Consider the following 72,089-nt stretch of genomic DNA (forward strand, 5'->3'; position numbering starts at 1 on the left):
ATCCAGTGTTCCCTATTTTGATAACCATAGTCACCAACCTCTTCAGTTGTACAAATTGGCCTCATATTGTCCTCCTCCATTATCTGCTATCTCAAGTTTATTGCTAAGCTCTGTTGAAATTGTTCCCTAAATATATCTTAAAGTCTTCAAATTCTCCCCATCCTGGTACAAACCCTTTAGTTCAAACTACCTTAATCTAGCCTCTGAACTCCCAGCCCACCAGTATCCACTCTTGCTTCTCCACAAAACCATACTCCAAAGTACACCTAAAGTGTTTTCTTTTTTTATTTAACTGAAAATATGATCACATCCTCACTCTGCTTAAACACATCAATGTCTTCTCCTTTTCTTAAGATAAAAATTCTTAGCATGGCCTCCATTGCCCTACAAGATTTTGCTGTGCTTATATCTCCAACCACAGCTAGCCATAACTCTCCTCCTCCATCCCTATGCTTGACCATCACTCCTTCAATATGTCCACATTTTTACCTACTTCAGAGCCTGCTACATGCAGTTCCTTAAGTCTGGGATGTTCCTTTTTGCAACTACTGCCCCCATTCCTTTGATTAATTAATACCAACATAATCCTGCTGATCTCAACTCAAGTATCCCTTAATTTCCTTGACCACTAGACCAGATCAGCTCCCTCACTATGCATTCATATAGCATCCAGGACTTTTACTTAATGGAATTTTCCATGTTTTATAGTTAATACTCTCTGATTTGCTCATCACACATATCTAGCACATAGAATGATATTTGGCAGGGACTTGATAAGAGGGTGGATTGGAGCTTTAGCTGTGGGCTTATGCCACAGCCATAGCAACAAAGTATCTGAGCCAAATCTGTGACTTATGTCACAGCTTGTGACAATGCTGGATCCTTAACCCACTGAGTGAGACCAGATCGAACCCACAACCTCATGGCTATTATTTGGGTTCCTAACCTGCTGAGCCAAAGTGGAAACTGCCCAAACTTCCAAATTTTTAACATGAGCTCAGACCTCTCTGATAAATTCTAGACTTGAATGTACAACTTTCTACCTTATTAAATTCCTCAAAGACTAAACTCATGATATCTACCGCCAAACCAGACCTTCTCACAATCTAAGAATCAATAAAATCAATCTTTCTAAAATCAAAAAAAAACTTTTTAATGAACGAGTAAAGATTTTACAGACAACAAATTGTTCAATATTTTATTTTAGCAGTTACTAAAATTTTTGATGAATGAAATGTAGATTAATAATATATTTTTAGGTGGGAGTTCCCTCATGGCCTAGTGGTTAGGACTTGGTACTTTCACCACTGTGGTCCAGGTTTAATCCCTGGTCTGGAGACTGAAATCCCACATCAAGCCACTGCATGCAGTGACAAAAAAAAAGGAATATATTTTCAAGAGGATATGAACATGTTGATATTTAAATCACATACATGACATATGTTATTGGTAATACATGAGAGGATGGTTTCATGAGAGGCAAGAATGTTAAAGCAGCAAGAGTTAATCAGTATCCAAAGCTTCAGAAAGAACCCACAGTTAGATGAAGACTGAGATTACTGGATCTAGCAACAAGAAAATGATTGATTACCTTGACAACTGGTTACCCACATTCTGAATAAAAACCAGATTACAGAAGATTGAGAAGCAAAAGGAAATAGAGATAACATTCTTCTCCCAAGGATCTTAAATTCTGAATACAAGTAGCTTCTCTAGCAATGCAAAAAGGTAATTATTTGATTGTATCTGTGCTATGTTATTAGATCTATAAGAGCAACAGTTTCAGATGAGAAAAAAATCTACTTTCCATTTCACAATAACTCATAAGGAAGGAGGCTTGAGTGTAGGGCTGGATCCACATCATATCAATCAAAACTTCAAGCCAATTCATTCTGCTGAGATATGTATACATGTGCTTGTATATGCACATGCATTTTCTAACAAAGAAGCCTCATAAATTTTTTAAAATATTTTTTAATTACCACATTTTATAGAGTTTTATGCCAAGAGACCTGGGGGAAAAATATATGTTATCAGAAATGTATGAGTTATCCCTAATGAAAAATTAGCACTGAACATAAAACCATAAACTAAATATGTAATTTATCCTAAATGACAATCTTCAAAAAAATGAATCTAAAGTAAAATTCTCAATTCATTGATTTTTTTTGAGAAGATTTCAAGAAAATTAGCAACAATCTCTACTTTGAGAAAATGTTTTCAACTAAGCCTCTCATTCTCCCTCCTTATATTCCGTCTATAATAGTAAGAACTGTGAAATGCACTAGATCCTAATGTTAAAACTAGACATTCAATATAAAAGTGAAAAAGAGAGAAGTCTGGATATACAGCATCATTTCACATATAATTATTGATTCCTGTATCGCTGTATTATTCAACATGTCTAACTTGAGCAGTAAGTCCCCTGAACATTCATGTAGGTTAAAATAGGTGTAAATATTCTGAGCCAAGAAACTAATTATGTTTCATGTATGAACATAAAGGTCTAGAAATACAAAAACCAACTGGGTAGCAAGAAGACCCGTAGCACCAGGTGGTACCATTTTTTTTTTTTTAATGGCTACGCCTGTGGCATATGGAAGTTCACAGGCTAGGCGTCAAATCAGAGCTGCAGCTACAGGCCTAAATCACAGCCATAGCAACATCATATCTGAGCCACATCTGTGACCTATGGTGCAGTTTGTAGCCGCACTGGATCCTTAACCCACTGAGCACTGAGCAAGGCCAGGGATGGAAACAGCATCCTCAGAGAGGCAGCGTCAGGTTGTTAAGCCACTGAGCTACAATGGGAACTCCTAGGTGGTGCTTTTTAAATACCATTTTCCACTAAAAAAAATAATCAGTGTTTCTATGAGGAATGGTTGATTATAGTGCATGAAATGTACAAGAAAAAAATTGAAATATATTGTCATACAAGAAATAAAGGATTCTGTCAAGACTAAAGGATTCTGTCAAAGTCATGTTAAAAAGACTCAGGACCCATTTGCAGGAGTTCCCAGTGGCTGAAGATAGGGCTTGAGCATTAATAGTGCTTATAAATATAGTGATGTTTAATTGCATACATTTTCAGTAATTTAAAAATCAGTAATCATCTTTGGCAGAGGCTAGGAATTCAACTCATCATTTTAAAAACTTGAAAATAAAGGATTTATTCTGTCTTTTATATGTACCTGAGGGCAACCAAGTACATAAAAAATAAAATTTTCTTCTTATAGAAATATTCCAGCTAATAGATGGAGAAGGGTTGATAGGATTAAAATAATAACATTTTGCAAACCCTAAGGAAATAATAGAGCTAAGAAATAATTATTGATGGCTATTGAAATCATATAAAGAGACAATCAGATTATGTGCCTCTTGGTGGAAGTTTAGAATTCTTCTTATGCAGTACTTTTGCCAAAATGTCAAACCTGAGTCACATCCAAACTCTATGTCTAAATGACAAATTTTAAGAAATACAAGTGACAAAGAAAAACATTAAATGTCATCATGAAGAAGCATTCTGCGAAGTCCAGACTTCAGCAAACTATAGAACCAGCAACCCAATTCCTGCAACAAATAAACTGAAAGGAAAAAAAGAAGAAGAAAGAAAAGGGGGACTTACAAATTAAAAGAGACACAAGAGACTGATAAAAATTTCAACCAATTTCAATTTATTGATTTTATTTTCATCCTTATTCAAATAATTGACAACAGTTTTAAAAAAAAACAATGAAAGTGATATGTGTAAAAATTGGAAGAGACTCCATATGGACTGAATTATGTCCCTCAAAATTCACATGTTCAATCTCTAACCCCCAGTATCTCTGAATATTATGGCATTAAGGTGATCATGTTAAAATGAGACTGTAGGGGTTGCACTTAATCCAATCTGACTAGTGTCTTTATAGAAAGAAGAAATTTGGACCCACAGAAGAGATATCAGGGGCTTTCATGCACACAGGATAACTATATAAAGTAGCAGCAGAAGAGAGACCCTAATTATTTTTTAGTGGAAAATAAACAAAATCCTTTACTTTTGTATAATATATTTCAATTTTATCTTGTACATTTCATGCACTGTAAGCCAAGGAGAGAGATACAAAACTTAGAAAATAAAATTCTGTTGTTAAAGCCACCCAGTCTGTGGAATTTTGTTATGGCAGTCCTAGAAAACTAGTACAGATGCTGAAATATGTGTGTCCATCATTCAATTAAACTTAGAAACATATGTGGGGCTATAGAAGGAGATATTCTGTGGGTCCTGGAGCAAAAAATATCAATGGTTGAAACGGAGAAAGTCAAGCCTCCTGGTGAGATATGGATCATACGAAGCTTGGAAAAGCAACAAAATGATTGGATTTCTTTCTCTCCACTCTTAGAATCACTGTCTTAGATCCAACCCAATGCCAAAAAAAAAAAAAAAATCTTAAATGGAGGACATGGTTATGTCATTACTTCTCTTAGTCATTAAACTGATTTTATTCACACTTTATAGTGAGTTCCTATATAGTTTCACCAGCTAGAATATAAACATTATGACTAGGGATCCAAAATTATTTATAATATTGGAACTGATTCTATTCCTTCCCTTCTATTTACCTCCAAAAGTCTATGCCAATTTACTCTTTGCTTTCTCTCTCTTCTCACTTGTAAATAACCCACCCTATTAAAAGGTAGAGCTGTGTCAATTCCAAATTTCAAGTGCCACTATGTTCCCATTCATTTCATCTCTTAAATGTATTTAAAGCATTGACAACAGGTTGTGTTTCATCCTAGAGACAGGTGGGTTTCAGGGAGAGGTAAAATGTTTCCTTATCTCACTCTGTTGTCCAAGACAAAGGTGCTATTGTTTTACCTGTGAAATGTCATCTTTGAAGACTATTAAAGATGTGCTGTGAGTTGAGCTATCTGAAAAACACAATTTAGACTGAAAAATAATTATAAACCAGTTTATTATGCTTTTCTTCCAAGTTAAGCATATTGTGACAGCTGCTAAAACCTTATGTAGTATAAATGGTAAAGACTGAAACCACATGTGTTAGGCCATACCTCCAACAATGATAAGCTAGTATGCAAGTTACTTAACTACTCTTTTGTTTTGCCTGTAAAAGTGAGATATGAGTGCATGTTGCATAGGACTTTTTTATGAGGATTAAATAACAGTTGTAAATCACTTGGAACAGAGTAGACAATAAATGTAATTCCTCCTCTCTTAAGTATAGGGGATAATTAATATTCTTTACATAGAGAATATTCTGTAATCCAATGATATTTGGAAAACAAGTGGAGTGGGTTGGTTTTGTAAAGAAGTCTATTGAGCGTTCATGTGGTTGCTTTAAATTTCAGGGGTGAAAATAGCTTTGGAAGATTGAATTTGAAGCTTCCTTAGGAATTCCCAATCTGGAGTGGGTTAGGACCACCCAGATTTTACTTACTAGGGAAGCGCTGTCCATGGTGCTAGTAACCATGCATACCCAGGCAATATTTTCCCTGCCCAAAGCTCTTTTTCAGTTTCTCACTGCATATTTAATACTTGCATATTTGGCTCTGGGAAGATTATCCGTCATTCTGCTCTTTGTTTTTGTTTTTGTTTTTGTTTTCCTATTTAACATTTTTATCTATGTAGCCTAAACAACAACAAAAATTCTCTTCTGGAGTTCCCTTCGTGGTTCAGTGGTTAACAAATCAGACTAGGAACCATGAGGTCGCGGGTTCAATCCCTGGCCTTGCTCAGTGGGTTAAGGATTCAGCATTGCCATGAGCTGTGGTGTAGGTTGCAGACTCGGCTTCGATCCCGCATTGCTGTGGCTCTGGCATAGGCCAGTGGCTATAGCTCCGATTCAACCCCTTGCCTGGGAACCTCCATATGCCGTGGGAGTTGCTCTAGAAAAAGGCAAAAAGACAAAAAAAAATTCTCTTCCATCGTATCAACTTCAAATTTTTTTTTAGTTTTAAGACACTTTGCCACTTAAAAAATGTGACTCAAAAACTGTCTCAGCCTATATTTTACTAACTTTTTTGTTAACTTTTAGAGAAATCCAAGACTCCAAGCAAGAGCACAGGAAACAGTTAACTTCCAATGCATTTTTTAAAGATTCTCTTCAGCTACAACACCTCTAAGAAAATTCTCTGCACTTCCATCTTAAGTTCCCCTCTTCCTTATTCCTAAGGTACCCTATACATACATCTCTCAGTAAATTTATCACATTAAATTGAAACTCTTCGTTAGTTTTGAGCATCACTAGAAAGAATTTCCTAAAATCTAGAACCTTTTTCATTTTTAAGCATCAGCTCATTTGTACCCACTCTACTCTTCCTCTCTTCTCCACCATGTCACGTCTACCTTTACTGATGAAGCAGGCAGTTTCAGAAGACTAGGCCAAGGAAGTTCATTTCAGTTTAAGGAACATTCATGATCTTATCTTTTGTGCTCAGCTGGGTGTATAATTTTTGCAGCCATATTTTTATGCACATTTAACTATCCATTTTAGAATAAAGTTATATACTTATACAGTAGTAGCAATAGTCGTAGTATTGGTAGTATGTTCAAGCACTATTTTCATCCATCCCTACATTTACCTTTTCAAAAATGAAATCTGCAGGTAATCTGTTGTTCGACATCTGAGTTCTTGAGTACCTTGTTTATCCATCAGTAGTAGCCTTTCCTTCAATTCCTCAATCCTAATGCTTCTGACACTGTTCCTTGTCATAAGACAGAACTCTCATGAGAGTAAATTCTATCCTGAAGTCATTGTAATTGGGAATCCTGAAACTTTGCCTCAATTTCCTCTGTTGTTCTATTCATGAACTAGGATTCTTTTTCATCTTGGATGGTCCTCCCCTGACATTGCTACCTGTGTGTCCATTGATAGAAGTGGCTCAATTTGCCATATTTTAAAATTCACATGAGTAATTTATATTTCATTTCTTACAATTCTAACATCTGTGGCCTGGAAATCTTGGTTCATAGAGAGAGAACAATTTCACCGTAAGATGCTGGAAGAATCCCATTTAAGCTCCAGATGCTGCCCAATAACTTTAGGCTCTTCATCCTAAGATACCAGATAAGAAGGAAAGGAGTCATCTTCCTAAAGGGTATAATTTATCGCATTTATCAGGAGAAGATAGGGCTTCTGAATCTAAGAAAGGAAAAAAGCATTTGATATCCAGGTAATACACTGGGATATTTATCTGCCCAGTTATGACAGTAAATGGACAAGAATAGCATCCATGGTCTGAGAAGGACATGGTGACTAGCTCTCAACTCTCAGGAATAGGGTCTATTTCACCTACCAAATTAGACGTTTATTTATTTATTTATTTATTTTGTCTTTTTGCTATTTCTTGGGCCGCTCCCGCGGCATGTGGAGTTTCCCAGGCTAGGGGTCGAATTGGAGCTGTAGCTGCCAGCCTATGCCAGAGCCACAGCAACTCGGGATCTGAGCCGCGTCTGCAACCTACACCACAGCTCACGGCAACGCCGGATCATTAACCCACTGAGCAAGGCCAGGGACCGAACCCGCAACTTCATGGTTCCTAGTCGGATTCGTTAACCACTGTGCCAAGACGGGAACTCCCAAATTAGACGTTTAGATTACTAGATGTGCTAAGAGTGAGGGAATCTAAAATGAGTACTTGAAGAGGGAGAGGAGGATTATTAGCAGTAGTTTGCAGCCACCTGCAGCAGTAGAGATTATCGTTTGTCCTAACTTCACAAGAATTCTGACTTGCTGAAGGGATGAACTAGACTTCAAACATGAGAATATATTAAAGGAGAACTTATAAAGCTGAGAAAGAGGATGTTGTTACAATAAAGTGGGAAATACAATGTTTTACATTTATTTAAGTAATTTATTTAAACTAAAAAAAAAAGTACACCTATTTTTCACACACCCCCTTCCCCACATCTGACAAAAAACAATCTATTTTCTTTACTAATGAACATGATTATTTTTGTTTTGTCTATTGAGGGGAAAATTGGTTTTGTTTCTGTTTTAGATTCCACATGTAATAGAGAACATATGGTATTTGTCTTCCTGTCTGATTTAATTCACTTAGCATAATGCCCTTGAGGTCCATTCATATTGTCAAAAATGGCAAGATTTCATTCTTTTTTATGGCTGAAATATATATATGACAGGTTCTTTATCCATTCATCCATCAGACACACTTATGTTGTTTCTATTTCTTGACTATTGCAAATAATTCTGGAGTGAATATAAGGATTTATTTTGGGGGGGTCACCTTAAGATAAATACACAGAAATGGAGTTGCTGGCTCATTTAGTGGTTATTTTTAATTGAGGACTCTCCATACTGTTTTCCATGGTGGCTTTATCAATTTACATCCCACCAACAGTACACAGCAGTTGTCTTTTCCCCACATCCTCATGAACACATTATTTCTAGTCTTTCTGATGATTCTAACAGGTATGAGATGATATCTCACGGCGGTTTTGATTTGCATTTCCCTCAGGATTAGTAATGTTGAGCATCTTTTCACATACCTGTTGGCCATCTGTATGTCTTCTTTGGGAAAATGTCTATCCAGATCTTCTGCCAATTTTCTAGTTGAGTTGTTTAGATTTTTCACTAAGTTGTATAAATTCTTTAAATATTTTGGATATATCAGGTATGGTTTTTCCCCATTCATATGTCTTTATTTTGTTGATTATTTCCCTTTCTGTGAAGAAGCTTTTTTAATATGATATAGTCTCACTTAGTTATTTTTGCCTTTATTGTCAGAGTCCAAAAATCAATGCCAAGTCCTATGTGGAGGAGATTACTGCCTATGTTTTCTTACAGTAGTTTTATGGTATAAGGTCTTACATTTAACACTTTAATTAATTTTGAGTTAATTTTTTTTGTATGGTATAACATTGTGGTCAAGTTTCATTATTTTGCATGTGGTTGTCCAGTTTTCCCAACACTATTTATTGAAGAGACTGTCCTTTCTACATTGTATATCCTTGGCTCCTTTGTCATAAACTAACTGATCAGATATGTGTGGGTCTATTTCTAGGTTCTTAATTCTGGTCTATGTCTGTCTTTATAGCAATACCATACTGTTTTAATAACTGTAGCTTTGTAATATACTTTAAAATCCCACCATGTGATACCTCCAGATTTGTTCTTTCTCAATATTGCTTTGCTATTTGGGGGGTTTGTTGGCTGTGGAAATTTTGGCATTATTTGTTCTTTTTTTTTTTTTCTCCTTGAAAAATGTCATTGGAATTTTCATAGGGATTGTATTGAATCTATTTGTTGGTTTGAATGTCACAAGGGAGAGTTTCTTAAAATCTAGGACCCATATCTTATTCAACTGTGAACACCTATAATATAGAATATGCTGTACCAAGTTTCATTGAACTAAATTTGATTACTGAATCCATTATAGGGTAGATCCAAAAACACTCCTTTAAAAGGTAACCTGCCTTGTTACATTTGGCTGTGCACTAAATTTCAGAGTAATTAGGCTGTTCTGATGAAGATATTCTTGACTGAGCACATTTGCCACCACACCCACTGATGTCAGTCTGGTGGCTCAGCCCTTCAAGGTAACTGACAAATAAGCAATGCCATTCATTTCAAAGACTCTGACTTGCTACTATCCATCTTTCTTCTTCCTTCTCCCATTCAACATGCAAACTTGTAGTTCCCAATACACTGTGCATGGGAACTGGCCACCAAAACTAGACAAGAACATCTCATCCATGCTGTTCGTCCAGCAGTGGACTTCGTTCATCTGGCCAGACCAAAGAATGGAATCATCATCAAAAAATTTAAAAACAAGGCTTTTTTTTCAGATAAGAGTGGAGATTCAAATAAGAGTGAAAGTAGAGGAATTAAGAAACTGAAAACTAAGAAATGGTGTGTATGAGAGAGAAATTGTTATTAATGCTGCCCCCTTCGCTTCCCCATCATGGTGAATTTCAACTCTGTTGAGACAAAGTCAACAGATCTTTAGCTCTAACCACCACTTCCATGCCACACACCCCTGCTCCACCACAACCCTGGTCTATAAAGAGCTCTTCTTTCTTCTACAGTGGATTGTGAGGAGGGAAGTCCAAGTTAAGCTATGCTAGAAGAAACATGTGGAGTTTCCCATTTGTGAGTAAAGCAAGCTGCTGCCCTCCCTTTAGGACCTTGTTCCTCTGCACTCTAAACCAAAAATGAGGTTATAGGTAAGAGTTGTTAAGTGTTCATTCTCATGTAGCTCCTCACCAAAGTTTTCAAGCAACAGATACATAATTTATAGTTCTTTTCCTGTTTCAATAGAGCATCGGCTGTAATTTTTTAAATCTTTAAAGCAACACATATGTTAGTACAAACTCACCTAGAAAGATTAGAAAGAAAAGCAAAGCACTTGGCCTTTAAATCTTCAGAAGTGGATTTAATGACAGGTTCAGCCTGTTTAATGACAGGCCCAGTACCACACCCCTGTTTTATTATGTTTCATTATTACTGCATAATTTCTTTTATTACTCATGATAAATGTAAATCGAATACTTGCTGAGGTGGGTTTAAATAGGTAAGAGTGCAAACAAAAAAATAGGCCATTCAAATATCATGAAACTGGGATCTCAGATTATTAAAATATATATTTATATTTTTTAAGTCTGATGTGTACCAGGTTGCAACTCTCAATCTCAAACTAGCTGGGGGCGGGGGTGTGTGTGTGTAAGGATTGTATACCTAATTCGAAGATGAAAATAATAAAAAGCACATTCAAAACAAGAATCTCAGGTCACTGAGACTGATTTTTGGCTGATTCAAATAGAAAGATTCCCCCCCACCCCCCAACAGATTACTATAGTTGATTCAAGATATGAAGCTAGTAAAGTTCAAGTTTCTACCTGAGGATGACTTTAACCTGCATGACAGGTGAGAGTTGTCACTTTTAGACATCTAAAGAGAGATGATTTTATTTTAATAAATGCCTTTTTCTCAGCCTTTTGATCATACAGGGAGATACTAAAGTCTCCAAATGAAACCTGCTAGTCCATGGCTGAAGGAATAGAAATCCTTTGCTCCGCCTGCTGGAGGGAGATTATTAGAAGCTGAGTGCATTGGTTCAGCCTTTCCAAAAAGCTTAGCCTAGGATTGCTGGACACGCCGCTACGAGTTGCACAGAGGGCTCTGATCTGCGGTGCCTGGCGCATGCGTCCCAGCACGGTCCGGCTCAGGCCCCACGCCCCTACCCTTGTCTGCCTGCTGTACAGTCAGCAGCCTGCCAGGCCTCCCAGCCTGCGCAGTGGGACTTGGTCGCGCCAGCCGGATGGACAGGGGGCGGAGCCTAAGGAGGTGGGGAGAGCCCAGCCCCGCAGCCCCAGCTGGGAACCGTTTCAGCTCCAGCCCTCTCCACTCCGCCAGACTGAAGCTCGGCGGAGAGGGCTTTGTAACGCGCCCGCACTCTGAGGACAGAGCCGATTCGCGGGAGGTTGCGGCTGCGCGAGGCGCCTTTTCCTGGGCGCCACCGGGAAAAGCCCCACTTAACTACAGGCCACTCAGCCATTGTACGCCTTCCCTCCCCCCTCCCTCCTCAGCTCGCGGAAAGGGAACTGAAGCTTAGTTGAGCTCTTCCCGAGTGGGGAGAGCGGGCTAGAGAGAGGTGGGAAAGCAGGAAGGGTGTTTCGAAGCTCACGGCGAGCGGAGGATTATCGGGGACAGTTTGCGTCTGGGGGCTGCAAAGTGAGCGAGGAGGACAAGGGCATGCTCAGTGGCGGCGGTGGAGATGCGGGCCTGGCCAACGCCGCGGCTCGGGGGCAAGTGGAGACCGTGCGTCAACTTCTGGAAGCCGGTGCGGATCCCAATGGACTCAACCACTTCGGGAGGCGCCCGATCCAGGTAGCTGGGGCTCTCGGACCTCGCCGACAGGGGGCGCACGACAGGTCCCTCCGTGGAATGCGGCTGGGACTGAGATCTCCCAGGCGGTGTGTCTCTCGCTGGAGTGTGGAGCTCAGGTGTAAAGCAGGTTTTCACCATCCAAAAAATTCTAAAGAAAGGGATTGGGAAACCCACTACTTCAATTTGGTTTTCTTTTAAATGGGAGGAAAAAGGACCAATATTTTCTCTCCCGTCGGAGACGCAAGGGATAGATTCAGTTGGGGAAGAAAGTGGGAAAGGAGAGGTTATTTGGCAAGAACTATTTTGTCTTATGTTTGTCTTTCACCAAACAGCGTTCAACTTTCAATGACAGAGGTAATTAAATTACAAGTTACGCAATTTTGATTGGATTTAAGGAATCATACAAAATCATCATACATGAAAAAAATCACCCTGAACACTGTGATTTTTAAGCTATGATATGAATTTTTTTTATTATTTCCTTATACAGGCGAATTGAATACAAAGAAATGACAGGATTCTTCAACTGCAGTGCTTAATTCCTTCATGTTAGCAGTATCTCTTGAGTGTTACATTAGACAAACTATATGTCTATCGATTTTTATTATCATAATGAATGCTTGGATTACATAAGCTTCCCTGAAACTTTTAAATGGCAAAGGCCTCTTCATCGTTAATATTCATTTACTCAGTATGTTTAATTATTAATCCCACTTTAGTGCTGATTTTTTTTATTTCTTTAAAATCTAAGGTAATGTTTTGTGCTTTACTGTTAACTATGATGGTCATATTTAGTATTCACCTCACTCACCTTCCAGAACCAAGCCATTATTAAGAAATCTTGTTAATTGTGTAGCTTTTAAAGAAAATGTGTTTGTTCATTTTGAATTCATAGAAAGTGTTAAAGAAAATGAGGGACGGGTTAAAACAGCAAAAAATATTTAAAGTAGTTCTTAAAGACTTCAAATTATATTAGTAATTGTAAAAAGATGTGTCTTCGTCATTTTAATTCACCATATTCTGGGATATTAAGAACCACTTTTCCCGCCTTCTCTATAGCTGAAATGCTCTTTACATCATGAGTAGAAATGATATAATTTTTAAAGGGAAGATATGGATATTTTTAATATTCATGAAACAAACAAAAATAACATTCCTTGGTACATTTTCAAACAAACTCATAAGAACAAACAACTCCATTTGAATATCAAAAATTGTTTTATTGTTAAAATAAGTGCTCGCATAATGTGCATATATACAAATGGATACTATAGGAGTATTTTTCCCAAATTATCCTTTTTCTAAATTATGCGTTGCTCTGATTTGACTAAGATCTTTTCATATAGCAAAATATTTACTACCTTTATAAAATCCCAGTACATTATAAACTCCTGTTTAATGTAAATAGTGTTTACATTACATCAAATATATTAATCTCTAAACTTGAGCGTTTATCTGTAATGTTATACATTAAAAGTGGTGAACCATTCATTAAAAACTGTTTTCATCATCTTATAAAACTGCACCACTTTATTTACTTTTTCCCTTCAACCTCCAATTTTGGCTCTTATTATAGGACTATATTCCCTTTATGAGCACAGACATATATAACAGCTAAAAGCAAAAGCTTTTCACAGGAGATTTACTACAAGAACTAAACAAAGTAAATCTTTTTTTAAACGTAGTTGTTTATTTTCTCTCCTAAAGCATTACTCTACTTTCTAAAAAATATCTATCAGCTGGTAAATATTTTTGGATTGGGACTACAGCTGGGGTAGAGGGGAGAGCAAGGGGAATAATTTCAGACTTTAAAAGTCTTTAGGAGTTCCCTTAGTGGCACAGCGGAAAGGGATCCAACTAGGAACCATGAGTTTTCTGGGTTCGATCCCTGGCCTCGCTCAGTGGGTTAAGGATCCCAAATTGCCATGAGCTGTGGTGTAGGTCCCAGGTGGGGCTTGGATCTGATGTTGCTGTGGCTCTGGCATAGGCCAGCAGCTGTAGCTCCCATTGGACCCCTAGCCTGGGAACCTCCATATATGCCGCGGATGAGGCCCTAAAAAGCAAATGATAATAATAGAAGTCTTTAAACTTCTCTCATAAATCATTTAACAAAATCGACTCCCCTGTTTCAATGTAAATTTTAAAATCTCCACACCGGCGATAAGCACTTTATCATCAGCTCTTTCTGGTCTTCCCGTCTTCCCACGTTTGGAGAATAAAATGGAACTAATTAGGGCTGAGTAGAGTATAACTGGGGCGGAGCCGGGCGGAGCTGTTTTGAGTCCTCAAACGACGCTTTACCAGACTCCAGAGGCTTTAAGCGCCTCTGTCAGACGGATACTTCTAGAATAGGTATTTCTTTGAAAAGACTTCACCTGCCCCTACCAGCATCTTGACCACTCTACTCTCTTCCGCAGGTCATGATGATGGGCAGCGCACGTGTGGCGGAGCTGCTGCTGCTCCATGGCGCGGACCCCAACTGCGCGGACCCTGCCACCCTCACCAGACCGGTGCACGACGCCGCCCGGGAGGGCTTCCTGGACACTTTGGTGGCTCTCTGCCGAGCCGGGGCGCGGCTGGACGTGCAAGACGCCTGGGGCCGCCTGCCGGTGGATCTGGCTGAGGAGAGGGGCCACCGTGACGTTGCCCGGTATCTGCGCGCGGCAGCGGGAGACTGATGGCGCATGCACACAACCGCCCACAACGACTTTTCTTTCTAGTTCCCCACCCCTAGTTCAATGAGGGCTGCAAACGTGGAGCGGGGGAAGTCTTCCTGAGCAACTGGATTCCCCGCAGGGAAGGAGGGGCAGACAGGGAAAAAAATGCCTTTTTTTTTTTTTTTTTTTTTTTTGCTTTTCCTCTAGTTGCACCTCTAGACACTCACTGTGAAGACAAACCAGAGAGGGGCAAATGGATTTCAAGGAAGATCTAGGAGCGGAATGTGGAACTCTTAGTTTACTTTTCAGGATTTTCTGGAGAAAATGTGAAGAAATCAGCGAACGACCCCAGATGCGGCGAGTTTTACACAGAAAATGCTGGAGCAGCGTAGGAGGCGGCGGTGATATGCGTTCGGGTGAGAGGCAGGTGATAACGTTCGCCATGTTGACCTCAATGAGCCCTCAGTAAGCCCCCACTACGGGAGTTAGGCCCTGGGGGTATGAGGGAAAAAAGCTGAAGACCGAGGACCAAATAAGGACAACGGTTGATGAGGGCGTCAGTGGACACCCAACACTTTCTTTTTGTGCCGTGCGGCTAGGAAAAGTCACGTGCAAAACTGCTACTTACTGGAAGCCTGGAGACTCGCGCCCAGCTCCACCGGAGAGTGACTGGGAAGAGAGGATCCTGGAGCCACTTCGAATTTGCCCACTTATTCTTAAGTTTCCATGGTCGAGGTGGTGCTAAACAGCTCTCCAGAGAACTGTTTGCTGTTTTTCAATCGTGGTGAAATTCCTATGCTTTCCAGAGTTCTGCGCGCAGACTGAAGTGGATTGTAGCGAGAGCAACTGTTGACAGACTGTTAACTGCAAAGATTTGTTTTATCTATATAGGATAGGATACAGAAAGCCGCCTGTGAATTACCACTTGAAAAGATTTCATGATATTTTGTAAATTGTTCTTCAGTAACAGTTTTACTTAATATTTAAGACTTACTTAAGACTTTAAATAACAAAGTAGCTTGTGGCCCTGTGGGAAAGAGGGGAGGACGAAGTACAGCTTTTATATGAAGATATGTCACAGTGCCAACGCCCAGATTACTTTCATCCTTAACCTATTTATTTCTTTGTTAAATTTTCTCTTTCCTTTACTAGAGTATCTCAGTATAAAAGAAATATGAAACATTACAAACGTATTTTAGAAAATCGATGCACTTACCCTGTAAATTATCTTGTGATATTTCCAAAGAGTTGCTGAAAGAGTAAATTGAATATAAAACTGTTGAAAAAATATGATGGTTCATTGAATATCATAATATTTGCTGGAAAAACTAAAGGCACACTGTTTGGAAATTTAATTTCCAGTGTTGCTTGATTCATTACAGCATTGTAATGAGTCATTCTTCACTGCTTTCATTTTTTTCTTTATGGCCATGCCCTTGGCAAATGGAAGTTTCCAGGCCAGTCAGGGACTGAATTATACGTGTGTGTGTGTGTGTGTGTATACATACATACTAGGACATTACATTATCATTAAACATATATACATATATAACTACATTATACATTATTGGAAGTTAAATAGCACCTGGTTACACTGAAATAGTAATTTATGTGTGCATGTAAAAGTAAATTCAGATTTCAAATCCACCTGGTAGGCAGGTTTGACTGGTGTGTTTTATCAGCAGCACAAGTATATATACTGTTAAATTTGTTAAAGATTTCACTTTGAAGTACACATGCAAATAAATATAGTTCTATATACATGAGTCCTGCTTCTGGCTCCATTGTACAAATACAAGAAATACATACATATTAATTTCTGTATATAAGTCTAAAATATTACCAAGGTTTGTAGAAATCTTACAACCTGATCATTGCAAGATCTGGAAGTGAGATAAACTCAGAATTCAATAATATATTCATTTGGCCTCACTTTCATATTTTCTTTTTCAGCTGAGAGAATGGATGAGAAAACAAGGATGATTTACTATGAAAGTGTAATCCATTTAAAATGTTCTGTGTTCTAATGGCTAAAGTTAGTAATTTCAGATATAAGAAATTAAATAGGCTCAAACAGAGAGCTCAAGATTCATGCAGCTCCAGGAAGTTGTGTTCATAGGAATGCGTTTATGATATTTTATTTCTGCATTATGACAAAAACAATAGGAATGTGGTGTCCAGGACCAAATTAGTTCATTTTATAAAGCTAGGTAACTGACCATCAGCAAATAAATAAAACCAATTTAACTTACACTTATGCTGAGATTCTATATTACCCTTCCTTTATGGGAAATGTTAAAAACAAACAACATGTATGTTAATAAGCAATAGCCAATAGGGATTTTTTTTAACCACCTCTGTAATTATCTCTCAGTTTCAAAAAACAAAAGATATGCTTGTTTTCCTTTTATGCTTTGCCAGAGGATGATTATTTTTATAAGGTATAATTTTTGCCACTCTAAACCCCCCCCCCAAAAATGCAAAAATGATAAAAATCATCTTGGAAGCACTCTTGTGGATTACCTTCTGAAACATGCAAAAGCTGGTGTCATCTACAGTATATAAGGTCTACTTTCATGTTGATGTCAGCTGCTAACCAAAATCTAACATGATCACTAGGTTTTCACTATTAGCAAACTATTTCATTATCTTGTGAAAACTTGAAGGATTAATTTTAGTCTGGTGTAATTTCACAGAGTTCAATTACCAAGCTAAAAATTAAGACAGGAGGTGGAGTGAAGAGAACACACATAGGAAAATAAGAACATTTTAATTTTAAAAATTACTTGAAGGAGCAGCAAGTTGAATCACAATACTTCCAATATCTTCTCCTGTTGTATTTTTAATCCCAGGGAAGAAAGAATGAGGAAGGAGAAATTAAGACTTAATTAAAAGGTAGAAGACCTGGGTTCTGGTATTGGCTCTTCAGCTAATTCAATATATGACCTAAGTTATGTGACATTGATTAGCTTCAATTTCCTCATCTATAAAAGATGGGAATTGGTCTAGATTATTTTTAAGCTCCCTCCTATCACTAAAGTTTTATCCCTTTATAAATTCATTACACACATGACTTGTAAGGGGGTCTTATATTTTCTTGGTAGTGATTTTGTCATGGTCTGAGCCAAGAAAAGCTACTTTATGGAATGGGGAGAAGGGATTCTGTAGCCCAGTTAGTTGAAAAATTACCGACAAGTTTGTTATAACTAGCACAGAAAAGATGCTTTGCAAAATAGTTTAAAGTTCTTTCTTACTTCATCTTTCCTCTGATTTTTTTCCATTGCATTTTGCATTTCTCTCATGTCACTCAGAGCTACTAAAAGAATACACTTCTTTAAGTGAGAGAAATGAGTAGACCCAATGAATTTATTAAAATAATACTGAAGTAGGTAATTACAAACTAAAATAAATCCTCTGAAAGAAATGTTTTTTAAGTAAGCATATAACGTATGGTTCTGACCTAAATGAGGCTTGCATAGGAAACAGAACCAGTTGGGGATAGTAGATGGAAGAGAACTTGCAAAGGCATGAGAATGCTAAAATATGTAGAAAAGTCATTATAAGATGAATAACTCTGTAAATAGCTATTGTGGATTCTACAGACCCATTTCAAAAGGTCTGTACTTTCTGGTTTGTTTCTATTGAATTCTGTGAAATTTTAGGTCCCTAAATGTTGCCTGGGTGATAGTAGGAACCAGCTGGTCAGGAAAGAGCTCTGTACCACCTAAATATATACAAGTCAGCCATTTCAGGAAAGCAGAGAATGAGATGAAAAGAAAGCAACTTTGCTATAAAACAGAAATTGTCAAAACATTGTAAATCAACTATAATAATTTTTAAAAAAGAAGAAAGCAACAAGAATAGAAGGAGAAGCATGGTGTTTTGTGGAAGACAAAACAATAGTTCAATGGAATTAATCAAATCAAACCAAGACAGTTTACCGTCTACATGCTGGTGGTATTTGTGAAATATTTCCAGGCCTAAAATAATGGGAATCTGCTTATTTCCTACTGTCTCAATTTTCTGTAATACTTTTCTTAAAATCAGCCTTTACAAATGGTAGGAGTCCCTTTTGGCCTCTTGAATTCCTCACTCAGACTTTAATATCATTCCTTGCATAAAGAAAGAGAATACTTTATAGACATGATAACTTTAATATCATTCCTTTATTAATTACATAATAAAGGAAATTTTGCAGCCAGTGCTGCTAATGAAATAATATGTAACTGGCATGGATTACATATTGAGCATAGTAAAATTAATCAACATATATGTCATAACTAAGCACCCAATTCCGATTTTCTAATTTGAAGTTTGAAATCAATATAAACCAAAGAATTTTTGGGGAGAGGGGAACTATGAGAGATCATCTCATGCTAACTTACAGACATCTACATTTTATTGGAAGTTTACAAAGGAACCCCAAACATCTAATCCCCTACCCATTTAGAAGCCCCTGACATTAGACCTCCAATAGATCTATAGAGTCAATGCTGGTATATAAAATATTTTACAACAGAGTAAAAGTGAAAACTTTAAGACCAATAACAGTAATTGAACCATGCTTCATTTCCCTTTCAAATTTGGCCTCCTCCCAAAATGAATAATCTTTGTCTATCTTCTCCTAAGTATACTTTATATTATGACAGGGTTGGTGCTACTTTCTTTGAAACTCTTCTTGTGTGACCTCTGTGTCTCCATTTCATTTTAAATAAACTTCTACTTTCTTATTCCTTCACAAAGGTTTTCACCCCTTTACCTTAGCTGAAAACTGGGTCCCTCTGAGAATTCCACTTTCATTATGGTCTATCCCAGGAGATTGGCTCTAGTTTCCTGTGCTACACTGTAGGACCTTACTGTCTATCTATTCTAAGTGTAATATTTTGCATCTATTAACCCCAAACTCCCCAAACATCTCTCTCCCTTCCCCCTCTCCCTTGGCAACCACAATCTGTTTTCCATGTCTGAGTCTTTAAATGGAAGAATATAATGTCATCCCCTTTCCAGGGAAAAATTACATGACATTTCATTTTACATTCTCCTACAGGCATTTACTATATCTATACAATGATGGTGCTGTCCCCACCAGTCATTTGTGACCAGCATATAAGGAAGTGGTTCTCAACCCTGACTCTCAATCACTCCTGTTCTAAATATTGAATTCACTGACCAAATTCAGGACTACAAAATTAGAATCTCTAGATTTGGAGCCCAAAATTTCTGTAGTTCTTACTTTAAAATTCATATGCATGGTAAACTTTCAAATAGTACAGAAAATAAACAGAATTACAGAAAAATCTCCTGAAAACTCCCTACCCATTATTGTCACTATCCAGGAGTAACCACTATTTTTTTAATTTTAAAATTTCCATAAATATAGGTATATGTAATTGTAAACGCCCCTACCCCAACACACACATTGAGAAAACAAAAAGGATTATGCTATTCTGCAACTTGTTTCCCTTGGTAGTACATCTTTGACAACTTGCATTAGGACATACAGATGTGTTTAATTTTTTGTATAACTGCATAGTTTTATATTTTATGGATGAACTCCAATTTTTAAAAACCAGTCTCCTATTGACAAACATGTAAATTATCTCCATTTTTTCCCCTTTTGCTACTACATATGATGCTATAAAGAACCATTTTTTCATCCTTATATAAGCAATCTGTAGCAATTTACAGGAGTGACATTGTTCAGGCTAAAGGCATGTCTCTTTCTCTCACACACAAAACACACACATACAATTGTATGTCTGCACATATCTATGTATGTAAAATTTTTCCATACTTATGCGTGTGTATCTTCGATAACATATCCACATATGGAAGCACTAGTCCAGGCACTGGGAACAGAGACATGAAAGGATGTTCTATTTCAGAAATTTGGTTTCCAAACCTCTGCTCTGCCCACAGAGTCAGGGGCATGTTTTCATACTTACATAATTCCACTTATAGGAGTGGAATTGCTGAGTCGAAGGGTAATGCATACATGCATACATATGTAATATGCATTGCTATACATATATATATGCACACACTGCATATATAATATATATTTCCATACATATATTTATGTGTGTATATATTTGCATAATTATGTAGGTTCTAGGAGTGGAATTGCTGAGTCAAAGGGTATATATATGCACATACAGTTTTGATAAGTACTGCAAAGTTGCCTCTCAAAATGAATGCTCCAAGTTACAATAGTATATAAGAATGATTATTTTCTCACAACTTTGCTAATGTTATCACTCCTTTTATTTTTGCCACACATATAGGTATATGTCAGCATTTTTTGTTACATTTCTTTACTAATGAGTAAAACTGAATATATTTTCCTAATTTTGACCATTTGACTATTTGTATATCACTTAGCCATCATATTATTTGCTAATTTTTCCAAAAGGTATTTTTTTACTCATTTATGTATTTATTTACATATTCTAGAGGTTGATGTTTTGTTATATATGTCCAAATAATAGTTTATCTTACAGTGTCTTTTGTCTTATACCTTTGGAGCTTTCAGTTTGAGCATGTGCAATATTTAAGGAAATTTCTCATAGAATTTTGATAATCAAGGGATATCTGAAGGAAAAAGCCAATGTCCTGGAACATCAGGGCTGGAGGTTGGGTGGGGTGGCACAGACAAGGAATGTTAAAAAAAATGCCCTCTCCTGTCTCTGCCTGAGGGATGAATTTGCTGATCCAAAATAGAAAATCATTTTAAAAAACAGAAAATCATTTTCCTCCATTCTCTGAGTCAGTTTTTAGGCCAAAGGAAGAGAACAAAGAAAAGCTCCCATATTCAGTGATCTTCTGTCTGCACAAATGACCCATCAATAGCTCACTCCCTATTGACTCTGGTCTTTAGTAAAACAGAAAGAGCACAAGACTTGTAGTTCAAAGACCCTCTTAGTGATTCCAGTCCTGTCACCTGCTGGCCATAAAGTATCCAAGATTTGAGTTCCTCTAGGCCTCAGTTTTCTCACCTGTAAAATAGAGTAGTAATCCCAAATCAGCCATGGTGATGAGAAAATAATACAAGTGAAAGTGCACACAAATAACACAGTTCTTGATCACACTGTTTTTGAAGAGCACATAGCCAAAAGTCGTTTGGAATTACAAATGTCTTTGGCATGCCACGAATTAGCTGTGTTGCTAAAGATTCATCTTCATAATTGTATTTTGCTTAGTCTAATATTAAAATTAGATAGAATTCCCCTGCATACCACAACTAACAAAAGACAGGTGTTGGGCAGTAGGGGAAAACCAAAATGGAATTAAGTTTTAAATTTTATATTCATTGAACACAGAGCTTACTTTATAGTAATCTTAATGCTCTTACTTAAATAGCAGTCCTCTGAAGTAGGCAACTCCCCTTATCCCCAGAAGAAGTTTGAGTGGAAAGGAAATGGTTATAGGTTAAGCTATACAGACCTAATCAATACAGACAGATCCCTTAATTTAAACTTCACTGGTAAACTGAGGCTCAACAGACCTTTCAGGCATAAAGGGATAATGAGATGTTTAATTTTATATTTCAACTGGGCTAGACTATGGAACCCAATTGTTTGGTCAAATACTATTCAAGATAGTGTTATGAAGTTAATTTTAAGACATAATTAACATTTAAATCCATAGACTTTGAATAAAGTAGATTATGCTCCATAATATATGTGGGCCTCATCCAATCAGTTGAAGGCTTGAAATGAAAAGAGGTTGCCAAGAAAGAAAAATCATATCTTCAAGCTGGCTTTTGACTCAGAACTGCAACATTAGCTCTTCCCTGGGTCTACCTGTTTTGCAGACTTCAGACTTGCCAGCCCCCATAATCAGGTAAGCCAACTCCTTAAAATAAATTATACACACACACACACACACACACACACACACACACACACACACTATTAGTTCTGTCTTTCTGGAGAACCTTGACTAATAATTTAAAGAAATATGTAATATAAGTCTTTTCACCCTCACTCACCATGGTTTATTGCTTTGACTAATTACCCTGCCTGGGTCGAGGAATCCCTTCACTCTTCCATTTCTCCAAGGTCCTTAAATGATACTATGCTACAACTGGGCAGCTTTTTCCTCCAGGATGCTTCTTCTGATCTCCCACCTCCTAAAGTACCCCTCCTCGCTTTGCCACAAAATGAAATCCTTTCATTATAATGGTATATTTTTATTACTTCATCTCTCCTATGAGATTTTCTTTGGTGGGGTGGGGGTGGGGAATGAGCGTAATGCAAGATAGAGCAAGATCACCCTTCCATGGAGTTTACCTACTAACTACGGAGAAACAAACGAGTGACCTATTACTTATGATAACGTCTGTACGGTAAGTGCCTTAGGGGAAACAAAACCAAAAACGGTAATATAGTGATGCCTGAGAGGAGAAGAATTTCTGAGCCGGCAAACCTGAGAAGAGACCTGAAAAAGGAGCTAGCCATGCAGAGAGCGAGAAAGTTCATTTGTTCCGCCAAGGAGGCGTGGCAAGTAGTCTCAGCATGGAGCCTGGTGTTTGGTAAATTCTGATGGAGTTCTACAAGGAGAAGGGAGAGGTGCATTTGTTAAAGATATTTAAAATGGTTCTTAAGCCTGGTCCCTAAGTCTCATTGCAACCAGTCGTAGAGGCTACTTAAATCCACCGCCGAGATGAGGGAGGAGAGTGGAGGCCGCCTGCTTGCCTCTGGACCTGGTTTCTCAGTTCCAGTTCGGTGGCTTGCACTATCATTTGACTCCTCCAGATGTGAGGGGCTTAGTGTCTGATCCATAGGACCTATCGTCTCTCTCGCTACGGATCCACTTCTATAGCTCAGCCACTAGGGTCGGGCACATGTAAAAGAAGCCACTTCCAGGCAGGCCACCTTTCAGCTGCGAAGGCTGGGCCTAGTCTCCACATCCTCCCTCACAGGCCCGGCGGGCCAGGCCGCGCCTCCAGCCCTCGAAGCTCTGGGTCGATCAAGATTGACTTCAGACCCCAGGAAATTGGGGCACCCGGTCAGCGTCGCCCGCCTTAAAGCGGCGTCCTGGGCTCGACCGCCCGCCTTCGGGGAGCAGGCGAGTCCGCCTCAGAGCTCCATCCAGCCAGAGAGCCGAGGACCCGACAGACTGTGCTCTGGAACCCGGCTCCCGCGAGTCCTAAGGCCGCCTCGCTGTCCTTAACTCACCCTTTCTTTGTACGTCTCTTTCTTTTTTCTTCCCCGGCTTTTCCTGTGCCGAGTGGACCACAGTGGCGCAGGGAGGAGGGGGGTGTCCAGAAAGAAAGGATTAGTGATATGGAAAAAAAAAGAGGGGGGAGAGGAAGAAGGGGGAGGAGAGCGGAGAGGGACCACATTGAGGAGGAGTCTGGCAGTCAGAGAGAAGGGAGGAGGACGAGGCGGCGGCGACCGCTACGGGAGGAATGGCCAGCGGACTAGGGGACACCAGGGGAGTGGGGAGCAACCGTGGGGGAGGGGAGCACCGAGGGAGGAGGAAAGAGGAAGAAGCGTTCAGATGCTTCGCCGCGCGGGAGGTTAAAACCGAAAATAAAAATTGCCTAGTGAATGGACTGTTGGCCTAACCCAGAGCCCTCCGCTGCTTGGAGAGCAGGGTGGGGAAGGGGCGCCCCGACCCAGCAGGGGCTGAGGTTCGGCTCCGCCTACCTGGTCCGGCGCCGTGCCCGCTGCTCCAGCGGCGCCAGCGCCACTCAGTGTCCAGATGTCGCAGCAATTTTCTTTAATTTCGCTCGTTTCCCAAATCTAGAAGTGGAGAATAGCGCCGTTTCTTTCAAAACTGACATCCAGCCTCCTGAATGGCGGTTAGAGCAATGAGATGGACTTTTTTCTTTCTTTCTTTCTTTTACTCTTTTAAATAATCCGGTTTGGAGAAATGGAGGACCCTTGGCGAGGGGCGCGAGAAATAAAGAAAGGGGGACAGGGAAGCAGGGAGGCGAGCGGGACTGAGGCGGTTCCTGATCTGGCAGGGTCAGGTGACGGATGTTGCGAGGGGCGGGCTGCCTGGAGATGAGTGTGGCGTAAGGACCTTGAGCTGTCACCGCGTGGGGCGCCCGCGCGGAGGGTGGGAAGGTGGCGGGGGGAGCGCAGACAGGGCGGGAAAAAGGAGGTGAGGGGGAAGGAAAGAAACCTAGACTCTAGCCTGCCCGCGCGCGCGCCGCTGGGCGCCTCAGCAGTTCTTTCCCGCGCACACTGGGCGCAGAACGGTTCTGAGCTCTGAGGAGGTCGGGGGCGAGCGGGCGCGCGCAAAGAAGGCGGGGGCGCGCCTGTGGGGGCGGGGATGGGCAGGGGGCGGTGCGTGGGTCTCGGTTTGCGATCGGGGGGCGGGCGTGCAGTTGCCTACCTCTGAAGTCAAAAGGCAGCGCAGCGCCCTCCGAGCTCCGCGGCGGCAAGAATATGGTGCGCCGTCTCTTGATTACTGTGCGGATTCGGCGCTCGTGCGGCCCGCCGCGAGTCAGGGCTTTCGTGGTGCAGATCGCGCGGCCAGCGGGTGAGTGGGCAGCGCCGGGTGTGAGGGCCGCTGCGGCCCGCGTGCTGTTGCTAGTGAGGAGCCAGCGCAGAGCGCAGCAGCCGCATCCTAGACCAGGTAGGAAAGGCCTCGAAAATCCCGGGCGCAATCGGCCCTTGGATGATTTGTTTGATGTAATCTAATACACAGATAAATCTTCTTCCGGACGAGGTTGGAGGGGGTTGTTACCGAGGGTGGAGGCTCCTTCCACTTTCTCCCCATACGGATTACAGTTACTTAGAGGTGCAGTTCTTCCAATGTGTTGAGCCCGGAGCCCCCTTCACACACCTCCTGAATCCCCTGAGACTCTAGAGAAAACCGGGATATTCTAAACCCACTTTAGAAGTCAGTCACTCCTGAATTTCCTGGGTAGGAGTCAGTAAACACATACGCACATACACACACACACACACACACACACACACACACACACACAAGGTGTGTTTCTAAGACACTTTATTGCGCCCTGGAGGAAAGTATTACTAACGGTCTTAGTTTGCTGGAGGCCGCCTTTTTTCTCCCCAGCCTTCCTGAGGGGTCAATCCTCCCTCCTTCCAGTCGTGGAGGACGTTTGAATTTGGGGGCTCACACACAGTTTGACTTCCCAAAATAGTAACATTGATCGGAGGATCAGTAACTGCTAAAAGGAGCAAACACTTGCCTTTGCAGTCAGTAGAGAGAATGGCTTTCGTGGTGAGATGGAGGTTTCTTCTTAGCGGCCTGGTATTTTCAAAGCACACGGGACAATTCCCGTATTTTCAGCAGAAGACAGGACTACAGTGGGGAGTCTGAGGATCACACGGGCCATAGTTTAGCCATCTCAAATCTCAACACTTAAAAAAAAAAAATGAGGCCTACTTCTTGAAAAAAGAATTCTAGGTAGTTTTGTCCTCACCCTAGATAAATCTTTACGAAGTCGATGTAATTTCCTATGACCAGAATTGAAATATATATACTACAGTTAAAATATGCAGAATCCTAATTAGACCTTGGATTATAAATCCAAAAAAATTTAATGAGGCTTCACTTTTGTGACCATCCCTGTCGCATTATTTCCGGAGAATAAATGTCTTGAAAAAGCAAAGGCGGGCAGAGGGTTTTTTTTTTTTTTAATTATTATTGTAACGTTAATAGACTTTTTGACATGTAAATTTTAACTAAGTTTTAACTATTAAAATTATTAGTGTTTAATCGGGTGCCTCAATTTCTATTCGCAAAATCAACTATTTATAGGGAAAATACACATTTTCATATTACTATGAAAGTTCAGGGGTGTTTTTAAGAATTACTAGAAGGACCTTGTAAAGAATTTCATGGCGTGTTGCTGGCTTTGATTTTAGTTCATTTTAAGGATAAGCAGGATCCTTTTGTCAAAAAAAATGGTGTTTATGCATACAGGCAAGCATTGAGCCACTATGACATTTTTTTTAATGTCTTAGTTTTTAATTATTCGCTCTTTATTTAAATTACTAGATTGCATCTAAACATCTATAGTAAAAAAACTAGAAGAATTTAATCTATGTAAATAGGGTATGTATTTTCTGTTTTAGGGAATACACAATATAATATTGTGATTACTTAGAGACATATTGATTTTATAATACATTGTACAAAGTGTTAAAAACAAAAAAATGACAAGTTCATTGAAAATAGTCCTTTATTTCTTGTTATTAAAGTATAACTTTTCAGGAATGATGTGAAAGCTATTTAAAAATGCTATGACTATGAAAGCCCAATTTTCAGCGAATATCTGAAGACAGAACTAATGACTTGAATAGAGTAAAAGGTTTTGAAAATATGTGCAATTTTCCAACTTGATATGTGAACTAATACACACACATAAACATCTGGAAATATTATGAATCACACGTAACTATGTATCTCACCTTAATATATGTCTATGGTTATATTGATTTTAAAATGTGTATGGATGGTAATTATATTGGGATTCATACAATTCCTTGAGAACCAAAGTGCTAAAAAAAAATAACTTCTATAAATTATCTAATATTAATGCAGACTTGTAAGGTGTTATTATTTTAACATATTTTTAAAATTTCTGCAAATATGGTCATTATGATTTTTCATATGACTAGAAACTGTATACAATAAAATTCCACATTACTGGTTTCTTATCCACATATGCCTGATGAATTACATTAATTGATTCATTACTTTGATGTGTTTCCAAAATAGTCATATTTTTATGAAATTAAATATTTATTTGTTTACTGCTGTCTGGGAACTCTTAGGGGTTTTCCCCTCCTTTAACAGCATGGCGTCCTCTCAAGGCAAGCACTGTACAGCTAGTATAAACCATTATTCCCAGTCTGTACCTGATCCCTAGCTTGTATTATGTTCTAATGAACAATAATTCTTTCAGAAATCACAGCTTAATATTCATGTACTTCTTTGGGGTCTCTTGGATTTTAAAAAGTCCGTTCCCATCCTAAGGTAACAATGATCAAGCCAGTTGCTGTCTATGTCCATAATATTTTACAGGTCTGCTATTTATATATTAGTTCATCACTGGTAACAACTATAGTAGAGTTAAACAATTTTCTCAACATGTGAGAAAAGTGATCCACATCATCTCAAAAATACTTTCTTAAAGAAAGGCTGAACATTCAACCCAGCGTTTTTGCTGTTTTAAAATCTTTAGTCCTTTTTGAGAAGCATGACAATTTCACTTGCCCCCATTCTATCCTAAAATACCCTAGGCCTGAAGAAACATCTGTCTGCTCCAAAATCCAATCTGATAAAAAGTTTTTGTGGTGTTTTATTTCTACAGTTTAAATTATGTGAATAATAGGTATAGTTTCATTTTCTAAATATAAAATTATAATATTAAATAGCTTTAAGAAAAATTATAGTTCTCTAAATTCTGATTTTCACATACTTGGTGACTAATATTGTGTCTGTTTATTGACTGAAGATCAATGCACTTTCCTAAACATCTCACTGGCAAGAAATTTTTATGGTATATTTCAAGAACTTGTAAAATATCTATACACATTTATTCAGTTTTTCTATATGTAAGCATTATCTTAAGAAAGATTCTGAGAAAGATCAATATAGACAGATACATAGAACTAAAAAATTGAAAATTGCATGAAGTTCTGGGAATCAGGTTGTTAAATCATGGTATACCTATACTCTGGAATTATGATCTGATGTATTTCAGATCTGCAACATTATAAACAAGCATCTTTTTGAAGTATATTTAATAGAATGTAAAATTATTACATTATAAAGTTAGGTGACTTTTTAAAAAGCAAGATTCAAAATAGTAAACAATTCTTATTCTTGCTTTTCCTCTCCCTCTCTACACACACGCATACACACACACACACACACACACAACTAAAATATTTATAGTGGCTTCCTCAGGATAGTTGGTGATCTTTTATTTTATCCTTATATTTTTGAATTTTCCAAAGTGCTATTACAAATCACCAGTAAATTTTTTTTCAAAGCCTTTGAAAGGACTATGGTAGTACAGATGAACTAAGAGCTTGCTGAACATTAGTTGGGGAAGCAGTGAGAAAGGGTGAGGAAAATGAGTTGAATAAGTATCCTATATAAGAAGGTGGCTTTAAGGTCTGAAGAAAGCCTCGAGGGTTCTGACTTCAGACTCTAGTGCACGCTGCGCCTATTCACAACGTAGTTAGTTTTCAAAGAAATGATAAATGGATGGCTATACCCTTTCTAAGGCGCCTGTGTGTTAGGCCTCTCCCGTCCCAGCAGATGTCCCCTTCTCAGTATTCCTTACCCAAGTCCTATCCGATGACTTCAGGGAGGGCTGGACACCATAGTTGGACTGGGTTGAAACGGGTGTCCCCAAGACCCCAAAATAGGAAGTGAAACTTAAGAAGTTCAGACCTCCCTTCTCCCACCTCCCAGCTCCAACCACCCTCCTTGACTCATCTCCCCACCCTTTCAATTCTTAGAGATGCTTTGGGTGCCCACTTTATTGGGCTCTGGGGTAGGACCCTCCAGGAAGAGTTAACACTGGCCCACTTAACTCTCCACTCTGCAAATGTAGCCCTTCTACATTTAGCCTCCTGGGCCTTGCCCCTCATCCCAAGCACTTCCCCCCCCCCACCCCAGGTAAGATTTCCTCAGAGTAATGGAGCCCAGCAGGGGTTAAACACAGAGTAGAATGGGGCTGCGCAGGGGTTGGGGGCAGGCAGATTTAGTGGGTTTCTTTGGCTTCAGGAGGGGTGTAGGGAATGGCAGGGTACTATCAGTTCACCTCCCCCTCTTGGAACTGGTTATGCCTTTTTTTCTGGAAGGGAGGGGCCAAGTAGGTCAGGTTCACTCTGAGGGTCGAGGGTTGAGGGATCCTGAGGAAAATGAACTTCTAAGACTCAGGGCTCTTTTATTCCCTTCCAGGCCAGGTGGCGACCGGAGCGTGGAAAGGCCTCATCCTCTTTGTTCCTCTGTCTAGGGTGCAATTTGGTGTGGAGAATGGCCTTCTAGTGATAATGTCCCTCAACAACTTTTTCTTCTTATACTGAAGTTTTCCTCATGTTTGAAAACTTTCTCCCTCATTTAAGACATTTCAATTGAAGTCATTTATTAGAATGAAAAGAAAGTCAGTAAGTATTGAAATAAGGTCAATTTTTATGTCAGCAAGCCAACCATTGGAGAAAATCTTGAGAATAAAGATTTCATGCAGTTAGGAAAATGAAGGTTCTTTTAAAGACTCCTCTATCTTAAAAACTTGCCTACCAGTTTGGGACCTCTCTAGTCACCATATCCTAATTCATGGTATTTCACTGTGTGTTCAGCAATCTCATGTGTATTAACAATTGTTGAATTTACTAAGTACCGATAACATTTGTGTATGTATGTGTGTTTGTTTAAAGGGAAGATTGAAGAAAATCTCTGCTTGTCAGTGCAGTTTTTTATTTCACAAACCCTGGAATGATTGTTGCAGTTAGGCACAACAGTGTAATCAGAGAGAAGTAATAAAGGGGGAAAAATTAAAAACGTCAACTACAAGACTTAAAATGACAGTGCCTTAGCGGTCCTTTGAAAAGAATAAGTTGATTTTTACTTTTTATCACAAATGACTTTTTAATTTTTCTTCGGCTAGCTCTGTTTTTCCCTTTACCTTCAAAAAAATCACAGAACTCATTTAAGTGGTTGCGAAGCCAATTTTATTTTGTTTTTCTTCAGGGAAGAAAAGTTTTATAGATTGTAGAGATTCAGAACTATATGAACAAAGATATGTAGTCTATTAAATAAATTGAAACTAATTAATTTATGTACTCAGAGTGGTGAAAATAAATATGCCCTAACTTTCCTAATTTAAGCATGAGGATAACAAGAAGTAAAGCAAAGGTTATCAACAGCATCATTACATGGGCTTCTGTTTAAAATACACATTTCTGGGGTGCACTCTCAGATTATCTGACTCAGTAGATTGGCTATGGATCCCAAGAACCTACATTTTTAAAGTATTTGAGAGGGATTCTGTTACAGGTGGCTCATTGGGACAAACATGGCTGACATTGCTTCTTTAACCTTATTTTTGCTTATGTATTTTAAAATTGAGTTTCAGGCTTCTAGATAAGATTTAAAATTTTAGAGTCAGTCAGTCACACTTTGAGTCCCTGGAAGGACACTGAGAGTCCAAATAAATCATTGGAGGAGATATTATCAGAACACATTTTGGTTGAAAGATATAACAGGATATACTTGTGCATTAAAGTTCATAGCACCAGACAGAAAATTTCCACAAAAGACAATTTTTAATATCTTTTTGAAACATTATATATACTTACCCCTGTTTACATAGGATGTATGGTGCCAGATAGACAGGTACAGAGTAATAAGTAGTAAGGTATTTCTTTCATTTTCCAAACAAGAAACCAGGCAGTAAACATACAACCTAAAATTATGTAAGAGAAGAAAAACATAGAAATATTTCTCAGGTTTAAATTATATTCATTTAAGATAAGACAATATTGCAGTAAACCATAGCCATAACAGAATAAAACACTTATAGACAAAATGATCAGGTTTTATGTCTGTAAAATCTCATTGATGAGGGAGAAAAATATCTATGAATAATGTAAGCTAAAAGTAATTTGCAATTATAAGAAAACTAAAGTATTATGCCTTCCAAATTATCATCATAACTTTTCTGCTTTTAAACTATATTTTTCTGTGTTACACCTATTAGTTAGCTGAAATATTAGGGGGAAACCTTATGTTTTACTTTCTTTTTTTGAGTGCCACCATTTTCTTGCTCTGAATCTCTCAGGCTGCCAGATCGTCTGACTCAGCAACTGTACAACTCTTTCACTCAATTTAAAGAAACAGCAACTATCCGAAGAACAATGAATCCCCCCATTTGCACAGCTTTCCCAATCTGGAGAACAAACAGTATATTTTAACTCTGAAATAACCGTTAACTGTGCATACAACACACAGCACTTTGAATTTTACTTCATTCAGTTTATGCTGAATATTGAAGCTGAATATATTTTATCTAACACAATTTTTTTAAAGAAGCTTATTGAAACTTTCTTCCAAAAACATATGGCCAAGTTTGCTTTCTCTTTTCCTTCAAAATAATTATAAGGAGTTTATATAAAGCATGTCAGCTTACATTATCTCATTTAATTGTCACATTATCCTTATTTTTCAGGGATTTTATTCTCTCATTTCATAGACTGGAGATTGAAGCTTGGATAGGTTGCATGGTCTGTCAAAAGTCATTGACTAGTAACTCTAAATGTGTTCCTTGCCCCAAATGCCCTCACTTAGCACTTTATAACTGCCTCTTGAGTGAATATATTATGTGTGTATATATGTAAATATACAAATAACACACATATATATGGTGTATATATATATATATATATATATATATATATATATAGTTTCAATTCCATCTCATAGTTAGTTAATTATTATTTTGTAAGTTGCTTAACTCCCTTGGATCTCTGTTTTATCAGCATCAGCCACATATATTCCAGTAAATGTATATTGATTGGGTGAATGAAAAAGTTCTGAAAAAATAAGGCTGTATAATAACTGAAGTCCTTATAGGCTCTAAAAGCCATTGAATCTCATAATGAAACAAGATTGATTTTTTTTCAGAAATATATTTCTTCCACAGAATAGAATTAATTCAAAACTTCTTATAAATTAAATATAAATAACTCACTTCCATTTCAATTTAAGGGTAATAAATGTACCAGCATAGGAGTCACTTGAAGAACAAAGTAGAAATGTCACTTTCTTAGAACATATGATCTGTGTTTATATTCCGTTTCCTTTGCTTACTAGCTATGTGATATTAGGACTAAATATTTAAAACCTCAGTGTTTCCATTTTCGCATCTGTAAACCTGAGGTGGTACTCTATAATACCTAGTAAAAACTAGATAAAGAAATATATGTAAGATACATTGTTAACACTTTTATTATAAACTTTGATTCATCACATATATTTGTCAATTATTGTTAAAGTGTCTTATTAAACCACATCCTTAAAAACACATTAGTTTACTTTTACATTAAATGCCTTCTCACTTATAATATAGAGTAGCTAGAAATTACAGAATTCCTTTTTAAAGAATATACATATTATAATAACAATATTTAATATATTCAAATCCATGGCTTATGAAAAAGTGTCAAGTAAAAAAATCAGTATAAATTTGAACAGAAGCCCTATATGGTGGCCTTTACAGTGTGACTCCAAACTTTTCTAGTATTCATAATTATTAAATAGATATTAAACAATATTCATGAACCTCCATTTTCTAAGATAAGAAATTAAATTAGTTTTAGAAAACTGAAAAAATGATTTCCCTTCAATTTATCAAAAAATTTAATAACTCAAAATAATTTCTGGAGGAACCACTGAGGTAATGGGCTCTTGATTACTTCAGAATAGTTTGCTGCATTCTGAGTATCTGAATAAATAGTTTCAGGGCAGAATTTTCTAAAAATTCTTTAGTATAAAAAGTATGTGTGAGAGAGAGAGAGAAAGAGTGTGTGTGTGTGTGTGTGTGTGTGTGTGTGTGTGTGTGTGTGTAGTGGAAGGAAAGAGGGGCAGAAACATTAAAGTCATCTTCAAAACCTTCAGAATATCTTCCCTGGAAGGTGACCTCCAACTATTCTTATTTTCATTTACAGAGTATCAAAGAGACAAAATACATTAAATATACTTTCTTAGGCAAAACTGGCTTAGTTATATAACACTAGAGCAGAATAAACGAAGTAATTCTGTTATTGCCTTTTAAAAATAAAGTCTGGGAGTTATCCTAATCATAAGAAAGAGAAGTATAAAACTATACCCTCAACCCAGAGACTCAAAGGAAAACATGAGTGGAAACATTAAATCTGTAAGTGAAAGGTGCTAAAATATGAATAGGAAGCATTTTCTGATTTATTCAGTTTTTTGTATATCATCATAAATTTGATTCCTTCCAGAGGAGTTTAATCACATATTGGGTAAGAATGTGACTCCAAGAAGAGTGATCCAACACAAAATTTTCTTATGATTTTTTTATAATATTAGAGGATAGTTGGCTTCAGAAGTGCAAGAAAGGGGGAAGGAAGAAAGAAAGGAAGGGGAAAAGGAAGGAAGAGGGAGGGAGGAAGGGAGGAGGGAATTAAAGATAACCATTAGATTCTAGAGCCCCAAGAAGGCAGGCTACTCTTAAAGGATAGTTGTAGGGAAGGGGCCAACTATGTCTCCCTTTGAAGGGGAAAGCTTCAATATAGATGATTTTCCTGAATTAGAGTATCATAAATTATCCTTAAACCCAGTCAGCCATGAATACTCAACTCCCACCAAGAGAGAAAACTGAACAAAATATTACTTCTCTGTGAGTTTCCTTTTCTCAAATCAATAACAGCACATACATGTAAGCAGAGGTAGAATATTATGTGTGTTCAAGACTAGCAATTAAGAGGATGGTACATGTTTGAAAGGAGAAAATATCCATCAAGGAGGGATAGAGGGAGGAAAAAGAGGGAGGTTAGGAATAAACGTTTAGAGAAGGTAAACTTTACATTTTCTCTATTTTACCTATAGTTTCCCCATTGTACTTTCTATTTGAACTGCACTCCAAGAGCTAGTAGTGGTTGACAATGAATGCAGAGGGAACATTGAACATAGTGACATACTCCATTGTCACTACCCATGATTTAGTGGAAGTTTTTGTAGAAGTCCTTTTATTATATAACACAGCCAACTTTAGTATAAAGAAGCTTTTGTTTTCATGGGGTTAGAATTCAAAGAAGAGAGAATTAATCACACCTTTTGGAAGGGAGTTTGCTTGTTCAAACCACAGATATCTGCCAGAACATACAGTAATAAGAAAAAAAATACCCAAGAGGAAATTGACTTTGATGGCCTAAGTGAATAAAAAGATAGTAAATGTCATATCCTTTAAGGGTTTCCCTGGTGGGAACATTCCCTTAGTGGTTAAGGATTCAGCATTGTCACTGGTATGGCTCAGGTTTGATCCCTGGCCTGGGAATGTTTGTATGCCACTGGCACAGCCAAAAAATAAAAATAAATAAATCAAAGAGATAGTATCATGTTTTGAGAGCTTAATGTGTACCTAGATTTTTGTATATCTGACATTCTTTATTCCTTATAATAAATTTACTCAAGTCTTCAGAACTGGTAAATGAAGGATAAGGTCTACCTGAGTATAAAGACTTAGATTTTCCTGTTACCCATGCTGCATTTGTGTCTCCTCCAAGATTGCTATTGAAGGATGTAGTTATCCTCACCAATCACATCTTTCCCAGTCAGAGTAAGTAGCTGTGGCCCTAGAAGGAATATGAAGAAAAAATTGAGTTTAAGGTCTTCAGGGAAAATTTATTTACTGGGTAACAATGGCAGTGCACTACCCCTCCATTTTCTTGCAACAAATCAAAGGGGATAGCTTTTTGAAAAGCAATTTTGCAATATATGTTACAAGCCTTAGATTCTTTGAAAACCTGCAATACTATTTGTTGTAGCAATTAGAAACACTTTAAATATCTGACAACAAGGGCATCAATAAGTAAACTGTAACTTCCTCCTGACCCCCACTAGAGTGTGTTGTGGCTATTAAAAGTGGTGTTCATAAAGCGATTTTGAAGAATTTGAAAAAATGCTCTAATAGTGAGAGGAAAAGATCATTTCAAAATTGTATTATACCCATAAGAACTGAGCAAGGAAAATGACAGGAAGGAAATATTTCAAAATACTAAGTTATTGTTACTGTGTAGTATAATTTTTCATTTCTTTATGAAGCTCATTTACATTTTTTTACGTGTGTGAAGTATAATCAGCAAAAAGTCATTCAAAAATGAGAGGACTGGGTTAAGTGACTTTGAGGGGACGTAAAGATCCAAATTTCTATCAGTATATATTATTATTCAAAAATAATGGCTCAGAAGCACAGTAATTTCCAAATGTGGAGATCCTGTCACCTTGGTCTAGAATTTACAATCTGCTTGAGGAATAGACTGGGAGTTTGGGATTGGCATATGCACAATGAGGTATATGGAGTGATTGTCCAGCGGGGACCTGCTCTATAGCACAAAGAACTCTACCCAGTATTCTGTGATAATCTATGTGTAAAAAGAATCTGAAAGAGAATGGATAGATGTATATGTATGACTGATCACTTTGTTGTACAGCAGAAATTATCAAAACCTTGTAAATCAACTATACTTCAATAAAACTAAAAAAGGGGGCACAGTTTTCAAAGAAAGGGAAGCATTGCTGAGTTGTCCACCATGTACTGTGTAAATCAATCAGCAGGGAACCATAGTGGGTAGAGTGTGCATCTCTCAGACAGAACTGGAAACCTTGAGTTTGAACTCATCTCCTTGTGCATTGTGACTTAAGCACTCTGGGCTTCCTGTAGGATAGATAATAATCCATCCTATAGGAGGGTTGCAAGACTAGAAATGATATATGGGAAGCTACTTAATGCTTGTCACATAGTCAGGATTCAGTAAATGGTAGCTATTATGATTTTCTTGGCAACTTGAATTTTCTGTTGATTCTATTTCTGTCTCTCCTCTAATTATGTGCTTCACTTATTTTGTCCCTCAGGATTAGGCTAATTCTAATCCTCCATATCTGTGTATGTATACCAATTATGCATGTATGCACACGTGTACATATATGTGTGTATATACATATATGTATGCGTGTATATGTATATAGAAAGAGAGAGAGAGAGAGATAAAGATACATGTATGTATATGTACATAGAAAGAGAGAGAGAGAAAGATACATATACTAACAGAGAGTGCCAATCTTTTAGTTTTTTCCACTGGCTGGGTAGTTACTGATAAGCATAAGTAATTCAACAAAGGATACTTCTCAACAAATGCAATCTGATATTTACAAAATATCAAACAGTTGAGTTAGAGAGTGGTTGTTTTCATGAGCTGCAAAGATTCCTCACTTCACAGGAGTCCACTCTAGAGATATTTTTAATAGTAAACTCCTTACATAGATTTAAAAGCTCATTTGTTTTGCACACAATTTAGAAACAACATCTGTCATATAACATGTAATACACTTCTAAGTTATCCTCAAAATAATCTTGGGAAGATGATGATAAATACTACAGATTCTATATCCAGTTGATATTTTGGAAACTAAGATTGAAAATTTGACTTGCCTATATTTACGTACCAGGTTTATAATAAGATACTTTGAGTTTTGTGCTCTTTGCCCAAGTCCTATTTGAATAGGAAAATAAATTTTTACAATAATTCAGAGTGAAAGTGAAAAGAGATGTTAGAGAGTTCCTAAAAGAGTTACTTATTCATAGCAGATATGCAATAACTATGCTGTATTGAATTTAATTAGAGAATAGCAAAAAGAAGAAAACATCCTCGATCTTGAATTTTCCAAAGATCTAATCCCTGAGAACACATTCCCTTTTTTTAACTAACCTGTTACAGAATTCTCCTCTTTTTCTCAGGGGTCTCCTTTTCATGCTAAAGTTATATTTTCTTCTTGTGGAAAAATAATTAAAAGCAAACCTTGTATTCTTTGCCATTTTTCACCCAAGAAAGTCCTTCTTTCCCATTTGAAATATCCAGATTGGACAGTAAACCTTCAGAATTCTTACCCAGAGGCACTTTGAGGGGCACTTTTCTTGAGTGGATAACGATCTTTTGAGGCACAGTTGTTATTATGTCTACTTTGCAGAATACAGTATTACTTTCTCAAGCTAATGAAGTTGGTGGTGGAGCTAGGCCTGAGGTCTTCTTTTCCTGACTTTATTAACTCATTCTAAATTGAAAGGGTAAATGAAGTTATTCTTCCACTGCTTTGGTCTTCAAATAATCCTCTACTGCACACAGAATTCAACCCTAGAGACCATCTGTTCAGGCTTAACCCAGGTATGTCCAGAAGCTCCATTAAGAGAACATACCTGCTTTAATAAGCTATTTTCTAAGGAGATCTCCCTAATTATGGGATCCTCTCCAAACTCTGAAATAGAACATCTTTTGCCTGGTCACACAGGTCTGGGGTATCAGTTGTCAGAGTGTATCTTCCTTCTCCTGTACTGTTAATATAGACTCCCCAAAAGAGAGCATCCTAATTCCAGACCACCTCCCTCTTCCAGAGAATCAAAACATGTTAATATTTGGTACCAATTTACCCTCTTGACTAAGGCCCTCTTTTTTTTTTTTTTTGAACCCACAACTTAAGGCCAAATGCCTGGCATATAGTATGAACTCAGCTACTCTTTTTATCAAATAAAGTTATGAATGATAGTTTTCAGAAAAGCAATGCTCATGTATTATGTTTAGCTAACTAGATGGCTAATGTACACATATAGTAAAAAATGCCAACTATACTTGTTGCAGAATGTGAAAAGAAAATCACATGCCCATCCCAGTTCCCTATTTCTTCTCCCCACAGTTAACAGACTTTTCCGTATTTGGCCAGAGATATCTATGCATATTTTGTTTTTAACCTCAAACTATATTTTAAAACAATTCTTTTATGACAGTACTAATATTGAATATGGTAAAGATAAGTGTGATTTTAAAATAGCTTTTGTGTGTATTGCTTCATTTGACATAATAACCTCATGAGATACAAAGGATAGAACAAAATAAAGTCCATTTTAATTTCACGTGGAAATTGAAGCTAAGAATAGTCTAGAGGGATTTCGCAGTCAAAAAAAGCTTTCTATTAGATAGTCAAATCAGGACTGTCCTTTGGTCCCAATTCAGAGCTATTTCTCCAACACTCCATATTTTTCTGATACAATAATGTTAGTTATCATAAGATATGTTTGCATATCATGCATATCATACTTTATCAATTCTGCAGTGTCTTATCAGAACCAGACCCTAATTTCAGACTACTTTCTCAAATATCTTTCTCATTCTGGTGATGTATCAAATTAATGCTTACATTAGAATTTCTCTTCTTTGATTTGTATAGTCACTGGAGTACCATCATTTTAAGACTTTCTTTAATTTAAATAAAATAGATAATTGCTCCTTTAGTGTCACCTACCCTCAACTGGGTTCCCCAGGCTGATGAAAAGGATTCTCTTTCTAAGTCCTACTGTAGCCCATCCGTCTTTCTTCATAACATATATTCTAAAACCTTTGCCACTCTCACTTCCTAACCCACCATCCTATCATTGCTGCAAACAAACCAGCTTCTTTGTTCACGGAAGGAAGTTGAAACACTTCAACTTTTTCTCCCTTCTCAAATCTAGCTGAATCTCCTGCTTCCAAATTTATGACCACTCTCTGTGCATTGTGTTCCATTGCTTCATGACTTTTTAGGGACCTCAGGTCCTCGACATAACTCTTATCTTACCTATGTCCTCAATTTCTCTTTTTTTCTCTCCTAACTGTCCTTCCTGTCACCTGGCACTTTTCCTTGAGGGTACACGTATATTGAGGCCCCTTCCAACTTCCCTCTGCCTCCCTTCACCACACACTGCCTTGAGCTATCACAGCCAATCTGTGAAAGAGTAGCTCCCCACTTCCTTGACATCCTGTTAACTCCTGGTTTTCCTTCTGACAATCTGAGCAGCACTTAGCAGACTCTTTTGTAGCCTCTTCTTCTAGAAGTTTATTTTTCCAGCTTCTCACCATGCATCCCAGGAAATTACTTTCAGTTTTCCCAAATTTCTATGATTTTGCACATGCTCTCACCTCTGCTTAGAACATCCTTCTTCTCCTTCTCCTCCTCCCCTTCCTCTCCCTTCTCTTCCCCCTATTCTTCTTCTCCTTTCTTCTTTCTTTCCCCTCTCCTCCTCCCCGTCCTTTCCCTCTCTTCCCTCTACTCCTCCTCTCCCTTCGTCTTCTTCTGTTCTCCTTTTCCTCCTCTCCTCTCCTCCTTCTTCTTCATCTTCTTCTCCTTCTCCTTCCTCTCCTTCATCTTCTTGCCATGCCTGAGACTTGTGGAAGTTCCTGGGCTAGGGATCAAAGCGGCACCATTGCAGTGACAATGCTGGATCCTTAACCTGCTGAGCCACAAAGGAAATGCTCTTTCTTCTTCTTTTCATCTTTGTCCTCTTACACTTTTTGAGATTAGAGTCAGCTTTCAACATCCATGGAGACCTTGCCTAAGCCACCATAACAAGTTTGGTTCCGTTTTCACTTTCTTGTGTTATCTCTTGCTTCCCTATGCTCTTCTACACACATTACATATAATATTTCATTTAATCCCTGTGACCGTTTAAGGTAAGTACTGTAATCTCAGTTACACAGATGAAAAAACTGAGGTCCAGGTACATTAAGTTACTTTGTTATAGAGCAATTATGTGAAAAGTCTATGTTTGAACACGGGCAGTCCAACTCAAGCCCATATGTTTAACACCTCCTCCCCCACCCCACCCTCCCATACTTAATACCCTTACTTAGCTTATTGGATAAATACTCATTTTTTAAAAATGAATAATCTTTTTTAAAAAAATGATCACAATTGAGACAGATTTTAATTTCACAGTATAGATTTCAAAAGTGCCCACACAGCACAAACCTAAACAGGGCCATGACATTCTCAGGGAAGAAAAGAAGGAAGTTTGAGGATGGCAATAGCAATAACCAAGAAGCTAGAATTTAAGAAGCTCTTTGACATATATCATCTTATTTGATCAATCCATGAAATATATTATGACTCCATTTTACATATGGGGAATATGAGATTGGCATAACCAGCACCAGAATCCTGGGCTTTAGGTCTTTTGAGGTTTTTCCTCTCAGGTCAGAGGTTATTTCCATGAGTAAATTGGGAGTTTGGTAGTTTCTTTAAAAGAAAAACTAGAAAAGCTTTCAGACTTTTAAAAAATTTAACAACTTATTTATGCAAGATTTCTAATGTAGTACGGGGTTAATTTCCAGAACAAAGAAGTCACACTCAAGGATGCCGTAATCTTTGGGGAGCTCTACTGTAAGTGCTAGAGGTAATACATACATGTCTAAAACCTGTTCTTAAGAAAGTCAACCTCCATATTGTATCCAAGGGTGGTTTTGTTTTTTGTTTTTTGCTTGGTCTTTTTAGGGCCGCACCCAAGGCATATGGAGGTTCCCAGGCTAGGGGTCCAATCAGAGCTATAGTTGCTGGCCATAGCCACAGCAGCCTGGGATCCAAGCCTCATCTGTGACCTACACCACAGCTCAGGACAATGCTGGATGCTTAACCCACTGAGTGAGGCCAGGATCGAACCTGCGTCCTCAAGGATACTAGCCAGATTCATTTCTGCTGAACCACTACAGGAACTCTTCCAAGGGATGTTTTTATATGGTTCCATCACCTATTTCCTTCGACAACTGTCCAGGATATTGCATGAGAGTTTAAAGAGTTCTTGATATCAGAGTCTATAGGTGAGTGTTCGAGGAATTTCTGAATTCCCTAAAAGTTATATGTGCCAGTGAACACACTTTTTTTTTTTTGTCTTTTGTCTTTTGTTGTTGTTGTTGTTTCTATTTCTTGGGCCGCTCCCACAGCATATGGAGGTTCCCAGGCTAGGGGTTGAATCGGAGCTGTAGCCACCGGCCTACACCAGAGCCACAGCAACGGTGGATCCGAGCCTCGTCTGCAGCCTACACCACGGCTCACGGCAACACCGGACCGTTAACCCACTGAGCAAGGGCAGGGACCAAACCCGCAACCTCATGGTTCCTAGTCGGATTCGTTAACCACTGCGCCACGACGGGAACTCCAGTGAACACACTTTTTAAATGAAATTGTATACTTTATTTTTTGAGGAGAAGGTATATAGCTTTCAATAGGTTTTCCAAGGGTCCTACTCTCTCTGCCCCAATATTAAGAGACATTATTTTAGAGATGGGAACTAATTATGATATTAGTCTAAAAAGTGAGACATAATACAAGGGAATTCTGTTCCATTCATCCCATCACCACAACTGCCATTCTCCCCTTCTCATCATACATTAAGCTACATTAAAAGAATGTTATTATCTCTACCACAGTTTGAATTTTCCACACCATTGTTGCCCTAATAATTGAGAGGTGACTGGAGGTAAATAGAGATGGCACAGTGATGCATTGTGGGTTTTTATAATGGATTTGCCATCCCACAAGTGTTTTAACAAGCATCATTTAAAACTTCATAAGGTGCCTGAGCTAACAGTGACTCAAAGTACAGTCAGATATTCTGGGTCTTCAAGAGGAATCAACTAGGGCTTGAAACATAACTTTTAAATAGAGCTGGGTTATCTAGTTAACAGATTAAGTAGGTGCTTAAGGCATCTGGAAAGTCTGAGAAATCCAATTTATATATATGTATACACACACACATATACATATATATGTATGCGTGTAATAACCACAGGGTAAATTAGAACCTTGTTAGATTTTCTTTCACTTATTATCCCCTAATTTCTGTTAAACTTTTCATTAAATATGTCAGTTGTTGGGGAGAATGTCCATCATCGTTTCAGTGATTATGGCCTTCTTGCCTTCCATTTATATAATATTGATAATTCTATCCAAAGCATTTTCTTCTCTGTGCCTCATAACAAGATTGCAAGAGAATTCTCAAAAGAATCATTTAAGAGGTAATTGGTATTAGTTTAGGATGTGTGGTGCTCTTCTAAATGCTTGTATGTGTATCAATTCATTTAAAATTCAGAACAGTCCTATGAAGTAGGGACCACGTTTATCCCCTCATTCTAGAACTAAGAAAATTGTATGGTTTTTCCAGTAGAGAGGAGAGCTGGAGCAGGGGGCGGGAAGAGGAGACCCCAGGACAGTGTGTGAGCCTGGTCTCTGTATCAGTTCTGAATGCAATTCTGCCTCTAGAGCTCTGAGCACTTTTTCTGGTTTAGGAGGAAGTATTTATTAAAAACAGAATCTGTCAGCCCAGTGACTCTCTTGCCACTTTCCTATCTGCTTATAGGCAGAAATCTCCACTGTCCTTGTTAAATAAACATCTTCTGGGAGCCAGCCCATATACCGGGCACGAGAACCAGTCATTGTGCATGGAAACGCTCTCCCCCAACGTCCGTTGAACACGTGTGTGAAGGGAGGGAGGCATAGGCTGGCGGGCGAGCAGACTCTTCAAAATGAATGTTCGAGTTAGGATTTCTGGCAAAGAAAAAGCGCCAGGTGCTGAGTGTTGGGGGGGTGGGGATGTGTGGCCTAAAAGAAGGGAAGCCTCATAGTGGTATGGGTGATACCGATCCTGGTAGGGACTCTTACCGAGAGGACAGGCTGGCCATTTCTTCTGATTAAAAGAGGAAGCAATACTTTGCCTATGACACCAAACACACTGGTTCAAACTTGGCCGTTAGGAATCCTATGCAACTCTCTAATGCCAGGAGGGTGTGCATAGGAGGAATTTCGTTTTGGTGGCGTAAACACGCTGGGAGCCGCGCCTGCGCCAGTGGGGAGTGGGGGCTCTGCGCAGGGAGGAACGCTGCCCGGCGGCGGCCGCGTGGGTTCGGGGCGGGGGCGGGGGGGGGGGGCAGGTAGGACAGCTCAAGCCCCCGCCTCCACCAACCCCTCGGCTTCTTCACTCTCCAGACCGCTTCCTGCCCGGGCTCGGGGCCAGCTGTGGACCCGTGACTGAGGACGCCTGGCGTGGGGCGACCCCAGGGGTGTTTCATTCGCAGCACTTTGGAAGCAAAGGGCGCTTCCTGTAAGATCGCGTGGAGGGCGCTCCTCCGGGTGGAAAGATACCGCGGGAGTCGAGGGACGGAGCCTGGGGGCTGCTTCCGCCGATCTCGGAGGAGGAAAGAGGAGGGGCGGGCTGCTCCTGAAAGCTCTCGGCGGGCCCCGCCGCGCCGCTCCACAGTGGCGGGAGGGAGGAAGGGAGGGAGCGAAGGGGCGTGATTTGGGGAGCAGTATGGAACCCTCGGCCGACTGGCTAGCCTCCGCCGCAGCCCGGGGCCGGGAGGGCGAGGTGCGGGCCCTGCTCGAGGCCGGGGCGCTGGCCAACGCACCGAACCGTTACGGTCGGAGCCCGATCCAGGTGGGTTGACCAGTCAGCTGTGGGAAGGGGAGGGGGCGACCTTGGAGTAAAAGGTTGGCCAGGGAGTCCGAACGAGGTGAGACTTCCTGAGGAGTCTTTAGACCGAGTTTTGAGTTGGAGCCCTCCTCTTGACGACGCCCAGGGAGCTCAGGAATCCGTCGGAGGACAAGAGGAGGCCCTTGGGGTTCAGATCTCTAAAATGATGTAAAGATCTAAAGGGGAGAACCTATTTGTGTTAATATAGACTGAGAAGTGTTCTTTATCAGATGTAAAATTTACGAATGTTTGGGGTAAGTGTTTAAAGAAATCTAAGACTTGCTGGGCCGCTTAACCCCGAACTCGCTGACTTGAACCGAGGAGATCGTCTTCTTTGTTGAGGGTGGGGGAGATTTCAGTGAAAATCTACTGCTGAGTATGTTGGAATAAAGGTCGATTGAAATTATTCAGAAGTAAATGTATATCTTTTTTTTTAACTGAGTAGGGAAAATATATGCTTAAGAATTTAGGAAATAGACATAGATTAAAAAAAAAATTATTGTGACCTTGCAGAAATAATGCTGTCATTTTAGTTACCATTTGGGGAGTATTTCCTATTATTTTTGTCATTTTAAGTTTACTTGAGATAGATTAATTTATTTGTTGAAAAATGTCTTTTCTCTCCTCCCCGCGCCAATTGTGTGTATGTGCGAGGGTGTGTTGTGAATTTGTTTTTCTTGTTGGTTTTCACCTTCACTGACTTTCTGAATCTGAGGCTAAAGTCGAATTCTTTCTGACAGTCACTACCCTAGTGTTAGTCCCAGTTTCGACAATGATTTCTGATTCTGAAAAATAAAATTTATATGAAAAAAATGCACACTGCAAAAACTCCAGCATAACAAATAACTATACTTGGAACTGGATAAATTTCACAAGTGAATCTTCTTTTCCTGAAACTATGCTACATAGGATAAATTTTATACACTTTTAGATACAAATATAAAAATAAAACTAAAATGCCTTCAAACTTGAGATTTTTGGGGGTTTGAAATGTGGAGAGATTTTAGGATAGAAATGTTGTAGAAGAGAAGTATGAGTCCTTTTTAAAAATGCATGCATGATTCATAATTTGCTATCTCTAAAATTTTTCCACCAGCTAGCAAATTTTCAGTTCTGGAATATGTTAGATGAGACCTTATTCGTTTAAATACAAAAGTAAAGTTGGATAATTTAATTTAAATTTTTTTTAATGGAGAGGATAAGAGCATTACCAAAAGGGGGTATGATTTTGGTTTAGAACCCTAACCAAATTTGTGGTTATTATAAAAATATTTAGTTTATAGAAAAAATTATTTGTCTTATCAAATTGACTTAAGCACCCTATAAATATTTGTTTAATTTACTTTTTTTTTTTGCTTTGGATTCCTATTATGGTTTAACTATTTAAATGTTCTGTCACTTTTGAACCTTTAATAATGTAAAATATTATAAAAGCATTTAAAATCAGTTTTATGATTAAGATGGACTGAATTTATCCAATTAATCTATTGTCTTTTCACCTGAATTTTATACAGGCATGGAGGTAGACATACATATACTATCTCTGGCAATTGTAGGAGAGCTCCCAAAATATTATGGCATCACTTTTTTTCTCAAAATTGATCCATAATCTATTAGAAATCTAATAGTGTAAATAAGTAGTTTTAATAATGTGAAAGTTTCCTCAGTTTTTCTTTTAAAACAGTACATTCTTCTAATGCACTGCAATAGATTTTCTTTCTTTTTGTAGCTATAATTTGATGCACTTATATTTTCTCACTGTCTTTTTGAAAATTAAATCAGTTTCATTTTTCCTAAGACAGGAACCAACAAGCATAGTATAACTTGTTACGACTCCTTGATTTGGAAAAAATTTATGTTTAATACAGAGTGTAACTAAAGATTAGTAATTCCTCTTTATTATGGTCTAGCTGATATAACAAAATAATGGTTACCCTAAAAAAGAATGATCTACCACCACCACCCACTCAAAGTGTAAGATAGTTGTGATTGCAAACACTATTTTTAAATTCCTCTCTGGTAATGGTTTTGCATCAAAGATGATTTAGGAACCAAATGAGGTGACCATCTCCTTTTCAGTGAATTCTCCAAGTGGAATCTTGGAAAAGGTCTTAGTTTTCTCTTCCTGCTATTAAAAATTACCACAAATTTTGTAGCCTCAACCAACAAAAATCTATTATCTTATGATTCTGAAAGTTAGAAGTCTAAAATGGATCCAAAGGGCTGCACACCTTTTGGAAGTTCTAGGAAAGAATCCATTTCCTTGCCTTTTCCAACTTCCAGTGATGTCACCATTCTTGGCTCTTGGCCCCTGCATCGTCTCTTTGACAACTGCTTCCATTCTTATATCTTCTCTCTCTGATACTGCCGGTTTTTTTTTTTTTTTTTTCCTTACTACCTTCCCCCCCCCCCCCCCCACTGTACAGCAAGGGGATCAAGTTATCCCTACATGTATACATTTTCCCCCACCCTTTGTTCTGTTGCGATATGAGTATCCTGACCGTTTTTTATAAGGAAATTTGTTATTAAATTGGGCCCACCTGACAATCCAGGTTAACCTCTCTCAAAATCCTTAATTTAACCACATCTGCAAAGTCCATGTTGCCACATAAAGTAATATAGTCACAGTTCTTGAGTATCTTTGGAAGGCATTATTTAGCTTACCAAAGGAAGGAATTTTAGGACTTGATAGACAAACTTTCTCATTTTATACTTAACGAAATTGAAGTGCAACGTTCAGGGTAACTTAAAACAAGGGTAGCTTAAAAGGTTTTCAAGAATTAAGTTGAGGTTTTTGTTTGTTTGTTTGTTTGTTTTGCCACTTAATTACCACGTTCTGCGTTCAGATATACAGCTGAACCATACAAAATCTCTGGGCCTTACATAATTTCATATCAAAATGAAGAAAATACAGGAGGTTAGGCTGCAGTAAAAGCCAGTTTGTTCCTCACACTTTTGCTGTCTGTGACTCTAACAGTATTTTTTGTGTGGCTGGAACTCCACAAAAGTTTGGAAAATATAACAGAAGGTGTTCAGAAAAGAAAAATGGAATACTTAGAAGAACTGGCTACATGAGTAGGTAACTGAAAGAAAATAGTAACTAGACTGTGGCTTGTAAGGGCATCCGCATGGGGTGGAGGCTTCACAGTCCTGACCACTCTGCTCTCTCCCTCAGGTCATGATGATGGGCAGCACCCGCGTGGCGGAGCTGCTGCTGCTCCACGGCGCAGACCCCAACTGCGAGGACCCCGCCACCCTCACCCGACCGGTACACGACGCCGCCAGGGAGGGCTTCCTGGACACTTTGGTGGTCCTGCACCGAGCCGGGGCGCGGTTAGACGTGCGAGACGCCTGGGGCCGCCTTCCCGTCGACCTGGCTGAGGAGAAGGGCCACCGTGACGTCGCCGGGTACCTGCGCGCGAACGCAGGGAGGACCGAAGGCGGTAGCCACGCTCGCTCAAACTCTGGAGAAGATCCCGCAGGTGAGCTGGCCTATTCAGCTAAAACAGCTCAACGCATTCGTTTCTCAGAAGAGAAAGTTGGGGCCAGAAGGGTAGAGTATTTGGTCTTACCTTAGCTCACTCTGCAAACCCATGGGATAACTCCAGTTGCGCTGCCTCCTTACGGGAGCAGACTGGAAATAGCCCAAGATAGACTTCCGCGTGTTAAAGCCCATCCGATAAACATGCTCCACCCCCACCCCCAAACACTCGTGCCACAGCTCAAGGACCAGACTGTGGCGAATTGAACACTTAGGAGGCTAGAGGTCTAGTGGCCCCTCCTCCTGCAGATTAACTGGCCAGCCTCATCCATTTAATGGCCCCCAATTTCCTTATGAGCTTACCCAGGAAGCTGAACCAACCCTGGAATTTACAAAGCCAAGTGCGCATGGCACCGTCCGGCAGAGAGCTATCATTCTCGGCTCTTTTGCAAAATTCTGCTAAATGGAACTCTAGCTCTATGCTGTGGAGTTTTCCAGAGCTCCCGCAGGAGGTTTCCAGGGCTACTGGAATAGAGACCTCCCCAACACTCAAGTCTGCACCATGGAATTTGCTATGGGATTTCCTGCACTCTCTGAGAAACTGAGACCCTCTTTTAAGCTTATGTGGTCCTCCTTGCCTTTTCCTATGACTGCGAGGACTTTTTATCCTTGGCCTCATTCCCCTACCTCACTCCTACCTGCCTAAAAAGTACCAGCTTTACTCTGATTTTTTTCTGAAGGGTGAATCAATATGAAGCAATATACAAAATTAACACGAAAATTTAAGGTAGACTACGTCTTTGAAGAGACTGATATTAAACCTATTTTGGCTCTGAACTGGGGCATCAGGCTCTGTGTGCCTTAGAGGAGCCTAGGAATATAGAGTGGAGAGGCTCACTCTGGACCTTTAACTGGGACATGTCTGAAGTGTAGCGTGCCTTGGGTGTGAGAGGCATGAATGTCTCCTTCCTGTCTACTCTCTCTCTCCTCCAATTGAAGCTTGAGCTTGGGACCCTGGTAGGACTAGGAATCAAGCACAGGGCTGTTGGGCCTTGAAAGAACTGGGAGGAGCTGAAGAGAAGGATTTAGAAGTGAGCCAAGCAAATGAATAGAGTAAGCCTTTATAGTCAAACCTAAGGTATTTAACCCAAGTACCTATGATCTTTCTCCCTTCTTTACTTCCTTCCTGCCCAGCATACCTAGCTGCCGGCTTCCCTTCCTGCCTGCCTTCCTTAAGTTCCTACTGTGATAAGCCCCATTCTAGGTAGGACACAAAAGTGAACAAGACATAACAGGAGTCCTGCCCTCACAGAGCTTAGGTTCTGGTAAATAGACTTCAAGGAATGTAACGATGTATTTCAAAGAATGAGTTTTTGATGTAAAACAAATATGGTGGAGAAGAGTGAACTGTTAATGGGGGGAAGGCTGTCTTAGAGTGGTCAGAGAACCTAACTGATGAGAAGAGATTAGCTATTGGAGGCAGAAAAACTCTCAAGTGCAAAGACTGCCTTAAAAAAAAAAAAAAGAAGAAGAAGAAAAACGTCGTGGATTAGCAGGATGGAGGTGAGCTGGAGCGAGTTGCACAGTGAGATCAAAGAGGAGGGCCGAGATCAGATAGCATAGTGGCTTGTAAGTCAAAGAAAGGATGTTAGAGCAAAACATGTATTTTGTGCTAGAAACGTTAGAGAGCCTGTTTGGGAGAGGGAATCTGGGAAAGAAGACGGTAGAACTGGAACCGAAAAGCTGCATACTTCGGAGTGCGCCTGAGCTCGAGGTGCCCTCTGGTTACATGAGTTTGCTGAATCTCCCCGGTGCATGTGCAAGAGATACTTGGGGCCTTGCGAAGAGCGAGGCGACACCTTCACGTCCAGTCGCCTAGCGTTATGTATGGCAAATAACTTGGCATTCGTTGTATACCCAATTTCTTCTTGCAACCCCTCGGGCTGAGCCGTTGCTCTCTTCCGGCCCTCCTCGAGCAGGTCCGGAGCGGGAGCGGCTGGCGAGAGGGAAGCAGACCAGCTGAACAGGCTCCGGAGTGCCACGGCTGCTGAGAGGGTCCAGACTCGCTAGAGGGTTGGTGGATGTTAAGAAGAGGTGTCGGAGTTCCCGCCGTGGCTCAGTGGTTTACGAATCCGACTAGGAACCATGAGGTTTCGGGTTCGATCCCTGGCCTCACTCAGTGGGTTAAGGATCCTGCGTTGCCCTGACCTGTGGTGTAGGTTGCAGACGCAGCTCGGATCCCGCCTTGCTGTGGCTCTGGCGTAGGCCGGCAGCTGTAGCTCTGATTAGACCCCTAGCCTGGGAAACTCCATATGAGAGCGGCCTTAGAAAAGGCAAAAAAAAAAAAAAGAAAGAAAGAAAAAAAGGTGTCCGCATAACCAGTGGGGGACTGCAAGAGAGGAGGGAGGGAGGGCTCGCAAGGCTTCGAATTCAGGTTTCTAATGTCCTTTTTCTTTCTACAGACATTTCCAACCTTCAAAATCATTGAAACACAGAGATACTGCAACTATGTGAAAATTTGAAAAAAAGAAGCACACCACCACCACACCAAATTCTTCCCTGGGTTGCCTTTTAGAAAACTTGGAACTGCTGGTGTTCCCCTATGGCGCCACGGGTTAAGGATCTGACATTGTTATTTCAGCGGGTGGGGGTTCATGCTGTGGGGTGGGTTTGAAATTCCTGGCCGGGAACTTCCACATATACAGCGGGCAAGGCTAATGGGGAACAAAAAATTGTCATATAGATTTGCTTTCCCCTTCCTTCGAATTTACATTCATAAAAGGGTTTAAAAAAAAAAAAAAGCCAACACTCTTCTTGTCTTTTCATCAGGTTGAATTTTCTGGATCGAGTGAGTATTCAGGCCCTGGGAACACATCTATGTGGGCACTTCCTCTTTCGAGCCTCACACCCGCCAGGCATGGGGTTATAACAGCCATTTTGTGAACTAGGAAAACGAATCTTAAGTGGATTACACTGTCTTTCTTGTGTCAATCTGCCAGCAAGTGGTGGAGCCAAGGCTCAAAACAAATTAAAACTAATAGTGTTTTTTCTTTCACTCATTCAGTCAACATTGACGGAGCATCGATTTTGGCACCATGCCAGGGATATAGGTGGGCTGGGGGGGAGTATTACATCAATTAACCAACACACGAACATGTAACTAGAAATTTTAATGCCTATTTCATTGAATTGCAGATATAGCATAGACTCACTGTTTTTTCCTGAACCGCTTGGAAAACACTGCATAAGCACACACCATGGATTGTAAGGCACATCTGGATTTCCCATGATAAAAGGTTAACAGCTGGGTCTTAAGATATGAAATGGGGTAAAAAGTGATAAATGGAAACTCCGGAGAGACCTCGGATTGACCCTTGGCTTTCCCTTATGTGGCTCCAGGATCTGCCAATAATTGGCAGAGCCTGCAGGACATGGTCCGCAACCACAAGCCGGGTTCTGAACTAAGGGCCTGCATGAGCTCACCTCCATGCCAGCCCAGTACTCTGAGACTCTCCAGCAGCGGTGAGATTGCAGCTGTGATCACCACCCAAACCAAAAGCAGCTCCACGCTTCTCTGCCAGAGCAGGGATGCTGCAGGAACGAGGCCTCAACTTCAGCTGGTGCTGCCTTGGCTTCCTTGCTTATATTTATTTTTGAGGTGAAATTCACATAAAATAAAATTAATAAAGTATAAAATTCACTGGTATTCAGCAACCGTCGCCATTTATCTTGTTCCAAAACATTTTCATCTCCGAAGGAGACCCCATTCACATTAAGCATACTTGTTAGAACTTCCCTGTTCCCAGTCCCCAGGTCCTGGCAACTACTAATCTCCTATTATCTCTATGGATTTACCTATTCTGGACATTTCATATGAAAGGAATCATTCAATATATTTCCTCTTGTGACTCTTCTTTCACTTAGCCTAATATTTTTTCAGTTCATCTGTGTTGCAGCATGTATCAATACTTTCACTCTTTTTTATGGCTAAATATTAATCCATTGTTTATTCCTTCATCTGGTGATGAACATCTGGGTTGTTTCCACCTTTTGGCTTTTTTGAATAGTGCTATGAATATTCATATACAAGTATTTGAACACTTTTTTTTTTTCAATTCTTTGGGATAGACCCAGGAGTGGAATTGCTAGGTTATATAATAATACTGTTTAACTTTTTGTGAAATTGCCAAACTGTTTTCTATGGTGGCTGCACCATTAAACATTCCACCAGCAACATACAAGAATTACAATTATTTCTATATCCTCAATAACACTTATTATTTTCTGGGGTGTTTTCTATAAGCCATCCTAGTGGGTATGAAGTGGTAATTGGGTTTGATTTACATTTCCTTAATGACTACAGATGTTGAGCACCTTTTCATGGGTTTAGTAGTCATGTGCATATTTTCTTAGAAGAACTGTCCCTTCAATTCCTTTGCCCATTTTTATTATTATTTTTTATTTATTTATTTTTGTCTTTTTGCTATTTCTTCGGCCACTCCCGCGGCATATGGAGGTTCCCAGGCTAGGGGTCGAATCGGAGCTGTAGCCACCGGCCCCTTTGCCCATTTTTAAATTGAGTTGTTTCTCTTTTTGCTGTTAAGTTGTAAGAGACCTTTATATATTATAGATACTAGATCCTTATCAGATATACATAAATATTTTCTCATTCTATCTGTTGTCATTTCACTTTCTTGATAGTGTCCTTTGATGCACAAAAGATTTTAGTTTTGGTGAAGTCTAATGAATTTTGCTTTTCATTTGTCACCTCTGCTTTTAGTGTCATAACTAATATTCCATTACCAAATCCAAAGTCATAAAGATTTACCTCTGTTTTCTTTTATGACTTGTGGAATTTTATGTTGCACACTTAGTCTTTAATGCATTTTGACTTTTTTTTTGCATATGGTGTAAGGTAAGGGTCTCACTTTATTCTCTTGCAAGTGGATGTCCAGTTGTTCCAGCATAATTTGTTAATGAGACTATTCTTTGCAAACTGAATGGTCTGGGATCGTTGTCAAAAATCAATTAAGTATGGATGTATTGTTTTATTTATGGACTCTCAATTAGACTTTGCAGTATGTTTTGAAATTAGGAATGTGAATACCTCATCTCTGTTCTTTTAAAAATTATTTTGATCTGTTTCAAGTTTGTATCTGGGGCCTATTGCAATTCCTTGGAAGTCTCAGATCAACTTTTGTATTGCTACCAAAAAATGGCCATTGAGATTTTCATAGGGATTGCACTGGTTATGTAACTTTAGATACTATTGCCATCTTAACAATATTAAGTCTTCTAATGCATCAACACAGGATGTCTTTCCATTCATTTAGGTCTTCTTCAATTCAGCAGTGTGTTGTAATTTTCAGTGTATAATATTGCACCTATTGGGTTAAATTTATTTCTAAGCATTTTATTCTTTTTGATGCTACTGAAAATTGATTTGTTTTTGTAATTTCTCATCTGGATTGCTCATTGCTAGTGTTTAGAAATACAACTGATTTTCATGTGTTGATCTTTTATACTCCAGCCTCATTGATTTTTTTTATTAGCCCTATTTTTTTGTGTGTGTGTGGATTCTTTAGGATTTTCTGTATAAGATCATACCATCTACAAAGAGGGATAATCTTAGTTGTTTCTTTCCAACTTGGATGGCTCTAATTTCTTTTTTCTTCCCTTATTGCTCAGGTTAGAACTTTCAGGACAATGTTGCTTATACAGTTTTGAATAGAAGGAGCAAAAGCAGGCATTTTTTGGGTTGTTTCTGATCTTAGGGGGAAATCTTTCAGAGTTTCACTATTGAATTTGATGTGTGTGTGTATATGTGTCAGATTAATCCTTAATCAGATAGAGAAAGTTCTCTTTATTCCTAGTTTGTTGAACGTTTTTATCATGAAAAAGTATTGGCTTTTGTCGAATTGTTTTTCTGCATCAGTTGAGATGATCATAAATTTTTTCCTTCACTCTATTAATATGGTATATTACATTGATTGATTTTCATATGTTGAACCCATCCTGAGATAAATATCATTTGGTCATAGTGAAATTATTTTTAACATTCTACTGGATTCAATTTGCAAGGATTTTGTTGACAAGTTTTTTGCATCTGTACTCATAGAGGATATTGGTCTGCGATTTATTTTCTTGCGATGTTCCTGGTTTGAGTATCAGGTAATGTTGGCCCCATCAAATGGATTAAGTATCATTCACTACTTTTCTATTCCTAGAAGAGTTTGAAAAGGATTGGTGTTAGTTGTTCTTTAAAAACTTGATACAGTTCACTAGTGAAATCATCTGGTTCTGGGCTTTTCTTTGTCAGTAGTTCCCTGCCCACACACAGATTCAGTCTCTTTGAATGGACTTTTTATGAGTTTATTCAGATTTTGTTTTTTTCTTGAATCAGTTTTGATGGTTTGTGTGTTCTAGGAATTTGTCCATTTTATCTAGGTTACCCAATTTGTTAGTGTATGTTGTTCATGGTTTTCTCTTATAATGCTTTTTATTCCCTAAAATTTGCTAGTAATGTCCCCATTATGCTGTATTGAATCATTTTTTTTTCTTGACTTAGGGTTCACTTGGATTCTATAAACTGTCAGCTATTTTCCAGAGTTCCCACAAAATCAATTATTAATTTTTTTAAAATCTCACTGGTTTATGAAACCTTGAAAAAATTACATTTGATCGCCTTTCTCAGTGACAGGTTTTACATTCTAATTTATCACTTGGACCCTAAGCTTGTTTTGTTTTATTATTTTTCAAATGATTTTTATTTTTTCCATTATAGCTGTTTTACAGTGTTCTGTCAATTTTCTGCTGTACAGCAAAGTGACCCAGACACACATACACATATACGTTCTTTTTCCCATATTATCCTCAACAAAGTCAATTCTGACACCTATCTTCTTGGTGTTTGCATGTAGGGATGGGCCCTTGGAGCTTCCTATTCTGCCATTTCCACTATCCTTTGTTTTGTTTTGCTGTCGAACAGAATGGCTGGCGAAATGCCTCTGATGTGTTAAGTTCCTTCCTGCATCTATCCCCAATGACTGGGAACCAGTCCTCCATAGCCCACCTTCCTACTCTCTGAGTTACCTGTCCCCTCTGGTTCTGTGAATCCCCCTCTGGTTCTAACTCCCCTCCAAATATTCCCCACTACCCCCTTTACACTTTTAGCATTCTAAGATCTTTTTCGCACTCTAAGATCTTTTTCGCACGCTAAGAGCTGGCTCTTCTCCTTTCTTCAACTCTCTCTCCCTCCACCCCCCTTCCTCCCCCTCCCCCTCCCCCTCTTCCTTCTTCCTCCCCGTCCCCACCACTTCTCTTTCTCTCTCCTCCTTCAGAGATTCAGAGATACTTCACAGTCATTCCCCTGCCGCTTGCCCCAGACTGCGCGCCCTGGACCTGGGCAAGGGAGGCGGGAGGGGTGGAACAGGCAGTCACTTGAAGACCCTAGGGCCTCCCGCCCGGATTAGTTTGTTTAGGGCTGTTGCAGAACAGGGCGTGCACGTGCGCATCTCAGGAACCCGCAGAGCGCGGGCCCCGCCCCCGCCGCCGCCGCCACCAGGATGTGGATGTGAAGTGCGCGACTGTGCCCGGGCCCCTCGCGCGGGCCGAGAAACTCGAGAGGGGTGTTCTCTGTTTAAAAAAAACAAAAAAAAAAAACAAAAAAAAAACAAAAAACAAAAACCAGAAACGAGCTAGCGAGAAAGAAGGAAGAAGAGAGAAAGGATGAGAAATTATAACCAAGGTTATAGGGGCCCAGAAGCTGGAAGGAAGGCTTCGGGACCTCTCCTCGGCTCTGAGGCCGGAGGAGGGGCTTTTCCGTAATAACGGACGAAACTTTGGAGCCAGCCAGCCGTTAAGGAAAGAAAAAAAGGTACTGTTGGACTGAGGCACATTCCAGCTTCAGTGGGAAGCGCCCCGAGCGCGGCGAGCTGGGAGCCCGAGGCCCGGAGAAGAGCCTTAAGATTCGGGCCTCCTCTACCAGGTGACCGCGTCTCCCAGCTGCCCGCGCAGCCCCGGCGCGAAGGGCGGCCGGTGCCTGCAGCCAGATCTCACGTACTCGATTTAAGCAATAATGTTCAAGCTATAGGCAGACTTACATATTTTTAAATGAATGTTATTATTCCTTTTTTTTTTCTATTTGAACTTTTCTTGGAGTGAATTTCTTACAATAATTTAGTCGTTTTCTGACTTGTCTCAGCTTTTCCTTCCTTAAATAGCTGACTTAATTATTGGCTGTTACCACGGGTTCTATCTGTAGAAGGCTTGGTCTTAAAGAATTGTTTCCCCTGAGGGGTCGCAGCCAAGGAACAAGGCTTTCTATGGACCCCTCTCTGAAATTATTTACGTTGTCCCCTGTGTTTACTAATATTTTTAAGGTATTTCGGAGCAAATTGAAAATAATATTCCCTAACCTCTGTCTCTGTTCAGGTGGATAATGTAGCTGTCCCAGATTCTGTTTGCACTCCATTTACTATAAAAATATATGTGAGATCTGGGGGAGAATGTGAAGAGTTCTGCCTCCGTAAGTAATTTTCTTTTCTTTGATTCACTCAAGAAATATTCAGCACCTCTTGTATGCCAGGCAGTGTGCTACGCAATAAGAGTACAGGACTCATCATCTCTAAGGAAAGATAAAACAAGACAGAAAGTACTGGTGGTGGTCGTAAATCTTTCAGTGTTCTGTTCTAAAGCTACCTTCTTAGGAAATCTTTCCCTTTATACAAAGACAAATGTCTTAACATACTGAAACCACACTTGTTTTCCTACCAAGCCAAACACCCTTAATTTGGTAAAGATTGTCAAAAAGATTTTATAATAAATAAAACAATGAATCAACATGTAAACTCTACCTAGAAGCTACTGATAGTATTTTTTCTTTATTGGAATTGAGGAGGGAGAGAGAAAGAGAAATCGTGCTCCCCTCATTATGAATCATGTAATGAAATGATTTTTGTTGTTGTTAACTCAGATGAGAAAGCTCTTGTTACACATAAAATTTGAAGTTAGCAATCCATGAGGCAAATCTCAGGATTCTTCTACCTGCCAACTTCTAAATCACCATTAGTTGGCATATAATTTTAAAGCTGGTTTAACATGTAAACCGTTTTTTATTAGTTGCCATACTTTCAAGCTTTATATAGGAATAGTAAGACAAAACAGATTTGGCCTTAGAAATTAAGGAGTCTGTCTTTGTAGGGGTGAAGGGGAAACTAGTTTGCACAAAGCTGAATAATGAGATAATGTGTTTTCCTAAGGACAAATGAGATGCGATTGATAAAAGCAGGGAAGAGAGAAATGGGGACAGTGTGTTACTTTTTTGCCAGGAAAAGTACCTCAAGTAAATAGTTCCCAGGAGGGGGAAGTAAACCTAACCCTAACCCACAGAGTCAAAGGAGGATATTTCTGGAAAGTGCAATCAGAAAGTGACCCAGTGTTGTCAGGGGTTGATCAGCTTGAAAGAAGAATTATCTTTGAAACAGAAGAGCAGAATTAATATTTTCCATGCCCAGTCCTATATGAAGTAGATTAATCAGGTATAAAGTAAAAGAGAGGGGAATAGGTTTCACAGTTTCAGTTGAAAAGTAGTACTCTTCCAGAAAATAGGTGGTGATGGAACTGCAACTTGCCCCTGGGCAAGATTGGAAAACTACCTTTGGGTGCAAATGCAAGTGGTATTGATCTTTTCTTTTTTCTGTCTTTTCCCTTTTGTATAAGAAAATGTTACCAAGTGATGAGGAGGTGTGAATAAACATTACTGAGGAAAGAGTAAAACTGTGTAAAATTTACAGAGGAAAGTTATCAGTATCCATGAAGAATTTAAAGGGACATTCTTTGACTCAGCAGTTGCATCTCTAGAAATTAATCTCCAGATATACTTTCACATGTGACAAATGGACCATGTATAAGAATAGCCGCTGTAACTTTGTAGTAATAAAAGATGAGAGGCAGTTTCAGTGGTCATAAATAAGGAAGGATTGATTAAATTATGAAGTTTCCTTAAAATTAATAATGTATAGCTACTAACCAAAATGCAGCAGCTCTAGAAAATATGTAATGATTTCCAAGACACATTGTTGAGTGATATAAGAGAGGTACAGGTCAATGTATGTAAAAAACTTCAAATTAAAATTTAGAAATATCTGTGTATATTCTTATATATAGATTTGGAGTATTTCTGGAAAGACATACAAAAAGTCATTGACTATTGTCTCAAGGGAGGGCAGTGGATGACTATAGGCTGTGTGGAGGGAGATTTCCTTTGTACTGAATACAATTTACTACCAGTTTTAAAAACAAGTATATGGACTGTCTAAAACAAGTAAAATAAATAGCTAATAAAGTAAGTCAAGTACTAGTAGAAGGAAGTTTTGTTTTTCTTGAACTGACCACATTCTGTTTTCTAAGAATTCTGCAACTGTCAAAATTGCATTTACAGGAAGAGAACAAAGAAAATTTGAGGGTAGGTTTCAGTTAGTCCTTATCTAAGCCTTGATTTCCTCATTTGTAAAATGGGTACACAGGTGCACTTTGCAGTGTTATTGTCTGGATTAGACATAAAGAGTATACATTATTATGCATAATAGTACACTCACTCACTCATTCATTTACTTCTGGCTCATGCCTCCAGTTTCTCCAGTGCACTTCCCAATTGAAGATCAATCTGGGCCACAAGCAGGAAGAATTTGGGTATAACCACGACATTTTCTCATTAGCACAGGATTTACCATTAACAATAAGTCCCATTCTCTTGGATTTTATTCACTAAATAAACATTTCCTGTCGAGTACTGTGCTTGGATACTTGGAAACAATGATGAGCAAGACAAAATTGTGCTTTAAGAAATATTAGGTAGTTTATCCATGAGTATGTCTGCATTCAAATAATATAGAACAAAATTAATCTTTCTTTTTGCTGCTACTCCTCTCCCCAGAGGCAACTGCTAATATCCTTATAAAGATGGGGGAAATCCTCTGTGACTTAGTGTTTTGTTTGGTGCATATTTTTTCTCCCCCTTAAAGTAGCATCATATAGTACATACTGTAAGAATAAATGTACCATATATTTAATCATTCTATTGGTGGACATTTAAATTGTTTTCTGTTTTTACTGGTATAAAGTGGGTCATTAGGAGTTCCCATCCTGGCTCAGTGGTTAATGAATCCGACTAGGAACCATGAGGTTGCAGGTTCGATCCCTGGCCTTGCTCAGTGGGTTAAGGATTCGGCATTGCCGGGAGCTGTGGTGTAGGTTGCAGACGCGGCTCGGATCCAATGTTGCTGTGGCTCTGGTGTAGGCCAGCAGCTACAGCTCCGATTCGACCCCTGGCCTGGGAACCTCCATATGCTGTGGGAGCGGCCCAAGAAATGGCAAAAAGACAAAATAATAATAGTAATAATAAAAAATAAAATGGGTCATTAATCCTTGGTTATATATGTTACAAATGTTTTCTGTGAGCTTGTTACTTGTATTATTACTTTACATGAGGTATTATTTAGCCTACAGAATTTTAACTTTGATGGAAAATGTATCAATTTTTTAAAAAGATGTTTTAACAACTTTATCTCAAGATCTTTTACACACCCAAGATTATAAACATATTCTCCTACATTGTCTGTTAATATTTTACATTTACATATTTTGTCAACCTGAGCTTTATTTTCAGTGTGTGTGAAGTTGAGGTAGGCAGTATAATGCCCTTTCCCCCACGACGGCCATGTTCTAATCCCTGGAAACTAAATATGTTAAGGTACAAGGCAAAATGGAATGTATGTTTCACATGAAATTAAAGTAGGTAATCAGTAGACCTTGAGATGGTGTATTAGTTTCTGATTGTTACAAATTTAGTGGCTTAAAACAACATACATTTATTCTCTTACACTTCTTGATGTTAGAAGGCCAAGATCACTTTCACTGGGCTAACGTCAAAATGTTTTCAGGGCTGGTTCTTTCTGGAGTCTCTGAATGGAAAGTCCCCCTTTTTGCTTTTTTCCTCTACTAGTGGCCACTTGTATTTCTTGGTTTGGGGCCTCTTCCTCTATCTTAAAAGCATATCTAAAATCTCTGTTTCTGTCATATCTCCTTCACTTCTCTGTCCTCAACCTCCTTCTACTTGTAAGGACACTTGTAATTATATTTAGAGTTCACTCAGATAATCAAGGATAATCTCCCCATTTCAAAATCCTTAATTTAATTACATATACAAAAGTCTAATTTTCCATAGATGGTAACAATCGTAGGTTCTAGGAATTCAGGCCTGGATATCTTTGGAGGACATTATTCACTCTGCCATGTACAGAGAGGTTATTCTGCATTATCCAGATGGTCCCAATGTAATTATAATTCTTATAAATGGAAGAAAGAGGCATAACAAGGAAACCAGAGAGCTGGCAGTATGAAAAAGACTTAGTCTGATGTTGTTGGCTCTGATGGTGAAAAGAGAGGGCAATAAACCAAGCAATATGGGAGGCCTCTGGAGAGTGGAAAAGGCAAGAAACATATTATCCCTTAGAGCCTCAGAAAGCAACAGCTGTATTACTATATTGTTTTAACCCAATGAAACCCATTTCAGAATTCCTTTTAAAATTTTTAATTTAATTTCAGTAAGAACACTATACATGAGATTTACCCTCTTAACAATTTTTAAAGTGTGCAATACAGTATTGCTGACTATAGGGTAGGTAGAGTATTGTAGGGCAGATCTCTAGAACTTATTCATCTTACTTAACTGAAACTTTCTGCCTGTTGATTAATGATTCACATGTCCCCTCTCTCCAGTTCCTAGCAACTACCATTATTCATTTTGACGCTATGAATTTGACAATTTTAAATACTTTGGGCAAGTGAAATCATGCAATATTTATCTTTTTGTGACTGGTTTATTTCACTTAGTATTATATCTTCAAAGTTCATCCATGTTGTTACACATTGCAGACTTTCCCTCTTTTTTTTTGCTTTTTTAGGGCTGCACCTGTGGCATGTGGAGGTTCCCAGGCTAGGGGTCGAATTGGAGCTATAGCTGCTGGCCTACACCAGAGCCATAGCAACGCAGGATCTGAGCCGCGTCTGCAACCTACACCACAGCTCACAGCAACGCCGTATCCTTGACCCACTGAGTGAGGCCAGGGATAGAACCCACAACTTCTTGGTTCCTAGTCAGATTCATTTCCGCTGCGCCACGTCGGGAACGCCAAGGTTTGTTTTGTTTTGTTTTGTTTTGTTTTTTGTTTTGAGTTTCCCTCTTTTTAAAGGCTGAAAATAGTCCATTGTATGTGTGTACCACTATTTCTTTATTCATCTGTTGATAGGCATTTATGTTGTTTTCACATCTTGGCTATCATGAATGGTACTATAATAAATATGAGAGTGCTAATGCTTTGTTGAGGTCTTGATTTCAGTTCTTTATGATAAATACCTAGAATTGGGATTGCTTGATCATATGATAGTTCCATTTTTAATTTTTGAGGAACTTGCATACGATTTATCATAGTGGCTATACCATTTTGCTTTCCCAACAATAATGCATATTCTCACTCACATATCAACATTTGTGGCCTTTTTTTTTTTTCAGATGTGAGATGATATTTTGTTGTGGCTTTGATTTGTATTTCCCTGATGATTAGAGACCTTGATGCATTTTTCACATACCTAATAGCCAATTATATGTCTTTGAAGAACTGCTTACTCAAGTCCTTAGCTCACTTTAAAATCAGGCTTTGGTTTTTGGCTATTGTGTCGTAGGAGTTCCTTATATATTTTGAATATTAACCCCTTGTCCAAAGCATTTGCAGATATTTTCTCTAATGCCATAGGTTGCCTTTTCACTCTGGTCATCGTTTCCATTGCTATAAAGAAGTTTTAGTTTGATGTAGTCCCGATTGACTGTCTTGCTTTCATTGACTGGGATCTTGGTATCATATTAAAAAAAAACATTATCAAGACCAATACTGTGAAGCTTTCCCCTACATTTTCTTCTAGGATTTATGCTCTCAGATCTCTCTCTCTCTCTCTCTCTCTTTTTTTTTTTTTTGCCTTTTCCAGGGCTGCACCCACGGCATATGGAGGATCCCAGGCTAGAGGTCTAATCAGAGCTGTAGCCAGAGCCACAGCAATGCAGGATCTGAGGCACGTCTGTGACCTACACCACAGCTCACAGCAACGCTGAATCCTTAACCCACTGAGCAAGTCCGGGGATTGAACCCGCAACCTCATGGTTCCTAGTCAGATTCACTAACCACTGAGCCACAACGGGAACTCCCAGATCTCTTCTTTAAATGTTAACTCATTTTGAGTTGATTTCTGTGTATGGTATAAGGTACGGGTACAATTTCATTCTTTTGCATATGGATATCCAGTTTTCACAACACCGTTTGTTGACAAGACCATCCTTCCCTCACTGTGTATTCTTGGCACTTTTGTCAAAGGTTAGTTGACCATTTATGCATATGTTTATTTCTGGCTTCATTATTCTGTTCCATTGGTCTAAATGTCTGTCTTTATGCCAGTACAGTACTATTTTGACTACTGTACCTCTGTAATGTATTTTGAAATCAGGAAGTGTGCTTGAAAGCTTCCAGCTTTGCAAGATTGCTTTGGCTATTCTGGTTCTTTGGTGGCTCCATATGAGTTTAAGGGTTGTTTTTTACTTCTGTGAAAAAAATGCCATTGGAATCTGTAGATCACTTTGAGCAGTATGGACATTTTAACAATATTATTTCTTCAATTCATTAACGTGGGATATTTTTCCATTTGTTTGTATCTTTGTCGACATCTTAATAGTTTTTAGTGTGCAGGTCTTTCATCTTGTTTAAATTTATTCCTAAATATGCTATTGTTTTTTATGCTATTGTGAATGAGATTTTTTAAATTATATTTTCAGGTAGTATATTATTATTATATAGAAATGCAACTGATCTTTGTATGTTGATTTTGTATCCTGCAACTTTACTGAATTACTAGTTCTAATAGATTTTTGTTGTTTAGGATTTTCTATATATAAGATCATGTCATTTGCAAACATGGACAATTTTATTTCTTCCTTTCCAATTTGGATGCCTTGTATTTCTTTTTCTTGCCTAAGTGCTCTAGCTACAACTTCAAATACTATGTTAAGTATAAGTAGCAAGACAAGTTTTCCTTGTCTGTTGCTGATTAGGAGGAAAGGCTTTCAGTTTTTTACCATTTAATATGACATTGGCTGTGGTGTTGTCATATCTGGCCTTTATTATGTTGAGGTACTTTCCTTATTTTCCTAGTTTATTGAGTTTTTTTAATCATGAAAGCATATTGAATTTTATCAAGTGCTTTTAGTGCATCTATTGAGATGGTTATGTAATTTTTATTCATTCTGGTTTTGTGATGGATCATATTTATTGATTTGCATATGTTAAACAATCCTCACATCCCAGGGATACATCCCACTTGGTCGTGATCTGTGATCCTTTTAAAATGCTGTTGAATGTGGTTTGCTAATATTTTGTCTAGGATTTTTGCATCTGTATTCATCTGGGATATTGGCCTGTTTTCTTTTCTCGAAGTGTCTTTTTCTGACTTTTTCTTTTTTTTGTCTTTTTGCCATTTCTTGGGCCGCTCCCGCGGCATATGGAGGTTCCCAAGCTAGGGGTCTAATCGGAGCTGTAGCTGCCAGCCTATGCCAGAGCCACAGCAACGTGGGATCTGAGCCGTGTCTTCGACCTACACCACGGCTCACGGCAACGCCGGATCGTTAACCCACTGAGCAAGGGCAGGGATCGAACCCGCAACCTCATGGTTCCTAGTTGGATTCGTTAACCACTGCGCCACGACGGGAACTCCCTTTTTTTTTTTTTTTTTTTTTTTTAATCAGCTTAATGCTGACCTCATAAGTGAGTTTGGAAGTGTATACTCCTCTTCAAGTTTTGAAAGATGTTGAGACAGATTTGCATTAATTCTTTTAAAATGTTTGGTAGAATTCACCAGCAAAGCCATCTAGTCCTGAGCTTTTCTTTCTTGGGAGATTTTTGATTATTGATTCAATCTGCATACAACTTATATGTATGGTAGACTTTTTCTTTTCGTTTGTGATTCAGTCTTAAAGTTCCCTGGTGGCCTAGAAGTTAAAAGATCTGGCATTATCACTGCCATTGTTCAGGTCACTGATGTGGCATGGTTTCATCCCTGGCCTAGGAACTTCTACATGCCATTGGCAAAGCCAAAAAAATGATTCAGTCTTGGTAGGTTGTGTGTTTCTTGGAATTTATCCATTATTGCTGGATTATCTGTTTTGTTGGTATATAATTGTTCATACTGATCACTTATATTCCTTTTTATTTTTATGGCATCATTTTTAGTTTTTTCTCATTCATTTTTAATTTTAAGTCATCTCTTTTTTTCTTGGTCTAAGAGTTCGTCAATTTTATTTTTCTTTTCAAAATATTAACTCTTAGTTTCATTGTTTTTTTCCCCATTGTTTTTCTCTTCTGTATTTCATGTATTTCTGTTCTAATCTTTCTTATTCCTAGTCTTTGATAAGTTTAGGCTTAATTTTTTCTTCTTACTAGCTTCTCTTGGTGTAAAGTTAGATTGTTTGAGTTTTTTTCCTTTTTTAATATTTGCATTTATGACAATAAACGTCCCTCTTAGTTCTACTTTTGTTGTATCTCATGTGTTTTGATTTTTTTTTGGTTTATCTCCAGGTATTTTCTTTTTTTCCAGGATCAAACCTGTGCCACAGCAGTGACAATGCTAGATTCTTAACTAGCAGGCCACTAGGGAACACCTCAAGGTATTTTCTAATTCCCACTTTTTTTTTTTTTTTTTCCGCATCTGTGGCATATGGAAGTTCCTAAGCCAAAACTGGATCCTTAACCCATTGTACCAGGGTGGCGATTGAACCTGTGCCTCAGAAGCAACCTGAGCTGCCGCAGAGGCAATGCTGGATCCTTAGCCCGTTGTGCCACAGCAGGAACTCATCTAATTTCCTTTTTAATCTAGTCCTTGTTCAGGATTATTGTTGTTGAATTTCCACATTTATGAATTTTCCATTTTTTCATTTGTTGACTGCTAGTTTCCTTCTCTTGTGACCTGAAAATATACTTGATATAATTTCGGTTTTATTAACTTTTTTAAGACTTGTTTTGTGACCTAAATGTGAGCTATACTGGAGAATGTTCCACGTACACTTGAAAAGAATGGGTATTCTGCTGCTGTTGGGTGGAATGTTCTGTATATGTCTGTTAGGTCCATTTGTTCTATAGTTTTGTTCAAGTCCTCTACCTCATTTTGCATTTTCTGTCTGCATATTCTATCCATTATTGAGAATGAAATCTCTTACTATTACTGTTTTGTATTGTTTATTTCACCCTTCAGACTGTCAATGTTTGCTTTATATATTTAGGTGCTCTAATGTTGTGTGTAATAGTATGTATATTTATAACTCTTGTGTCTTGCTGGTAGATTGGCACTTTTATCATTGGAATGTCTTTCTGTCTCTTATGATGATTTTCTATTTATATTCTGTATTGTATAATATAAGTGATATAGCCACCCCTGCTCTATTTTGATTACCATTTTCATGGAATACATTTTTCCACCTCTTCACTTTCAACCTGTGTGTCCTTTTAATTTTTTAAAATAAAAAAATTTTTTTGGCCACACATCAGAAGTTCCCTGGCTAGGGATCAAACTTATGCCATAGTGAACTGAGCCACTGCAGTGATGCTGGATCCTTAACCCACTGAGCCACACGGAAACTAACCTGTGTGTCCTTTTAGACAGCGTATAGGCTAGTCTGTTTTTTTAATCCATCCACTCTTTGTATTTTAACTAAACAATTTCATATTTTTTCATTTAATGTAATTATTAACAGAAAAAGATTTGCTCTCGCCATTTTGTTCATTGTTTTCTGTTAGTCTTTTAATTATTTTGTCTGCCTTTCCCTTTCTTGATATCTTCCTTTGTGTTTTGTTGATTTTTTTGTGTGTAGATGTGCTTCAATTCCTCTTTCTTTTGTGTAGTTGCTGTAGTTTTCTTTCTTTTTTTATTATGGTAAAGTATACATAACATAATTACAATCTTAACCATTTTTAGATATGGCTCAGTGGTATTAAATACATTCCCATAATTTTTTCATCTTATAAAACTGAAACGCTATACCCATTAAACAATGATTCCCCATTCTCCCCTCCCTGCAGCTCCTGGCAACCTCATTTCTACTTTCTACCTGTGTAATATTGACAGCTCTAAGTGTCTCACATAAATGGAATCATACAGCATTTGTCTTTTTGTGACTGGCTTATTTCATTTAGCATAATGCCCTCAAGGCTCATCAGTATTGTGGTATACTACAGAATTTCCTTCCTTTTTAAGGCTGAATAATGTTCCATTGTATGTATATACTGCATGTAGCTTATCCATTCATCCATCCCTGGACAGATAGATTACTTTCACATTTTAGCTATTTCGAATAATGCTGCTATGAATATGGGTGTATAGATACCTCTTTGAGACCCTGGTTTTCATTTTTTTGGGTATATAACCAGAAGTGAAATCACTGTATCATATGGTATATCTATTTTTAATTTTTTGAGGAACTGCCATGCAATTTCCACAGCCATTATGCCATTATATATTCTTACCAACAGTGTATAAGAGTTCCAGTTTTTCCACATCCTCACTGAAACTTGCTTTCTGTTTTTTGATAGTAGCCATCCTAGTGGGTTTAAGGCTATAGATATTTTTATGTGGCTACCTTAAGGCTTACATACAATATCTTATAGCTGGAACAGTCTATTTTAAGACTGATAACTTATATTCAGTCACATACAAAACTGCTACATTTTAACATCCCAAACACTTTATATTATTATTGTCACATTTTATATCTGTTCATATTGCATGTCTTTTTATACATTTAAAATTATAATTATTTTCAATACTTTTTTAACTTTTATATTAGAATTAAAAGTGACTTACCATGATTAAAATAATACAGTATTCTATATTTGTCTGTATGTTTACCTTTAAATGACAGATTTCATACTACGAGCCCAAGTCACCATCTTGACTCTCCTCCAGGTGGCTAGATTGTGCTGGACATGCTAGAGCTCCAACACAAGCAAGAAAGAGGCCAGTCCTCTGATGCACTCCATCAGAAAAGTTGGGACTTTAGACATATAACCAACTCTTCTTCTCCCCTTGGAGAAGCTGGGAGCCAGGGAATCTCTTCCTATCATATGGTTCTGTGCCAGGGTAGGGGTTCTGGCTAGAGAGTGTCCTGAATCTCCCTACTAACTTGGGTGAATCTGATTTCCTGTTTACTTGGCACAGGAGCCCTTCAGTTAGTTTCTGAATTTCTCATGAAGGGAATGTGTCTGTGAATTATTGCTGAATCATTGTGTTTGTTGGAGGAAAGTGGGTCCAGTGCCTCCTGCTCCATCATTTTGGTGAAATCACTCCCATCTTACCTCTCTTCTTACCTCCAGAACTGTTAAGACAATAACTTTGCATTGGTCACTAATGGTTGAAGTAATTTGTTATAGTGGCAGTAAGAAACTAATACAGATGTAAAGAAGGCAGGTATGGTAGTCGTTATTCTAAAAATGACTCTCCAATGACCTGCTCATATCATTTTCTCCCCTTTGAGTGTGTATGGCACATCAAAGGTCATCAAGGAATTGAAAATGAAAACAAGAGTAAGATACCACTACATGCTTACTAGAATGATTAAAATCCAAAACATTGACAGCGCTGGTGGGGATGTAGAACAAGTGGCTTGGAGAAAGAGAGAGAGCCTGAGAGAATAACTGCTTTTGTTCTAATGACTTTCTTTTTTCTGGTTTTAGTATCTTTTTAATAAACTTTATTTTTTGCCTAATCTTCAAAGCACCACTTGACCCCTTAAAATGTGTTTTTTGAAAATCTTCCCCAAGAGATAAGAAAGCTGGCTTAGTCTTCCCCAGCATCTTTAAAATGGAGACATAAGCTTTATAAATGCAGTCATTGTAATAAAATCCCACTGTTACTTAAATAGCTGTGAATTAGCTCCAGCTGAAGTTGATCTGTAGCAGGAATGAGGAAGAGTAAGACACATCTCCTGTCTTTAAAGGCACCTGCATCTGGTAGGGGAGATAAAGCATGAATTCTTGAAAGGTCTATGCAGGCAACAAGTCATCATCTATAACCAGCTACACACAGTTGTGTGCTACATGCTGAATAAATTGACATGTAGATGCCAGTGCCACATGCTTTGAGCATGGAAATAGTGCTCAGTTTTGAGTCATGGCAGCAGTACTGAATATGCGAGAGTCCTATAATCATTAAAACTAAATTTAAGCTGTTAATAAAAGATTTTATACAGAAATATTCATTGCATTTGTTGTTGTTGTTTTAATGAATTCTGTGTGAGAAACTGAAACCAACATCACTAAGTATTTTAAAACGTTCACTCTGGTTAAGTCCTTTTTTTTTTTTAATTGTTAGGCCTGACATACATACAGCAAAATGCATAAGATATAAGCATTCAGTTTTGTGAATTATTACAAAGAAAATACTCATATTCCAACCAAGTCAAGAAATAGAATATTTCAAACTCCACAAGTTCCCAAAATGACTTTTTTCCCCTAGGTCCTCACCTGCAGCATATGGAGGTTCCCAAGCTAGGGGTCTGATAGGAGCTGTAGCCGCTGGCCTATGCCAGAGCCATAGCATCGCAGGATCTGGGCCGTATCTGCAACCTATACCACAGCTCATGGCAACAACAGATCCTTAATCCACTGAGCGAGGCCAGGGTTTGAACCTGCAACCTCATGGTTCCTAGTCAGATTCATTAACCACTGAGCCATGATGGGAACACCCCAAAATGACTTTTCTTGATATGAGCCCTCCCTTTTCCCTAAATGTAACCTCTGTACTGACCTTTGTAATAGTTACTTCCTTGTTTTTCTTTATAGCTTTCCACCAATATATTTACCCCTAAAATATTGTTTTATTTCTCCTATTTTATCTATATATAGAGTCATGCTGTATGTATTTGTTTCTTCCTTTGCCCAACTTTTTTTTTTTGAGGTGCATCACATTCTTCTCACTCTTCAGTAGCATTCCATTTTAGATACCACAGTTTATCATATTGTTGATATGCACTTGAGTTTGTCTCCAGTTTTAGACTTTTATGCTCACTATTGCTAGAAGACATTCTTGTAAATATATCCTGGGACACATTTTCACAAGCTTATAATATCTGAAGCCTTTTTGGGTCTTTTTCTTTATCTGTAGTTTCTGTGGATTCTCTCACATAGAATCTTTATCTTGTACTTGCTTATTTTTGTAAACTGATTATTATCCTTGAAAATCATTTGCAAAAATAATTTGAGTTCTGATATGAAGGTGCTTGCCTCCAAGGAAGACATATTTATTTTGCCAAGCAGCATTGGACAGTTTAGGTTAGAACTAACTTAAACCAAATTTCTGGCCTAAGTTCCATGGCCAGTTTAGGCAATGTGACCCTAGGTTGCAAATCTGTGGATAGGTCAGTTAATTTCTAATTCCTTTGCACCTTCAAAGTATTACCTCTTGAGTACTCTAAACTGGAGAAATGTGGAAAAATCTTAGACACTGAACCTTGAACATTTCTTGTCTTTTGTTTCTATTCCCCTACTTTTGCAAGATCATTAAGATAAAAGTGAATTTTCTCTGATCAGCAAGTGTTCTCAGGACAAAAGAAGCTTTTGTGGTTGCTTATCTCTCTGGGTTTCTATTTTCCCCTTAGTCTTTGGCCTGGTAATCCTTACTGGCTTGTTAGTTTGCCAATGCATTTAAAATGATTTTTAAAATGTATTCAAAAATTTTAGCTACTCTCTTGGAGGAGCATTGCTTCAAGTTACCCAGTTTCACTTTCTGAAAACAAAATTTCCAGGCTAAATCATAATGAAATAATTCCAGAACCTGCTGTAAAGAATAGGGTAAAACTGGATTTGGCTTTCTGCAATCTTGGCATGGAGCTCACAGCTTTACTAGCCAATATTCTTGCCTTTTGTTAGATTCCGGTTTTATTCTGACCATGTTGTTCTGTAAGAGATACCCCAAATCCTTCTATCTAGAAAAACATTGTCTTGACCTCCAGTGGTATATTCTTCATTTCCTTCTCTAACTCAAGAGTTGCTATGGCCTTTTTTTTTTTTTTTTTTTTTTGCCTTACCCATGGCATATGGAAGTACTCAGGCCAGGGATCAAATATGAACCACAGCTGTAGCCTATGCCATGGCTGCAGAAACACTGGACCCTTAACCCACTGTGCTGGAGATCAAATCCAGACCACCTCAGAGACAATACCAGATCCTTAACCTATGGTACTACATCAGGAGTTCTAGTATCTAGCATCTTAATTCTCTTCATTCTTTTCTAAAAAGCCAGACTTGTAGCTTGTGCCAGAGACCAAAACCTTGCTACACAAATGTCTGTGTTCTTAACCATCCCTTTCTTGGTTTTTAATCAATTAAATATTAGTGTTTTCTGGTTCTCTAGCATATCTGTGATCATCCTTCATTTTAATAACAGAAAATTTGGACTATTGACTACTTATGTATGAAGACAGTGGTGAGACAATTTTTCATTCTTCAATTTGCATATAAACATCTTTGTTTTTCTCAGTTCTCTTAAAACTTAAAAATATCTAGGAGTTCTCATTGTGGCTCAGCAGTAACAAACCTGACTAGTAACCGTGAAGATGTGGATTCGATCCCTGGGCCCCCTCAGTGGGGTTAAAGGATCCAGCATTGCCATGAGCTATGGTGTAGGTCACAGACACGGCTTGGCTCGGATCCCACGTTCCTGTGGCTGTGTTGTAGGTCGATGGCTATGGCTCCAATTCAACCCCTAGCCTGGGAAGTTCTATGTGCTGTGGGTGTGGCTCTTAAAAAAAATTCTAGTCATTTAAAAAAAAATTCTAGGGGTCACCATAGTCTGTTACCAGTTATTTTATGCTTTCCACTGTGTATTAGAAACATATAGGGCTGGGGAGGAAAATTATAGAGGTAAAGTGCCATTTTTAGCATGTCATAAAAGAGTACATACTAACAGCATGACTTAGTTGGTGTTGTCTCTGATCATCTTGCTGTGGCAGTCCTTGTCAGGTTTTTTCACCACAGATTATACTCTTATTTCCCCTTTCTATACTGTACTTCTTGGAAGAAGGTCACTCTGCATGGCCCACACTTAAATACTGGGGAGTCATGCTTCATCCCTTTTAAGGTGGAATATCTGAATAAATTATTTGGAATTCTTTTGCATGGAAAAGTGTCTCTTCTCCTCCTTTCCTTTATTTATTTATTCAATCATTTATTTGGATTAGTATAAACAGGGTTATTTCTTTTACAGCTTGGGTTATAATTCAATGCTACTTTGTTTTGTTGCTCAGGTATAATTCAATGCTACTTTGTTTTGTTGCTCAGGTGTTCCATATTTGACAGTCCTCTCCTTGCCAGCAATTGGTATTCTCAGTTTTATATTTTTTTGTATATTAACCATTCTGATAGATATGTAGTAATATTTCAGAGTTGTTTTAATTTGTGATTTCTTTTTTTTTCCAGTCTTAAATAGTTTGTTTGCTTTTATGGGAGTTCTTAGTGCAGCAGGTCCCCATTAGCCAATCATTCCATATTCCTCAGTGTGCATATGCCAATCCCAACACTGCAGTCCATCACTCCCACCCCTCCATCTGTCCCCTTTGGTAAACATAAGTTTTTCAAAGTCTGTGAGCTTGTTTCTGCTCTAGAAAAAAGTTCATTTGTATCTTTTTTTTTTTTAGATTCCATATGATGTTTGTCTTTCACTGTCTAGCTTCACTTGGTATGATAGGTTCTAGGTCCATCCAAGTTGCTGCAAATGGCATTATTCATTCTTTTTTATGGCTTAGTAATATTACATTTTATATAGGTACCACATCTTATTTATCCATTTCTCTGTTGATGAATATTTAGGTTGCTTCCATGTCTTGGCTATTGTAAATAGTGCTTCAGTGAACATTGTGGTGCATGTATCTTTTTGAATTATGGTTTTCTCTGGATAGATGCCCAAGAGTAGGATTGCTGGATTGTATGATAGTTCTACTTTTGTTTTTTTGGGGAACCCCCATACAGCTTTTTGTAGTGATTAAACCAATGTACATTCCCACCAGTAGTGTAGTAAGGTTCCCTTTTCTCCACACCCTCTCCAACATTTATTATTTGTAGACTTTTTGATGATGGGCATTCTGGTTGGTACAAGGTGTTACCTCATAGTAGTTTTGATTTACATTTCTCTAATAATTTGTGAAGTTCAGCATCTTTTCATTTTTTTTTTTTTTTGCCATCCATATGTCTTCTTTGGAGAAAGGTGTGTTTAGATCCTTGGCCATTTTTTGCTTTGGTTGTTTGTTTTTTGATATTGAGCTGTAGGAGGTGTTTGTATATTTTGGAGATTAATCCTTTTTCAGTTGGCTCATTTGCAAATATTTTCTCCAATTCTGTGGGTTGCCTTTTAATTTTCTTTAGGGTTTCCTTTGCTGTGCCAAAAAAAAAACCTTTTAAGTTTAAGTCCCATTTGTTTATTTTTGTTTTTATGGTCATTACTCTAGAAGGTGGATCTAAGAAGATATCTTTGCAGTTTATGTCAGAATGTTTGACCTATGTTTTCCTCTAAGAGTTTTATAGTATCCAGTCTTACATTTATGTCTTTAATCCATTTTGAGTTTATTTTTGTGTGTGGCATTAGAGAATGTTCTAATTTCACTCTTTTGTATGTAACCATCTAGTTTTCCCAGCACCACTTATTGAAGAGACTGTCTTTTTTCCATTGTATATTCTTGCCTCCTTTGTTATAGATTAATTGACCATGGATGCTTGGGTTTATTTCTGGGCTTTCTATCCTATTCCATTTATCTATATTTCTGTTTTTGTGCCAGTGCCATAATGTTTTGATGACCCTACCTTTGTAGCATAGTCTAACGTCAGGGAAATTGATTCCTCCAGTTCCATTTTCCTTTTTCAATATGGCTTTGCTATTCTGGGTCTTCTTGTTTCCATATAAATATTAAAATATTTTGTTCTAGTTCTGTGAAGAATGTCCTTGGTATT

The 72,089-nt window shown here is 38.5% G+C and overlaps 2 protein-coding genes and 1 long non-coding RNA gene across 6 annotated transcripts; 2 read left to right on the forward strand and 1 right to left on the reverse strand.

Annotated features, from left to right (window-relative positions):
* Window positions 1-11,352: 11,352 nt before the first annotated feature.
* On the forward strand, window positions 11,353-16,272 carry CDKN2B (cyclin dependent kinase inhibitor 2B). 2 transcript variants are annotated; one of them, XM_047767551.1, is made up of 2 exons: window positions 11,353-11,849; window positions 14,267-16,272. In XM_047767551.1, exons 1-2 carry the CDS (start codon window positions 11,715-11,717, stop codon window positions 14,525-14,527), a joined length of 396 nt encoding a protein of 131 aa, XP_047623507.1. In that variant the 5' UTR covers window positions 11,353-11,714; the 3' UTR covers window positions 14,528-16,272. The 2 variants fall into 2 exon arrangements, with proteins under 2 accessions (XP_047623507.1, XP_047623506.1); XM_047767550.1 differs by lacking the exon at window positions 11,353-11,849 and adding an exon at window positions 11,861-12,203.
* LOC125119939 (uncharacterized) lies at window positions 14,787-20,510 on the reverse strand. The gene is made up of 2 exons (XR_007133215.1): window positions 15,723-20,510; window positions 14,787-15,389 (listed from the first exon to the last, which is right to left on the reverse strand). It is a non-coding gene; the product is annotated as an uncharacterized LOC125119939 (long non-coding RNA).
* A 4,433-nt stretch (window positions 20,511-24,943) lies between these two features.
* On the forward strand, window positions 24,944-49,787 carry LOC125119944 (cyclin-dependent kinase inhibitor 2A-like). 3 transcript variants are annotated; one of them, XM_047767553.1, is made up of 3 exons: window positions 24,944-25,000; window positions 46,696-47,002; window positions 49,464-49,787. In XM_047767553.1, the coding sequence occupies exons 2-3, from the start codon at window positions 46,699-46,701 to the stop codon at window positions 49,487-49,489; spliced, it is 330 nt and encodes a 109-aa protein (XP_047623509.1). In that variant the 5' UTR covers window positions 24,944-25,000; window positions 46,696-46,698; the 3' UTR covers window positions 49,490-49,787. The 3 variants fall into 3 exon arrangements, with proteins under 3 accessions (XP_047623509.1, XP_047623508.1, XP_047623510.1); XM_047767552.1 differs by having other exon boundaries at window positions 24,969-25,096; XM_047767554.1 differs by lacking the exon at window positions 24,944-25,000 and adding an exon at window positions 43,093-43,484.
* The last annotated feature ends 22,302 nt before the right edge of the window (window positions 49,788-72,089 follow it).

The sequence above is a fragment of the Phacochoerus africanus genome, chromosome 2, assembly GCF_016906955.1.
Source record: "Phacochoerus africanus isolate WHEZ1 chromosome 2, ROS_Pafr_v1, whole genome shotgun sequence".
NCBI lineage: Eukaryota > Metazoa > Chordata > Mammalia > Artiodactyla > Suidae > Phacochoerus > Phacochoerus africanus.

Excerpts from the sequence above, each read along its gene's own strand:
- CDKN2B (XM_047767550.1), top strand. The coding sequence starts at position 12,048 with ATGGGAGGAAAAAGGACCAATATTTTCTCTCCCGTCGGAGACGCAAGG. Across the intron at positions 12,204-14,266 it reads TTCAACTTTCAATGACAGAG|GTCATGATGATGGGCAGCGC; the intron begins GTAATTAAATTA and ends TCTCTTCCGCAG.
- LOC125119944 (XM_047767554.1), top strand. The coding sequence starts at position 43,359 with ATGGAACCCTCGGCCGACTGGCTAGCCTCCGCCGCAGCCCGGGGCCGG. Across the intron at positions 43,485-46,695 it reads ACGGTCGGAGCCCGATCCAG|GTCATGATGATGGGCAGCAC; the intron begins GTGGGTTGACCA and ends TCTCTCCCTCAG. Across the intron at positions 47,003-49,463 it reads CTCTGGAGAAGATCCCGCAG|ACATTTCCAACCTTCAAAAT; the intron begins GTGAGCTGGCCT and ends TTCTTTCTACAG.